General features: G+C 44.5%; 1 protein-coding gene and 1 long non-coding RNA gene across 7 annotated transcripts; one reads left to right on the plus strand and one right to left on the minus strand.

Annotated features, from left to right (window-relative positions):
• Positions 1-10,415: 10,415 nt before the first annotated feature.
• Positions 10,416-14,542, minus strand: LOC120399243. Its single transcript, XR_005595045.1, has 3 exons — positions 14,171-14,542; positions 11,145-11,310; positions 10,416-10,626 (listed from the first exon to the last, which is right to left on the minus strand). It is a non-coding gene; the product is annotated as an uncharacterized LOC120399243 (long non-coding RNA).
• A 348-nt stretch (positions 14,543-14,890) lies between these two features.
• Positions 14,891-42,990, plus strand: MED30 (mediator complex subunit 30). 6 transcript variants are annotated; one of them, XM_039527320.1, is made up of 6 exons: positions 14,891-15,036; positions 17,235-17,440; positions 23,316-23,474; positions 28,833-28,943; positions 34,658-34,773; positions 36,453-37,752. In XM_039527320.1, exons 2-6 carry the CDS (start codon positions 17,267-17,269, stop codon positions 36,481-36,483), a joined length of 591 nt encoding a protein of 196 aa, XP_039383254.1. In that variant the 5' UTR covers positions 14,891-15,036; positions 17,235-17,266; the 3' UTR covers positions 36,484-37,752. The 6 variants fall into 6 exon arrangements, with proteins under 6 accessions (XP_039383254.1, XP_039383256.1, XP_039383257.1 ...); XM_039527322.1 differs by lacking the exons at positions 14,891-15,036; positions 36,453-37,752 and adding exons at positions 15,300-15,457; positions 42,508-42,990; XM_039527323.1 differs by lacking the exons at positions 14,891-15,036; positions 36,453-37,752 and adding exons at positions 15,300-15,457; positions 42,508-42,990 and having other exon boundaries at positions 34,661-34,773.
• The last annotated feature ends 28,929 nt before the right edge of the window (positions 42,991-71,919 follow it).

The raw sequence follows: 71,919 nt of genomic DNA on the forward strand, positions 1-71,919 counted from the left end.
AAAGAGCTGTAAGGGAACCAGATCTTTCATTTCAGGGGCAGAGGAAGTTTCACAATTTTGAAATTTCTTCCATTCTGGAATGGACTGAAAACAATAAATTTCTAAATTTCCTGCCAACTGAAATTTAAAAAAAAAAAGTTGCTTTGATAAAATTAAGTATCAGAGGGGTAGCCGTGTTAGTCTGGATCTGTAAAAAGCGACAAAGAGTCCTGTGGCACTTTATAGACTAACAGACGTATTGGAGCATGAGCTTTCGTGGGTGAATACCCACTTTGTCAGACGCACTTTTATAAAATTAAATGTTTTGTTCTGATTTCAACTTTTTATTTTATAATATAATAGTTCAAAAATGGAAGTCACTTTGCAATGGAAAATCGAAATGTTCTTGTAAGCAGGGCTGGGGAAACTTTTTAGGGTTGGGGTGCAGGAGGAAGTGAGGGCTCTTGTTGGGGAAGCGGGCTCCGGGGTGGGGCCAGAAATGAGGAGTTCAGGGTGTGGGATGGGGCTCTGGACTGGAGTGAGGGAGTGGGGTGCGGGAAGGGGTGCAGGCTGCGGCTGGGGGTGTGGGCTCTGGGGTGGGGCTGGGATGAGGGGTTTGGGGTGCAGGAAGGTTCTCTGGCCTGGGATCAAGGGGTTCGGAGGGCAGGAGGGGGATCAGGGCTGGGGCAGAGGGTTGCAGTGTGGGGAGAGGCTCAGGGGTGCGGCACTTACCTCAAGCGGCTCCCGGAAGCAGCGTCATGTCCCTTCTCCGGCTCCTACGCAGAGGCACGGCCAGGCAGCTCTGCACGCTGCCCCATCTGCAGGCATCACCCCTGCAACTCCCATTGGAGTGCTGGAGGGGAGCCATGCCACTGCTTCCAGGAGCTGCATGGAGCGGCCCCTGACCCTGCTCCCCGGCTGGCGCGCCAGAGCAGGGCAAGCCACAGACCCCACTCCCCAGTCAGACATTGATGGATGGCTTAAAACTGGCCCGCAGGAAGTAGTTTGCCCACTCCTGCTGTAAGCAGTTGCTCTTACTCTCATAGCACCCACCCCTGCTGGCAGAAAGTGATGTTGCAGTGGTCTCCACTTCTAGTGCCCCCTAGTGACCACTTCCTTGGCCCCATGATGGCCTGTAAGTCCAAACAAATATCTAAAGTGCTAAACTAATAATTTGTCTGCCCCTTTTGGTTACACTGATGTTATCTACCTTTTTTGCCCTGCAGAGTTTCTCCTATGCTGCTTCTTCCCAGCAGGTTTCTGCCACCAGGGTCTCCAGCAGCTTAGCTCAGGGATCTCCATGCTCCTTACAGGTCCTATCTCAGGGCCATCCCACAGGATCCTGTCCTGCTCCCCATATCACCTCCAACCTGACTCCACCAGGCCTGTTCCCAGAGAGGAAGAAACCCCTGGCTCCTCTCTCCTAGGTCTCCTCTCTGGACTGAGTTCACAGCTCTGTTTAAATAGTGCTCTCTGATACCCCACCGCTGGGGTCAGCCATTATAATTAAGTCTCCATTATACTCAGCTGGGAGGATAGCTGGCTGGTCACAAGCAAGGCTGAGCCCAGCTTGCCTTAAAGGGGTAGCCACCCTGTGCCAGTTCCATTCCTTTTTCAATTTTTCTTTTGAAAGGAATTTTCATTGAAGGTGACACATTTGTGAGAAATGTTTTGCTTTCAACAAATCAGCATTTTTTGACAGGAAAATGTTCTGTTGGGAAAATTTCGGAACCGCTCTAATCCTAATGCAATGGATTTTGTGGCATCTGTACAAGTTCATGATCAAGGAATTCAGAATGGGTCTGGTTAACACACAGGAACACAGCAATTGCAGTAGCAGGTCAGATCGGTGGCCCAATTACTCCAAAATCCTATCTCCAGTGGACTTCAGTAACAAAAACTTTAGAGAAAGACCCCATAATTGCAAATAATAGTCTTTTAAATCACTACATTCAGATCAGTGATTTTGGTTTGAGCCTGTCTCTATGCTTCATTCCCCAATGAGAATGTGTACGAACCCAGAAGCAGTGATTATCACTACAGTGAAATTTAAGCCATTGGGAACAACATAACGAGCAGAGTTTGCTGAAGCAATTCTCTCACTTTATGCCAGGAATCCAATCTGTTCTTGGCTCTTACCCATTTATGAAGGCTGTGTTCAAATTTAGGTCTTACCATATATGGTCAAATATGGATCATATCTGTGCCTAAGGAACATTTTGTCTGACGTTATTTTCTACAGTTTCTTTCTCCTCCAGCTAAGTAACACTTCAGTTATTCTGAGAATACTCTCCCCATTATAAAAACATCAGTATATATTGGCATGTTTTCTTCATATATGTCAATACGGAGAATGTTATCAGCAGCAATAGAATTCCCATAGACCAATTATCTCCTGACATTTACTAAATAACTAACAGCCAGGACGAGATACGAATTGCTATAGTTTTCCTATAACCCTGTTGCCCTGTTAGGACAGATAGGCAAACATTTTTGCTCAGCTGTTTCTCAGGATTTGACACACAAACTAATGGAGTGGTCAGACAGACAGTTACTTTTCCTCATCTAACTTTTGGATACCATGATTTAGTTTTTAAAGGTGACCAGTAAGTATAAAAAAAATTACCCCAAATCCTAAATATAGGTTTAATTGCTGGATTCTTTGTATATGAGTTGCATTTAGCCACACATAGGTGATTTTAAATTCATGCAAGTTTAAAAATCACTTATGTGCTAAATGATTTTCTAACCCTTTCTGTTTGAAAGGGTCAATATTAATCTGATATTAATCTGATTTTTCTGTCAACTTTGTAGTGCAAAGCACAAAAATTTCAATAATAATATTACTTATTTAAAGTGAGATATTTGCCTGTATTTTGAATCTCAATTGCTCAAAATTAAGCACATGCTAGAGTACTTTCCTGGATCAGGACCAAAGAGACCACCTGAGAGGAGGGATTCATTGAAGGGACCAGGAGTGGCAAGGTAGGCTTGTGAGCTGTCAGCAGACAGATGGTAACTGAAGCTGTGTGAACAGATGAGATTATGCACAGAGACTGTATAGAGAAAGAGACGATGCAGGGCACTAAGACCAAACCTTATGGGATCATCACAGAAAGCAGAATTAAGGAGGACCTGCCAAAAGAGACATTGAAAGGGCCTTTCTCTCCATCCTCTTGCATCTTGTGTACAGATCAGCACAGCAATATTTTATACCCCTTTTGCACTCTCTTGGTGTAGCTATAAATGACTACAAATTCATAGATTCATAGATTCTAGGGCTGGAAGGGACCTCGAGAGGTCATGGAGTCCAGTCCCCTGCCCTTATGGCAGGACCAAATACTGTTTAGACCATCCCTGATAGACATTTATCTAACCTACTCTTAAATATCTCCAGAGATGGAGATTCCACAACCTCCCTAGGTAATTTATTCCAGTGTTTAACCACCCTGACAGTTAGGAACTTTTTCCTAATGTCCAACCTAAACCTCCCTTGCTTCTTGTTCTATCCTTAGAGGCTAAAATGAACAAGTTTTCTCCCTCCTCCTGATGACACCCTTTTAGATACCTGAAAACTGCTATCATGTCCCCTCTCAGTCTTCTCTTTTCCAAACTAAACAAACCCAATTCTTTCAGCCTTCCTTCATAGGTCATGTTCTCTAGACCTTTAATCATTCTTGTTGCTCTTCTCTGGACCCTCTCCAATTTCTCCACATCTTTCTTGAAATGTGGTGCCCAGAAGTGGACACAATACTCCAGTTGAGGCCTAACCAGTGCAGAGTAGAGCGGAAGAATGACTTCTCATGTCTTGCTCACCACACACCTGTTAATGCATCCCAGAATCATGTTTGCTTTTTTTGCAACAGCATCACACTGTTGACTCATATTTAGCTTGTGGTCCACTATAACCCCGAGATCCCTTTCTGCCATACTCCTTCCTAGACAGTCTCTTCCCATTCTGTATGTGTGAAACTGATTGTTCCTTCCTAAATGGAGCACTTTGCATTTGTCTTTATTAAATTTCATCCTGTTTACCTCAGACCATTTCTCCAAATGGTGCAAATCAGTGGAGAATCAGGCCCACAGAATAGCCAGAGTATATAATACTTGACATTTGTAAAATAAAATTCCATTCATTATCTAAATGTGGATCCAGATTTTGGAAGTGGCCCTGTATTTACTGTATTTGACTGAACCAAATCCCTGGATCCAAAATTTCCCAAGCTTTGGAATGTTCCAAATCTCAATTTTAAATTTTGCAGATCACATTGCAGCCCAAGTGAAACCTAGATGAGGTTTATCCATGATTATCCTTCTCTCAGAGCTTGTCTACACTAGCCCACTGAATCGGTGCTGCTGCATCAATTTAGCGGGTCTGGTGAAGATGTGATAAGTCAATGGGAGAGTGCTCTCCTGTTGACTTCAGTACTCCACCTCCCCAAGAGGCAGAAGCTAAGTTGGCAGGAGACCATCTCTCACCGACGTAACATGGTGTAGACACCACATTAGGTCAATGTAAGCTATGTCGCTCGGGGTGTATGTGATTTTTTTCACACCCCTGAGCAACGTAACTTACATCGATTTAAGCGGCAGTGTAGACCAGGCCTCAGTCTCAGAAACATTTTAGCGTAATACAAAATGGGGCAAATGTTCAACTGGTGTAGATTGTAAACGCTTAGTTGACTTCAGTAAATAACTCTATTTGAAGTCAATAGAGCTATGACAATTTACTCCAGTGAAAGATCTGCCCAAAGGTATTCATCCTTCTTTCGGTTTACACTGAATGTAATGCAGTATCTGTTAGTCAGTCCTATAGCCAGATTCCTAAACAACTGAATCACTGAATATTGCCAAACAGAGATGAGAAAAATCACTTACAAAACTTTTCATTTCATATAGTTGGTGGAGGAAATGGTTTTATCTTGTTCAACTTAACCAACAAATGATGAAACATTGACCTGACCTTTGCACTGTAGTTTTCTTTTCTTGCTTTAGGATAAGCATTTCATTCTTCCCCATATATGCCGCTATTGCTTAGTAGATACCACCTGCTGAAAAGTCTCTTCCCACACCCGTATAATACTGTATGTTTGCTCTGTCCCTTCTGACACTAATGGAAACAGCATTCTAAATACATTTTTACCTTTGAATATTAAGATTTTCTAGAAGAGAAAAACAGATGAGTAGTGGTTTGCATCTCTGCTTTTGTTCTGACAGCCAGTGTGTGTGTGTGTGTGTGTGTGTGTGTATATCAATATATATATATATATATATCAATGTTTGAAGGATATGAACATACAGTTCCAAACACAGGGTCTTCTTACAGCATGTGAAACACATATCAGACAGGTGAATTTTAATCTTTCCAGATAAAATTAAAATTCTTTTAATCTCAACTTCAGAAGCAGCAGCAGGACACTGACTTGTACCTGCATGTACTCTTTCTAGACCAAGACTTTGATTCTGTAAAGGTTGTGAAAAGGATTTCACAGATTGTCTGATTAAAGAAAATAGCTCTTTTATGTGTTCTTTATATATGCCTTTTTATGTATGGTAATTTGGCATTTGTACCTGAGAAGCAGAGAGGTGGAGATTTAGGGTTGATCCTGCCTGGTTCTGAGCATCCTCAGCTCACCCAATACGTTAAATATGCCGAGTAGCTCACAGAAATCATTCAGTGCTTTATGATAAAGCCCTTAGAAACGTATTTTATCTGTTCCTTCTTGCAGTGATGCATGGACTATTATTGTTGTTGCTGCCAGTATTGTGGGAAAGGACTAGGATTTCTTCTTTTTTTCATATCTGATGCCCCTTTTGTTGATATCCACAGGGATAGTATTTATTGAAGTTTTTGAAAATGTATTCTCTTAAAGGACCAGTGTTTGGTTAAAATGAAGTTAAACAAAACAAACAAAAAAAATCCCACTTGCCCAAAGTCACAATTCCCGTCACATCTTCCAAATGATCCCTTAGAGTATTAAAACAGAAGATTTCAAACATATAGATAAACCCTCACTATTTAGGCTGTTTATTTTTTGACTTCCTTTTTGCTTGAACCTTGATTACACAATTAGTCAATTTCATCTTCCTTTGTCACTTTTTAGTAAGTTTCACTTTAAGATGCTGTAATGTTTGTGTTGCAAATAGTGCTAATCAAAAACTTTCCATTAAAACATTTTTGATGGGAAATGGCTTTTCAATTAAATGAAAATTTGTTTAGAAAAAAGTTTGTTTTTTTTTTAATTAGTTTTGACCAAAACCCCTCCCCCCTCAACATTTGGGGAAAAACACTTTTCAGTGGCAACAAACAAACATTCATTGTCACCAAAATCTTTTCAGGGCCGGGGGGCTGGGAGAATATCATTTCCTGACCAGTTCTAGTTGCAAACACTGCAAGAGAGTTTCTAATGGAATGTTGAAAACAAAAAATGGCAACATCTCTATGGGGCTTATGTTTGGTAAAACCTAATTTTTACAAAGCCTAAGTTTAGGGCCAAATTTGTTTTAACAGTGTTCTTCTAAATTCCAATAGTACTCTCCTGGTTTAAAAAATGATAGCATATGAGGGATCCCTGTGACAGCTGTTCTAATCCCTAGCATGACAGGGAATTGCATGTATGTGCACTATGGTAGCTCCCTGCCCCCATGTGCATCCACATCCCTATCCATGATAGCAGCCTTCAACAATATGGCCTTGAAGCAGCCCCCGCCCCCAAGAAAGGCAACAGCGCTGCGGAACTTAAGAATGACCATACTGGGTCAGACCAATAGTCCATCTAGCCCAATAGCCTACCTTCTGACAGCAGGCAGTCAAATACAATCTGACTTGCAACAGAGATCTGCTTCAGAGAAATTGTTTGTGCTGGGAGCTTTAACAAAGGTTTTTTTAAGATAAATTGTGGTATTTAAACTGGTTGGGCTTCCTTGGAATCCCCACCTCGCTATATCACTGGTGGAATAATTTGAAGGTCTGCTGCCCTTCCATTTCCTCTCTTGTGTGGTCTCTACTCCTATTCCTTGTGTGTCCTAAATAGACTTTCCCATCTCATCTGTCTGCATCCCAGCTCGGCTCACCTCTGTAATTGCAGATGTGCTGCTTTTCACTGAGCAGTGATCCCGATACACCTGCCATGGGAGAACATGAGCCCCTGGAGAATAGATTCAATCATTTGCAATTATCTCTAGTGGCCATATACAAAACAAAATGATGTTGACTTTTAATGTTTATATGAAAAGCATTCTATACCTCTCTGTTGTTGTTTTCAATTAATAGATTCAAGTGACAAGTTTTATTATTAAATGACTGTGACCAAGTGTCCTAAACACATCTCTTCATCCTGATCTCTTGACTTAGCACCATGGTTGGGTTTTGCATCCAGCTCTCAACACTCTGCATGGCTAGATGAGAAGAAACGAAATTCAGAAGCTGTCTGACAAATGCTTAATAGTAGCAGAGTTTACCAGAGTTACTTGTTTGGTCAAGCGAAGGTGAGTCTCAGTGTGGTCACTAGCCTGGAGAATTCAGCCGATGCTGGCCTGCATCCAGGACATTATGGAGGACCTGTTACACATTTAATCTTCTGGTCTTTCCCTCAGTTCATTAAGAGTACACTTGGCAGCAATCTCAGCATTTCATCTGCGAATCCAACAGAAGTCAGTATTTTGAACTCCATGGTAGTGAGATTTCTGAGAGGAGTTACTCGTCTCCACCTTCTAGTTAAAGAGACAGTTCCTTTGTGGGCCCTTAATACTGTCCTAGTGCCTCTTGTGGGACCTCCGTTTGAGCCTCTGGCAACTTGTTCTGTCTCTTCTGGGTCTGAAAACAGCCCTCCTTGTTGCAATAACATCTGTGAGGACAGTGTGTGAGTTGTAGTTTTTTATCTCAGAGCCTCCATACATAGAGTTTTCCAAGGACAAAGTGGCCCTGCAGCCATATCCTAAAAGTTTTGTCTAAGATGATTTTTCAGTTCATTTGAACCAAGTCATATATTTACTGTATTCTTCCCTAAACCACATGCAAATTTGAATGAGAAGCAACTTCATTTGCTGGATGTCAGTCAATATGTGGAGTTTTATATGGATAGGACCAGACCTTTCTGTTCTTCACCTCACCTTTTGGTCTCCTGTGAGGGTCAAATGAAAGGTCAAGCAAACTTTGTGCAGACAGTCTCCAAGTGGATAACTTCCTGCATCATGACAGCATATGAAGTAGCTCAGACTACATCTCCACAGAGATTACAAGATCATTCCACAAGAGTCCAAGAAATGTTAATAGCGCTCCTAAGTGATGTTTCAATAATGGACATTTGCAGGGCAGCGACTTGGTTCTCTCAACATGCTTTTACCAAGCACTATGTCATTACTATTGTGTCTAGATCAGATGTAAACTTTGCGAAGGCTGTCCTGCAGTCATTTAAACAGACCCCAAGACCCATCTCCTATGAGTACTGCTTGTGAGTGACCTAAGTGGAATATATATTTGCATCCACCTGAAGAAAAATCGTTATTTACCTGTACTGTAACAGTTGTTCTTTGAGATGTGGGTGAAGATGTGTCGTGGAATACCCTGCACCCTCAGTCCCCTTCACACTGCAGTCTCTACCGTGGATGTTTGGTGCAAAGGAATTTAGCAACATCAGGGCGATACTGCCCTACTAAAGCCACGGGAGGGGTGAATGGCACAAGGTCTGAGTGCTGCCCCATGAGTACTGCTAGGCAAAGTTGTCCAACTTCAGTGCACTGGACACACGCACAATAAGTAGGATATACATCTGCGCCCACAGCTTGAAGAACAACAGTCACAGTATAGGTAAATAACCATCTTTGATAGTGGATCACAAGCTGCATTCGCATCAGCAATGTGATTCAGTAGCAAAAAGGCTAATATTCTGGGAGGCATTAATAGGAGTGTCAGATGTAAAGCACGGAAGGTATTTGTCCCACTCAGCACAAATGAAGCGTCAGCTGAGGTCCAATTCTGGGCCCCACACCTTAGGAAAGATGTGAACAAATTGGAGAGAGTCCAGAAGAGCAATGAAAATGATAGAAGGTTTAGAAAATTTGACATATGAGAAAAGGTTAAAAAAAAACAGGGCATGTTTAGTCTTGAGAAAATAAGACTATGGGGAAACCTGATAATTGTTTCAAATACATTAAGAGCTGTTATAAAGAGGATGATGATCAATTATTTTCCAGGTCCACCAAAGGTAGGACAAGAAGTAATGGGCTTAATCTGCAGCAACGGAGAGCTAGGTTAGAAATTAGGAAAAACTTTCTGACTATAAGGGTAGTTAATCCCTGGAATAGATTTCCAAGGGACGTTGTGGAATCTGCATCATTGGAGGTTTTAAAGAACAGGTTAGACAAACACCTGCAGGGATATTTGATCCTGCCTCAGCCTAATGGGCTGGACTAGATGACCTCTCAAGGTCTCTTACTGCCCTACATTTATACGATTCTTATATTGGCAGCTCTCTCCTGCTCCCTATCACGGGAAAATTCTGCATTTGGAAAAGGTTGGACTTGCAAATCTTGAGAGCACAGTACAAGGGTAAATGCACATTACTAGGAGGAAGGTGCACATGGGCAGGGCACTTGAGGCCTCCAACACAGTACAGCAGGGTAACTTCAGGCATCTTGAGACACCCATAGTACCCACATTGGAATGCATCTAACCCTGTTCTGAATTGGGTTAAAGGACATGATAATAACACAACTGACTAGCTGCATCTGAGCCTATTTGCCTACTTAGGCTTAACACCTTTAAAAAGGGTGGGTTACTTTCAGAAGAGGAGGGTTGTGTTGTCTGAAAATAGGGTAGAAAATTCTGAAGACATATAGAAAGTACTGAGTTTGGAGTCTGTTTATTATTTGTGATGCAGCTAGAGGCTTTTGCATAGATAGTGTCAATGTGGGTCAATCCAGAATCCCTGAAGTGACACCCAACTAGCAGTGGGATGATTTGTGGTCAAACCTGCACCTTCAGTTATTTTTTTTTCTATCATTCTACTCCCTAGTTTTACTGCATGTAGCCTTAGCGCATTGGAAGGCTACCAGCAGCTTTTACTTCTTCATTGGCGAGATGATAGCTTCTTGGATGTGAGCTATTAAATTGTCTGTATTCTTATTAATTATGCTGCATTACTTTCTATAATTCTCACATCTTTTGTTCTAAATTAGGCCACTCCATCATCCTTATCCAACTATCCCTAGGCCCTCCTTAGCCTATTCTCCTTTGTGCTTTGAAATACACGATCTCTGGATTGTACACTACTCGAGGAGGGATTGTCTTTGCTGTGTTTGCACAGTGTCCCGCACAATTGGGTGATGCCATAATATAAATATTTACTACTACTAATATAAGCCCTCCTTTTTAACAAGTTGTAAAGCTACCACTAAGGGGGAAAAAACAAAGAGACAAGTGCCCCTTGGGATGAATGAATTATATGGTTGAAGGCACAAATAAGAGTGTAAGCCAGAGAAGGGTTGCATATATGGGCAAGCAACTGAACAGAATGCAGAAAACTCACAGGACCAGATTTGTAGCATTGGCAGAGGCTAGTTTTACATGCTCATTATTAACTGTTTTACATGCTAATCAGGCTTTGCACACAAAATCTGATTCACTTGCAGCAAGGGTTGTGGAACCTGAAAATAAAACAGAGACCATAAAATCCAAATTGATCGACAGTGAATAAATGGCAAATAATGTTGTTTATGAGAATGGGGCTATAGGTGAAAAGGCATTTCATGCCACTCTTACTGTGTGCGCCCTGGAGCAATGATGAGTCTAACTAGGCAGTGAGAATGTGAACTACCCATGCAATCGACTCGTGGATACCAACTCCTCAAAAGACAAGGCACTAGGGAACTGGACTGGGATATACTGACCCTTTAAGGCCAGAATGGGAAGTCTCAGGGGTCAGTCTACCTGTTTCTGGATTATAAGACAGATAAAGACCAAGAGAATGACAGACACAGAGAGGGAGGAAATGGTCCCCAGGTAACAACTGGTGCCTGGAAAAACTCCAGGCTACTGTTCCTTTCAGGGCCTAGGACTTATAGTGTAGAGCAGGGCTGGCCTCCCCTCTCAGCCAACCAAGACAAGCTCACTCTTGCTTTCACTAACATTTTGCAGAATACCACAGGATGATAGTGATACTCACATTGCTGACTGCATCATCATTGCATGTCAGCAAGATCCTCCACTTTGCTTTAGGCCACCAAAATGCACATTGAATCACCACTTTGCACCTGCTGAGTTTGTAGTAGAACCACCAGCTGTCAGGGTTTGCTTCATAAACCAGTGGGTATGCACGGTCTCTGAGAGTTCTGGTGGAAAGAGATACCATTATTAGTTATGATGTAGGGTAGGAAAGAGTGCCACTCCTGAAAACCCCCCAGTTCCTACAAATTCTTTGCTTGGCCATACTGCAAACATCCAGAAACTGGCTAAAATGCTCCACTGAGGCCTGTATCTCATACAAACATAGAAATTGCCAATTTGCCATGTGGATCAGACCTAAGTTCCAGCTAGTCCAGTATCCTGCCTCTGACAGCAGTGAGTTAGTGCCAAATGCTTCAAAGGTAAAAGACCCCTATAGTGAGCAGTTATGAAAAATGCCTGCTCACAGATGTTTCTTCCTAACGTCAAGTATTTAGTAGTTGCCTTATGTCCTGTAGCATGAGGTCTTATATCCCTTCTACAATTTATCCTATGTAGCCCAACTGTGGATGTGCTCGGCCCCTATAAATGATTGTCTTTGTGATTGTACAGGGGAGACAAGACTGTGGCAGTAAGCTCTTCAACATGATTCCTTTGGCCTACCAGCATAATCTGTTTGCATAGTGTTTGACTTTAGCCGTCTTTTCCTCATCTGTTGTTGGCCAGACACTAAGATAACTGGGTGACATGGCCTTATCATAGTTTAACAGACTTGTATGCTCTCTACGTATTATTGGCAGCTGAATCAGTGAAGTCTCACTATTCTTCCTAGTAGCTGCATGTAAACATTGAACTAGACGGGGGAGACTAGAACCCTGTGGTTCTGTTTAAAACATTTCCCTGTACGCAGCATTCAGTGATCAACAGTAAAGAATCCTGTGGAGGGATCTTAGAGTATGAATATGGAGGTTTCCTCTTTATTCATGGAAAAGAAGAGATTGTCCACCAACACCTTAAACCTGATTGGGAAGGATATAGGGGCAGATGTGTTTGGAGACAGCTTTTTGCTAGATTTTCAGTGCAGCTCCTTAGGTAGAGAAATAAGAGAGATTTGATGCTGTGTGTGGTAGTTGGCAAAGACCATTGTATCCAGAGACACTGGTTGAACTAATGCCATGAATCAGTATGGATGTGAAGGAGGGACTGTCTGAGCTGGACACATTTGGCCAAAACAGACAGAGTATTGTGTGTGTTTTCTGATTTAAGCAGGGCTGGAGGGGGGTGTTCTGGTTCAAGTAGGGAAAGGTATGAGGTGGCTCCTGCTGCCTTGCATTGGCACAAAAGATCAGAAGGTGTAATCCTGAAAAGATTCGGAGAATTCCAGATCCCGCACTCATCCCTATGTGCACAACCTAAAGTCTCCCAGCAAAGAGGGACTGAATTAAGTCCCTTGCAGAGAGAGAATGGTGTTTCTTTAGGCGTTGGAGCTACATCTGCCAAGTGTTGAGCACCAAGGCATGGTGGGCATTTTTCATTTATTGTTAGTAACAGTGGGAGCCTGCTGGCCTGGAAATATATTCCTCTTATTTTTACACAGAGCCTCCACACAATCAATTTACGAAAGCAGCTTTTTATTTAGAAGTTGTTTTTATCTATATCTATATATAAACACACATTGTGGGTAGTTTACATATTTAAGCCATTAATATAAGAGGGCACTCAGTAAACTTTTTTACACAACTACTGACTTGACTATAGGAATCAAGTTTGATAGTTTAATCCTTAAATAGTTGTATAATCACTCTATACATCGTAGAAAACATTATATTGCACATCTTGGTTAATGCTAATATCTTTGTTAGGATCATTTGTGCTGTGCTTTGGCTAGGGGAATGTTTTTGAAAGAAAATTACTATTTATTTAGCCAGCCAGGTCAAAGCTCAATTAATCTGTTTCAAGGGGATGAGCAGCTTAGTTCTGGTGGCAAGTCTGTCCCAAGTAATCTTTACTGCTTTCTTTCCTCCTGTTAAAAACTGATCATGGTATACAGCTCTACTCTGATTTGTTACCAGAATGACAAACATTATAAATATCATACAGAAGACTGTACATGCCATCAGTATTAATATAGCACAAACACTTTAGCCCTGTACTTTGATCCAAACACACTGAATTAGTAAAAAGCCACTGGTGTATAAATGCACCCTTCTGGGTTTTCATGCAGTCATTGTCAGAATCATTAGCACAACTGCCCTAACTATGATGATAATTGTGGAAACAGGAACTTTGATTTTTATCAAGCTAACACATGCAGAAACTTGACTGCCTTTACAAAGGAAGCAAACCCTGGCATTGGTTCATTTTTCCACCATATGGAGACAAGCATATTTATTAGTACTCAAAGCCATTTTAATCAGTACTTGGGGCACTCTGAATTTTAGTTTTCTAATGTGGTTGCATTTTTTATACTAAATGTTTGTCTACCTAGCCCTGTTCTTCAAAGAAGGTGATCAAGCAAGAAATTTGGGAATAGGAAGGGGGGGGGGGTTCTTGACATTACATATTTATTATATAATTTTTCTGAAAAGGAACACAATTTTTGAAGTAACAGCAAAGAGGATTCATACCCCACCCTGCTTCTTCCAGGTAGCGTATTTTGATTTTCAACATACTAGCACTATCTCAGGTCTTGTCTGCTTTCAATTATATCAATGTAAAGGTATTTGAGGGCTTGTCTACATTTGAAAGTTAACACTGATTAAGGTAGGCTATGAATTAAAAGTGCAATAGCTGTTCTTAGGGGGTACACTAAGCAGGAACACAACACTCAACCCCAAAAAGGAGTGTTCACACACACACAGTTAATGAGGAAAAACTCCATGTGTAATCAAGTCTTTAAGCTTATACCCATGCAGGAAAGCGAAAACCCTGTACTTGTATAAAGCACTTTTATACTGGTATAAATGTGTCCACCACAGGTATTGTACCAGTATAATTACATTTTAAAAAAAAAAAATCACTCCTCACCTATTTATACTGGTTCAAAATCTGTATGTAGACCAGGCCTCAGAATGAGTTGCCAAAAACAGATAGTCTGTTATAGTAATATAATCTTGCAGGAAAATGGGCAAGTTTAAAGGCTAAATCTTCTTTGCCTTATTCACAAGAATAATGCTATTTAGCTGTCAGGTGAGAAGAATTTGACCCTAAATTTTCAACCTAAAGAGATGAAAAATGACATCCTTGGTTGCAACCTCTTGCATTAATTGGGATCTTTCTTAAAGCTCCAGCTCTTAGAGTCATGGAAGTACATAGAATATCAGAGTTGGAAGGGACCTTGGGAGATCTAGTCTAATCCCCCTGCTCAAAGCATGACCAACCCCAGATTTTTACCCCAGTTCCCTAAGTGGCCTCCTCAAGGATTGAACTCACAACCCTGGGTTTAGCAGGCCAATGCTCAAACCACTGAGCTATCCCTCCACCCCCAATTGTGACAAATTCAGCTTTCATTTAAATAAGTGCATTTCTAGCTCTCAGATGCAGAGAAAGGCATGAAACTGTGAAACAAGTGCACAAAAACCAGACGGCCCCAAAACCAGAAGGCCAATAAAAATAACTGCCTTTTTTTAAAAAAATCTCACAACTTTTAAGCCAATCATGATATCGGGGGAGGCTGCTATCTTTAAAAAATATATATGTGGATTTGGCAACACCCCAGCGCCGGGCACGAGGTGACGTTGCTCCCGGATCCCCAGCCCTAGGTCCAGCCCACCAAGCGACACGTTTCAGTTCTTCTCGGCGGTGGCTCTGGGGAGAACAAAATCGAAGCAGCCTTCGAAGCTCCCATTCACACCAGGCGTCCTGCCCGCTCCGGCGCCCCAGGGCGCTCCTGGGTAGGTCACTGCCCACGAAGCCGAGCCAACGGGGTCCGGCCCGAGTCCGCCTTTCTCGGCCAACAAACACGTGAAGCCCCCAAAACCCGCACCTACCCCCCGCCGGGACGCGGCCCTGGGGCACCACAGGGGCCGCTCGGACCGCGCGCAACGCAACACGCCTCGCGCCAGCGCCACCGCCCGCAGCGCTTCCCCCTCCCCGCCTGTCCCACCCGCGCGCTCCACTCCGCTCCGCGCTCGCCTTCCCAGCCGCGCCCCGCCCCTTCCTCTGGCGTCACTTCCCGCGCGGCCTCGCTTCCGTTTCTCTCCCCAGTCCTGTCGTCTCCTTCCGCCTGGCCGTTTCCAGGGTAACTAGCCGCGCCGGTCGGAGACTCCTGTCGCCCGCCTCCCAGTGGGGGAGTCAGACCGGCCCCCGCCCGGCGTAAGTAGCTCAGCACCCCGCTGTCAGCGACCTCCTCGGCGGAGAGGAGCCCCGCCCTTCTGCCTCCCCCCGGGCGTAGAGCACTGCCCCTCCCCCACTGGGGTCAGGAATCCCCCTCCCCGAAGTAGAGGGCTGCCCTTCACCCCCAGAGGTGTGGGACTGCCCCTCCCCCCAGGTCAGGAATCCCCCCACCCCCAGAGGCTGCTCCTCTTCCCCTCCACCCGTCCCTACCCAGGTGTGGGGACCCACAAGAGATCAGGATCAACACTCCCCCCCCCCAGGACTGCATTCCCCACAGGTGAGAAATTCTCCCCTCCCTATGAAGTGGAAGACTATCCCAACCCTCCCCTCCCCTCGAGCAGTGGCTCTCAACCTTTCCAGACTAATGTACCCCTTTAAGGAGTCTGGTTTGTCGTGTCACCTCACTTAAAAACTACTTGCTTACAAAATCGGACATAAAAATACAAAAGTGTCACAGTACATGATTACTGAACAATTGATTATGTTCTCATTTTTGCCATATTATTATAAATCAATTGGAATATAAATATTGGATGTCCATTTCAGTGTATAGTATATACAGCAGTATAAACAACTCATTGTCTGTGTGAAATGTTAGTTTGTAGTGACTTTGCTAGTGCTTTTTATGTAGCCAGTTGTAAAACTAGGCAAATCTCTAGATGGCTTGATGTACCTCCGTTCCCGGCCAATGGGATCTGTGGGAAGGGGCGTGGGCCTGCAGACGGTTGATGTAAACAAATTGTTTTGCGGCCCACCCGCGGATTACCCAGATGGGCCGCAGGTTGCCCATCACTGACTCAGGAGTAAAGGACTGTGCCTCCTGCCTCCCCTGGAACTGACCCCTCCCACCCAGAAGCAGAAGCATAGGAGATTGGTCCCCTCCCGAGCCCAGCAGAATAGGAGACTGAGTCCCCACTTCAGTGCGAAGGACTTCCCGCCATGTTCCACATTTCAGAGTCCGGTGACCTCAAAGTATGTTGCAGCCGGGAGGAAAGGATGGGGATTGATAACCCCCACACACTGAGTAGTTGAGCCCGTGTGTTCTCTCATCCTTTCCCACTAAGCTTCTGGTGGGCAACCCCTACTGCTTTGACATGTTGCCCAGGCATCAAAACCATCTTCCTTGGGGTAGAAAGTTTTGGGCCTGCTTGCCTTTTTCTAGATGTTTGTACAGTGTGTAAAGCATCTAGAGTTCTAGAGAGGAACTTGATAAACCAAATGAAACAATACCTAGATATGGAATTTATTTTAAACTTTTATTACACCTTTCATCGCAAAGCTGCTCATGGACTACATATACTGCCTGAAAAACCTTTCTGAGGTGGAGAGGACAGCAATTGGGCTGACATCAGTCATACAAGACAACAGTGGAAGGAAAGGAATTTTGGCCAAGGGTACTAGGACAAACTCCTACTTCTAGGAAAAGTGCCCTAGGATCTTTCATGTCCACAAAGAGTAGACAGGAGAAAGGACTCATCCAAATAATTCCTTTATAGCGTGAACTGCTTGGATATAAGTTGCTAGAACTGAGTTCATCCTACTGAGTTACAAACCTGTGGTTCAAGGAGGCTGAAGATATTTCAAACCTGATGTTTGAAACACCAACCTGTCTTCTGCCTGTTTAGTAATGTAGTTTGTTTTTCATGTTTGGGATAGGGGTGTCATGAGGAAAGGAAGAGTATAGTAACCGTACAGAGTTTTGACTGAGAATTCATGAACTATACTTCAGCATCTCTTTCTCCCTGTCTGTGTGCAGCCTAATTTTGTGGGATTGATTGGAGTCAGACAATGTCCACTCCTCCTCTCGCTGGGGCAGGGATGCCTCCTGGTGCTTTCTCAGGACCACAGGCTCAAGCAGCCCGGGAAGTGAACACAGCTTCTCTCTGTCGCATTGGCCAAGAAACTGTGCAGGATATTGTATTTCGGACAATGGAAATCTTTCAGCTACTGCGGAATATGCAGGTGAGAAGCAGAAAGACCTTCCCTTTTCATTCTCTTCTGTTCCCTTCCCATCTCCTACCAAATAGCTGTTTAAAAAAAAAAAGTAATACACTTGGAGGTGATCAGGGACATCATAGCATGTGTAGAACGTGTTTTCAGTATTTGAAGGAGGTAGTTTAGCTTAGAGCAAGTTCTTGACCAAACTGCTTTCAGGGGGTGAGGATATGTTGTCTGTATATTGCTGTTGGATTATTTCTGTAAATCTGTTCTTCCATCCTGGTTGCCTGAGCGTTGTGAATTAGAGAAAATCCTCATTTAGTGTAGCGTGAGTACACTTTAAATGTAAGACTTTTGTCTTCATGTTTCTATTTTCTTTTAAGAAATAACAAAAATTGTTTGTATGTGAACTGCATTTCTGTATTCTTGCTGGCCTTTGGGGATTATTTTGCCAGAGATCTTTTGATCATCTTATTACAGAATAACATTTTCCATCCAAAACTGGGTGAAATTCTCAACGTTCTTTTTATACTCAGAAAGTGGTACAAGTAATCTTCAGTGTGAGCCTGGTTACTGAGTAAATTTACAAATAAACCCCAAGATGTAATTGTATTTGAATACTAGAATCTGAGAAGATGAATTGGAATATAATCCTTGTATTTGTTCCTGTGACTATGATTTTTTTTATTTAGTTGGAAGTTATATTATATTGTAATTTTTTATCTATATGTAGGTATTTAAGTCAAAGATTATTGCTAAAGCATTTTGATACTGAGCTTGATAACATCTCATAAAATTTTAAGATGGCATCCAATATCACATCTTCTACATCTTGCATAAACCAGTTTAGGGTTGAAGTTAGGGTTAGGGTTGTCATAGCACTTGTTTTGGGAGGTGATAGAAATAATAGCGGCCATATACTTGTATCTGTGGGAAGAATCAAACAATCATTGAAGTAACTGGGAGCTGAGCAGAAGCATTTTTGAGTACAAGACAGAATTTGGCCAACAAAATGGAATAGACTTTGTAAATTGATATATAACAGATTAAAAAGTTATAGCTTGAGAATTATTGCATTTCTAAGAGGTTTTCCGGAACTGTGCATCGTACTAGAGTTGCAAATTTTTTATTGAACAAGTTATTTTTTTAAAATCCAAATTTAACTATGAAGATGCCTCATTTGAGCTATTTCACTATATTTGAATAAAAGTAAAGTGAGAAATATTGTAAAATAACTGCAAGAAAAATATGTATTCTTAAGGCAATGGTTCCCAAACTAGGGCTCGCAAAATGTTATCGGGAGTTCTTGGGGGAAAAAATTCCCTAATGGCTGACAGAGCCGTCCCTAGGGATCTTGGGCAGCACAGGGTCAGCAGCCCGGAGACCCTGGATTTCCAAGAGCTAAGCAGATCTAAGCAAGCCTATCTATCACACTGAGGAGATTTAAACTTCAATACTCCTTATAAGAAATGGAAAGGGAGGTGGATTTTTTTTCTTTCTGTTTTTAAAATGAAATAGGCAGCTAATATGGTTTTTAAAATTATTATGAAGAACAAGTTTAAGCTTTGTTGTAATGTGTGTTGTTTTCCTGGACTGCTCAAGACTTCAGTGCTTGTGTAGGAGGAACTCTTTGAGTTGGCTTCTTAAATACCTTCATGCTGTTTCACATCTGATACTCCTTGATGAAACATAGGAGCCTTGTCTTATAACAGGCTTATTCAAACTGATACAAGCTATGAAAGTGAGATCTTGGAAGAGTGTTGCTGTTTTCGTAATGTAATAAAAATACTGTAATGTTAAATAAGAATTAATAATAAATAGTGTGGAATAAGCATGTCATAAAAACAAATTTTATATTTCCAAGATCACTGCTTTTATAATTTATATTCAGATAAAGGAGAAAATCCCTGGAAATATTCATTTTTAGGAGGGGGTTCACAAGACTTGACATTTTAGTGAAAGGGGTTCACAGGTTGTTAAAGTCTGGGAACCACTGCCTTAAGGGGTATTGCTTTGAGCAGTGACCAATACAGTTTGATTAGGTATAGCAAATCCTCTATTATTGTAATGATATTTATATGATAAAATAAATTAATGGAGATAGGTATATCTCCTAGAACTGGAAGGGACCCTGAAGGGTCATTGAGTCCAGCCCCCTGCCTTCACTAGTAGGACCAAGTACTGATTTTGCCCTAGATTCCTAAGTGGGCTTGCTCAAGGATTGACCTCACAACTCTAGGTTTAGCAGGCCAATGCTCAAACCACTGAGCTATTCCTCCCCCTGCTAAAAGTAAAGGTGAAAAAAGTAATTTATTTGTGGACTAAATAAAAAAGTAGTACCAGGTTGTACACTATTATTAACAGGACATAATCTAGTTGCTTGAAAATGTTCCTTAGATCAGAAAGGGAGGATACAAAAAATTGTCTGTGTAAATTATTTTTACAACATTTAAACAGAATGAAAGAAACCATGGCTTCTATGAAATTCAATACAGTTAACATAGCCTTGATCTATAAAAACCCTTTAAGCTATAACTAGCAAATATATAGTCTATCTTAGTTCTCTTTTCAACTCTTAAAGAAATGCTCGTGCATTTGGTACAGCTTAATGAAGTAATTAACTTAGATATAGAGGAAATAATGTTATTGTTTAAACATAAATATTTTCTGTGTTATGTAACAGTACTAAAGCCACTTCTCGGGATTTCATAGTGGAGTCTTTTTGTAGAAATTTATGACTGTATTTCCTTTCAATATTTGGTTTTATGAAAGTCCACCTTAGCCTCTTATTTTCTCTTATTAACCACAGAAATGTGACACTGAGCCCTAGTCTACACGACAAACTGATGTCAGTAGAACTACATTGCTCAGGGGTGTGGAAAATTCGCACCCCTGAGTGTCGCAATTATGCCAACCTAACTCCTGGTATAGACAACGCTATGTCGATGGGAGGGCTTTTCCCATTCACATAGCTACCTCCTCTTAGGGAGGTGGAGTACCAATGCTGAGTGGAAAAGGTGTCCTGTTGGCAGGTAGCGTTTTCATTAAGTGCTACAGCGCTGCAAGTGTAGACAAGCCCTTAGTTCATCACTTTGATTCATGACTGAGATGGCCACCTAGATGCATTGGTAGTAGAGATCTCTGACTATTCATGATTTAACTGCAGTTACAGAATTCATATTTATAGTTGTGAGTATACCTCCTGAATGAAAATAATAAAACAAATTCTTTCTCTCATTTCCATCAGTGGGGAAAACTTGAAAAGTAGAAGACATTTTGTTTTGTGATGAATGTGTATATGAGTCTGTGTAGAGAGCTTATTGTGGGAAAGCTGAGTTGATGAGGTGTGTTTTGTATTAAGTTCTAATTTTGGAAGTCCTGTAAGAGTGAGTTCCATAGTCTAGATTCAGACTCCCGTTCTCTTGTCTGTGTCATAATCCTCCTCTCTTGGTAAACAGTTTCATGGTTCCAGTAGAATTTAGCTGTCAGTGGAGAGAGAAGTGATCTTAGGTAACAAATGTTAACCCCACAGAGAGCTGTGAATTTTAAAATTAAAGCTGGTCAAAATCTCACAAAATTATTTCATCAAAATGCTGAATTTTCAAAAAGTTTCAACCCTTTGTAAATTGGTCATAAACAGAAACAATAATTGAAAAAATTAGAAATATTTTTCCTAGAAATGTTGTTGAAACTTTTTTTTTTTAATAACTAACTAAAATGAATTGAATACAGAATCCAATGCCTTTGCTAAGTGAGCAGACTGCTGCACTCTGCATTATGGAGCCTCTTTTCCTGACACAGTGAATATGTCTGGAGCATAAGTGTGTGTATCACTCTGGTCAGATCTAACCAGGAGTTAGATTGTTAGTTAGTTAGTTGTTTTTGCTGATACAGACCAACATGGCTACCACTCTGAAACTGGTCAGATCTGTGTTTGATACCAGAGAGTATCAATAGGAAAGATGCTAGCATTTGCAAAATGCTTTGAAGATATTAAATAATGAGTTATTGACCATATAAAGGTTCTGTTGATTACATAGGACTTGAGTTTGTTGGTGATTTTATATCAGTGATTTGGCATATAAAATCAGCAGATAAGGTGCAAATTTTTAATGTAAAGAAAGTGGCTGGAACATCTATGACTGTTAGTCGGAGAGAAGAGGTAAAAAATAGGGCTGTCAAGTGATTAAAAAAATTAATTGTGATTAATCACACGATTAAAAAAATTAATCGTGATTAGTTGTGCTGTTAATAATAGAATGCCATTTATTTAAATATTTGTGGGTGTTTTCTACATTGTCAAATATATTAATTTAAATTACAACCGAATACAAAGTGTACAGGGCTCACTTTATATTTATTTTTATTACTGTAAAAAACAAAAGAAATAATATATTTCAATTCACCTAAAACAAGTACTGTAGTGCAATCTCTTTATCATGAAAATAGAACTTACAAATGTAGAATTATGTACAAAAAATAACTGCATTCAAAAACAAAAAATGTTAAATTTTAGAGCCTAAAAGACCACTCAGTCCTACTTCAACCAATCGTGCAGACAAACAAGTTTAGTTACAATTTGCAGGAGGTAATGCTGGCCACTTCTTGTTTACAATGTCACCTGAAAGTGAGAACAGGCATTCGTATGACACTGTTATAGCTGGCGTCACAAGATATTTACGTGCCAAATGCGCTAAAGATTCATATGTCCCTTCATGCTTCAGCCACCATTCCAGAGGACATGTGTCCATGCTGATGATGGGTTCTGCTCGATAACGATCCAAAGCAGAGTGGACCGACGCATGTTCATTTTCATCATCCAAGTGAGATGCCACCAGCAGAAGATTGGATTTTCTTTTTTGGTGGTTTGGGTTCTGTAGTTTCCGCATCGGAGTGTTGCTTTTTTAAGACTTCTGAAAGCATGCTCCACACCTTATCCCTCTCAGATTTTGGATGGCACTTCAGATTCTTAAACCTTGCATCGAATGCTATAGCTATCTTTAGAAATCTCACATTGGTACCTTCCTTGCGTTCTGTCAAATCTGCTGTGAAAGTGTTCTTAAAACGAACACGTGCTCGGTCATCAGCCAAGACTGCTATAACATGTAATATATGGCAGAATGCAGGTAAAACAGAGCAGGAGACATACAATTCTCCCCCAAGGAGTTCAGTCACAAATTTAATTAATGCATTATTTTTTTTTAACAAGCATCATCAGAATGGAAGCATGTCCTGAGGGCTGGTGGCCAAAGCATGAAGGGGCATACAAATGTCTAGGTGACATTGTAAATAAGAATCAGGCAGCAGTATGTCCCGTAAATGTAAACAAACTTGTTTGTCCTAGCGATTGGCTGAACAAGAAGTAGGACTCAGTGGACTTACAGGCTCTAAAGTTTTACATTGTTTTGTTTTTGAGAGCAGTTATGTAACAAAAAAATCAACATTTGTAAGTTACACTTTCACAATAAAGAGATTGCACTGCAGTACTTGTATGAGGTGAATTGAAATACTATGTTTTCTATCATTTTTACAGTGCAAATATTTGTAAAATATTAATAATAAAAAATAATAAGATAAAGTGAGCACTGTACACTTTGTAATAGAAATCAATATATTTGAAAATGCAGAAAAACATCCAAAAATATTTAACAAATTTCAGTTGTCATTTCTAGTCTATTGTTTAACAGTGCGATTAATCACTACTAACTTTTTTAATTGCAGTTAATTTTTTTCAGTTAATTGCATGAGTTAACTGATTAATTGATAGCCCTAGTGAAAAAGAACTTTTCATAAACACTTAATTTTAGTTGATGGGCTAGAAAGTTTGTTTTAGTAACTTGTTTGGTGTTTTTTTTGTTTTGTTAACCATTTTCCTTTTTAAATTGTTTGGCTTTTTAAGCTACCAAATGGTGTTACTTATCATACTGGGACGTACCAAGACAGATTAGCAAAGCTGCAAGAACATCTCCGTCAGCTATCAATACTCTTCAGGAAACTGAGATTAGTCTATGACAAATGCAATGAAAACTGTGCAGGGCTAGATCCTGTTCCCATAGAGGTAAGTATTTACTTTGATATGCATGATTCGTGGGTCTGATTTTTATTGTTTATTTATGTTACAGTAGCACCCATTCCTTCAGATTGCTTGTTATACTCTGCTGTTGTCTCTGATTTTAAACGAGACTGTAAACCACTGATCCCTAAACTTTTTATTTTGTGGCCTTTCTTACCCATAATAGAACCTGTCCACCCCCTCTCCCCAGAACCATGGTTGGGAGCAGGACCGGAGGCACAGTCAGGAGCTAGGACCAGGAGCAGAGCTGCAGTTGGGGGCCAAGAGCAGGGCAGGTGGCCAGGGCTGGGAGCCAAGGCCAGAACTGCAGATGGGGCCGCAGCTGGCACTGAGGCCATGGCTAGGGCCCAAACTGAGGCTGGGGGTAGAGTGGGGCTGAGTGGCACTCCCTCCCCACCCCCTGGGTACTGTCCTGGACCCCACCACACCCGATGTTCCTCTGCTTCTCCCCAGGGGGTGCGCCCACTAGTTTGGGGACCACTGCTGTAAACTCTTCAGGGGACAGATTGTCATTTTGTGGAGCTGGTTGAAATTTTGGGGTTTTTTTAATAAAAAAATTTTTTTTTAAAGAACTACATTTTTTTCATTTAGATTGAATGAGGTTTTTTTACTTTTGGGAGGATGAAAAATTTGAAACATTTTTTTAAATGAAATTACATTTCATTTCAGATTTTGGATTAGTCTTTGTCCAGTAGAAAAAAAAGGAGAAAGGGTTTTTGTGGGAGAGAGACAAATTGGAAAAAAGCTTACTTTCTTGTGTCTTTTTTTACACTTTTCCAGGGGAAAGAACTACATTGGGTGGGGGGAGGAGTTAGAGTGGAGATTTTTAGCCACTACTTTCTCTCTCATTTTTTCTTTTTCCAATTATTTTCCAGTGGGGGAAAAAAAGAGAGGAAGAACACTGGATGGAAAATCCTTTTTCCATTCAGCCAAAAGTAAACAGAAAACCTGAGGAGAAACTCATTTTCTCTTGATTTTTTTAATCTTCGTCAAAACTACCTTTTTCTCTTTGAAATTTTAGACATGCCCTACTTAATCTGAGTTTACTGTATAGCACAATGGGGCACCTATCCTCATTGGGCCTCTGGATACTATTGCTCCTGCTATTACTACTACTACTACTACTAGATTTTTGGATTTTCTACAGTTTAATTTAAACATGGTGTTATATGTTTTAAAATGTTCACTAAACAGGGACAAAGGCATATAGGAAATTTAGGATCAGACCTGTGGTCCATCTAGACCAGTCTCTGACAAGATTACCACCTGCTTTAGAGAAAAGTACATGAAACCCTGCAGCAGGTTGTTATGGGATAATCTGCTCCATGGAAAGTTTCCTCCCAACCCCCGATAGATGGACTTGACTTATGCCCCGTAGCATGTAGATTTATATCCTTCTTAGAGTTTGTTTATGGGATTTGGGGATTTTTTAAGCATTTCCTATAATATATCTGGATATTTTGTTATCCATATTAACGTCCAGTCCCTTTCTGACTCCTTCTGATCTCATGGCCTCAGTGATATCTTGTGCAATGAGTTTCATTGTGCTTTTTGTGAAAGAAGTTTATTTTTATTGGTTTTGAGTTTGCTACCTTTGAGTTTCATTTTGTTCCTCTTCTTGTGTATTATGAGACAGGATGAATAGAAGCTGAATCTATTAGACCAGTGGTTTTCAAACTTTTTTTCTGGCAACCCAGTTGAAGAAAACGTTGATGCCTGTGACCCAATGGAGCTGGGGATGAGGGGTTTGTGGTGTGGGAGGAGGCTCTGGGCTGGGGCAGAGGGTTGGGCTATGGGAGGGGGGTCAGTGCTCTGGGCTGGGGGTTCAGGCTCTGGGGTGGGGCTGGGGATGAGGGTTTTGGGGTGCAGAGGGGGATCTGGGTTTGGGGGGGGCTCAGGGCGAGGGCAGGGGATTGGGGCATGGGTTGGGGTGCGAGGTTATCTCGGGCAGCTTCCAGTCAGCAGCTCCACAGGGGTGCTAAGGTAGACTTCCTGCCTGTCCTGGCACCACAGACTGTGCTGCACCCCGGAAGAAGCCAGCATCAGGTCTGGCTCCTAGCCAGAGTCACTCAAGCGGCTCCACGCGGCTCTCACCTGCAGGCACTGCCCTCCCGCCCCGCAGCTCCCATTGGCCGGGAACGCCGGTGCGCAGGGCAGGGGCAGTGCCTGGAGCCCTGTGGCCCCCCCGCCTAGGAGCAGGACCTGCTGATGTCCACCACCGGGACACAGCGTGATGTCAGAACAGGTAGGAACTAGCCTGTCTTATCCGGGCAACACCGCCAACGGGACTTTTAACGGCCTGATCAGCGGTGCTGACCAGGACCGCTGTGGCCCAATGCCTTACATTCACGACCCGCAGTTTGAAAACCACTGGACTAGACCATTCACTATTTTGGGTCCCTTTGTCATATTCCCTCTTAGGGCCTTTAATTACCTTCTATTATGAAAGTGAAAAAATACCGTTGGTAAACACAGTAACTTGAAGAGGTGGAATTTGGGCTGAATATAGCAAAATGGTATTGCGTTGGTGAATGCAGAGAAATTGTCCTCAGGTTCAAAAGGAAGTGTGTGTGTTAGGTCAAGCTCTCTTCCAGTTCCCAGATTCTGTAACTAACATTCCATCAATAAAACTAGATTAAGAAAAGGTTGCGTAACCTTGTGTCACTTTGTGCATTGCTTCTGATATAGTCTCTAATTACGTACTAAAACAATATTAAGTTCTACACTATTTTTTATATTAATTTAGCTCTCATCCTGCCACTGATTCCATCAGAACCAGTTGCAAGATTCTGGCTTTCGATTACGTGTGCTGCATCTTGGGAAAAAAAAAATCTTAATTTTTGCTATACTCTGTTTTCATTGGCAGTCTTTATTTACTTAAATGTTTTAAAATAAATCTCTCTTTAATTTATATACGTTAATATAGTTGGCTTCTTTGTACTGTGCAACTCCTTTTCAACCAACAGATCAGTATGTGAGGCAATTAACTATGAAGCTGGCCTAGCTGCAAACTTTCTTTGCCTGAATTTCCTGAATGTTGAGTGCTTAACTGTTAAATTTGAATGTTCTTAGTCACTTTTATAAAAAAAATTGCATTAGGTTTAGAGATAAAAGAAATGTCATAGTGTAGTATATTTGGTTGCAAGCTACCAGAATGTCTTCTCCTTGCCCTGCAGGGTAGTAAAGGAAGCCCTCCTCCAGAGAACCTTAGTAGCTAAGTAGCTTCTGCCTTATAAGATGCAAATATTATAAGTCATGCACTTTCATTACATTTTCACTGTACAGCTTAGATTGACACATGTAGTTTGGCATTCATTGGCTGTCCACTTTAAGAAGATTAATGAGAATTCCGTGCAAAATGTATTTCACATGCATGAAATTCAATTTTCAATGGGTTAAATCCGAACTATTTTTCACCAGCGTATTCAAAGGTGGTAATTCTAAAATGAGGACTCCTACATACCAACTTTAAACTTCCTACCCGCATCCATTTTACTCCTAGAGTTGCATTTGATTTTTTTTTTTTAATTGGGAATGTCTGAGGAAGATAGGAGGTTCCACTCTTGTACTTTAAAATACATTTAATGTCTTTGCTCAACTTAAAAAAATAAAAACCTCCCTTAAGCAGAGACCAATCCTGCAAAATTATGGTACAAAGGGTAAATGTTTCAGTAAGTTATGAATGTCTGAAAATGGGTTAGCATGGAAATTATCATGCTATCTGAGGTATAACAGATATATTTGGACTGCATAAATGATTTAGTATTCATGATTTCTCTTCCTTTCACATTCCCTCAGCATAAATGGTTCAGTTTCCAATGTAGCTGAATAACAGATGAATGTGAATTTGATTGAGAACCTATTCCCTAATCCTTAACCTTTGTCTTCTCCTTGCATGTTTCCAGTAATTACTAATCTTAGTTTTGTCTGTTCTCTGTTTACATTTAAGAGAATCTTATTCTACTAGCAGCTTCATCTTTTCTCAGTGCCTAATGTTTGAGGACTCAGACATTGTGTTGACATGTATAAGGGTTCCAAATTCTCAATTTTGTTCAGAAATGGAAGTTTAAAGAAGCCAACAATGGACTGTGTGCCTTCACATACAGGTTTCATTAACTCTAAGATCTAATTCTAAGCTGTTGTAGACTACTGCTTTTGAATCAGAGTAGTATTTTTTGCTACTGAGAAAAATACTTTTGTCTACATTTTTTATATGCAAATTGGTTGGATTTTCTTTTAAAGGAAGGATATGGGTGTTAAAGTTCATTTAGGACTGCTTCATCAGATTTGGGGTTCAGATTGTTTCTTTTTACAATGGCAGTTTGTAGGAAATGGTGAAACATGGGTTGTTTGATCTGATCACAATGGAAAATATTTAAGACAAAATTCATTTTTGACATATTTTCCTGTTAAGATCTTTCTATTTAAATCAACCTATAATGGTCAAAAATACAAAGACATCATGATATAGACTTCTTAAAATATTAAAGGCTAGATTTTGCCTGTTTGTAAACCACAGCCCATCTTGAGGCCTGCATAAAGTTTCAATGGTCCAAGCATAGGTCTGTGAGGCATTGTGCCTACTTGAAGTACAATACCCCTCCCTGGTGTACTGGGGGTGTGTGCTGGAGCCATTCTGTGGGCCTTTGTGTCAGGGGTGGGCAGGGGTGGTTGAGTAAGCCATGTCACCACTACCTCCCTTGAGGGCAATTTGCACTTCCAGAGAAAGCCATGATGTCTTTGCTCTCTTATGCACCTATCCAAAGGCTAAGGACAATCTGGCAGTAATATAGCACACCTGTAAAAAGAAACTTTCCTTCTTATCTTCTGTCTGCCTCTGTTCCTCTTTCCCTCTTCTCCTTTACTCCCCCCCCCACCAAAAACACACAAAAGAAAACAAAGGAGTGGTTCAGATTAAGAACTCTGTATTTGTATATAGTCCCATGCAGAGCTCCCATTGCCCACTGAAGGAGAGCTGAAGGGTTAGAATATTTTAAAATTTGCTTCTTATGTTCCTTGATTCTATAAAAAATACTGTTTACAAGCTTCACAGTATTGAAATAATAATACTAAATAGTCCTTTACAAACATATGCTTCAGATCAGGAAACTTATTAAGATTTCTGTTTAATATATTTAAACTATTGAGAGCAGAGGTTTATAATGGAAATGACATTGGCACTGAAATGCTTCATTTTGACTGTATTGCCATAAATGTAGGTGAGAAGTTTATTTTGTCTGATGAGCTCCATAACTCTAGAGCATACTATGGTCTCTTCAAATTTTTAGCATATAGCAAAAATAGTTTTTTACTTGAACTCTAACATTTGGTTCACCTTCATAGCAACTTATTCCATATGTTGAAGACGATGGATCCAAGCATGATGATCGTGGTGTTGCCAGCCAGCTTCGTTTTGCTAGTGAAGAAAGAAGGGAAATCATGGAAGTAAATAAGGTAACAAAGTTGAGATTGACTTGCATAACGCAGAAAATATGTCGCTTTGTCCATGTGAAGCTTGTATTACTAGATTGCTTCATAAAATGCAGTGTGTTTGCTCTTTGGCCCCAAGTGACAAATAGTTCAGTAGTAAACATTTCTTGTATATCAGAATTTCAGTGTTCTCTATCATTCAGCAATTTTTGATTTTGTTCTACTGGGTGATTGCAGAACTAAGGCACCCCAACAATGGAAACTAGGTTGCTCTCTGCAGTGTTCCCTAGCCAGTGCTGTGAGATTTTCATAAATGAGGTACATTTGGGTTTGTACCTAGTACTGGTTAGTGTTTGGAGAGTAGATTGGGATGAGATCATAGTTGGGTTCTCTGTGGCTGTGAGGCTTCTCCAGGAATAGTGGATAGCAGAATGTATATACAATGTAAGATGTGAAAATATTATCAGAACTACGTTGTGGATTAATAATGAACTTTAGAGCTGCCACTCCAACACCTTTCATGAGTAATAAATTCCTTGTTTGAAGGGGGGAAAAAAGGGGGTCTGCTTTTTGTATTTTGAGAAATTGAAGAAGAGCTTTTCTTTTGTCAAGTGTAGCATTTATGGAACAGTAACTGGTTCAAGCACAATGCATCAGATATGCTAAAGATGCTGTTAAATTTTCAGTCTGAATGGCAGGTATAGTTACTAATTAAAATTTTATTCAAATCTTAAAAAAAAAAAGACGAATTAGCATTTACTACAGTGTACAAAGGTTACTAAAATATACAGCATCACTAAAACACAAGTAGTTGGTCCTTCAAATTGTAAAACATAAAGATAGGATTAATTAAATATTTGAAGGGCTGGAATAGACGTATGTGTAAATACTAAGCAGAAAGCAGTACAGGTATATGTAAAATAGACAGAAAACAACTGAAGAAAAGAAGTATCTAGATTCCAAGTAATTAAAATAAGTGGTAGAGAGAAATACCAGAAAATCCACTGAAAATATTTCTTTGATGTTTCAACTTCTCAATTCCCAATTAGAGAGGGAAAGATATTACATAAAACCCTATATTTATTCACACACTCTATAGGCAAAAACATGGAGACAGCATGTGAATTGAGAGAAAAGCAACTGAAAGCTTTCCTGTTGTATTTTATCTTATATGTTTGATGTAGCGGGATTGTATATATTAAATCCTGTATAATGTTATACTGTGAATCTATGCACATTTATTTGCAATCTTTAACTGTTCATAAACATAACTGTCTGTATTTACTGTGTTTTTGATAGTTTTAGGACATATTTTTAACCTTGTTGTTTTACTTGTATGCAAATTTGTTTTTTAAACCTCCTTGGCATGATCTTGTGGAATTTCATAAATGTTTACGCTTTCTTTTAACAAAATAAGTTAATAATAATAGAAATGTAGGACTGGAAAGGATCTCAATAGGTCATCTAGTCCAGTCCCCTACACTGAGGCAGAACTAAGTACTATATCTAGATTTCCCTGACAGGTGTTTGTTTAACCTGTCCTTAAAAACCTCTAATCACAGCGATTCCACAACCTCCCTAGGTAATTTGTTCCAGTGCTTAACTACCATTATATTTAGGAAGTTTTTCCTAATGTCTAACCTAAATCTCCCTTGCTGCAATTTAACCCCATTACTTCTTGTCCTGTCCTCAATGGATAATGAGAGCAATTTATCACCCTCCTCTTTATGACAATCTTTTATGTGCTGGAAGACTGTTATCCTGTCCCCTCTCAGTCTTCTGTTCTCCAGACAAACAAACCCAGTTTTTTCAATCTTTCCTTGTAGGTCATACTTTCTAGACATTTAGTCCCCTTTGTTGCTCTCCTCAGGACTTTCTCCAGTTTATGTACATCGAAGTGTGGATACAGTACTTGGACACAGTACTTCAGTTTTGAGGCCATATCAGTGCTGAATGGAAAAATTACATCCATTGTCCTGCTTGCAACACCCCTGTTAATACATTCCAGAATGATGTCTGCTTTTTTGCAATGGAATTACGTTGTTTACTCATATTTAGTTTGTGCTCCACTATAACACCCAGATTCTTTTTTTCAGTACTCCTTCCTAAACAGTCATTACCCATTTTGTTTTTGTGCAGTTTATACTCTTAGGGCAGGGGTCGGCAACCTATGGCACGCGAGCCGATTTTTAATGGCATGCCGGAGCAGCGTGCCATTAAAAATCCTGCCAGGCCTGGCCCGGCCCGCTCTTCTCCGCCCTCCGCCCCGCCCCGCGGGGGCAGCGGGCAGAAGCATAGGTGTGCGCACCGGGTGTGCCCAGGCACACCCTAATGCAGGGGTGGGCAAATGGCACCACTCTCCCAGCACAGCAAGCAGCGGGGTCCGCGCTCCCAGGCTGGAGTGCCCGGCCGAGCGCAGCAAACCGTCAGTCCCTCCCCCGCCTTTTCCCCTCCCTTGGAGCCATGCCGCCGCGTGCGCAGCGCTCTGGGGGCCGGGGCTGCACGCTCCCGTGGGGCAGTATTTGGCTCCGTGGGGAGCCAGACATGCTCCCCCCTCCTCTGGAGCCATGTCACCGAGCACGCAGCGCTCTGAGGGGCGGGGCTGCCCACTCCTGTGGGGCAGGGTGTCTGGCTCTGCGCAGAGCAGAACATGCTGCTAGGAGCCTCATGGTAAGGGGTCCGGGGCCGGGAGGGTTGGATAAGGGGAGGGAAGTCAGGGGACAGGGAGCAGGGTGGGTTGGTTAGGGAGTGGGATCCTGAGCGGGGTGGTTAGGGGCGGGGGGTCTCTGGAGGGGTCAGTCAGGGTGCAGGGGGGGTTGGATGGGGCATGGGAATCCTGGGGTCTGCAGAGAAGAAGCAGGGGCAGAGCCTGGGGTGCGGGGGTGGAATAGGGGCATATCCCCTCCAGTCCCCTGCCCTGACCCCCCTCACACAGCCCCCAGCCCTGACCCCCACACACACACAGCCCTCTGCCCTGACCCTCCCTCACACACACCCATCCCTCTGCCCTGAGTCCTGTGCCCCGCAGACACCCCATGTCCCTGCACTGAGCCCTGTATCCCCCTCATACACACCCAGCCCTCTGCTTGACTCCTTCACATGACCCCAGCCCTGACTCTGGCACCCCCACACAAACCCAGTCCCCCCCGCCCTGACACCTGCACCCCTGACACCTGTGCCCCCCTCACATGCCCCCAGCCCTCTGCCCTGACTCTTGCACTCCCCACATCCCCAGCCCCCCTACACTCCATGTACCCCCCCACATCCTGACTCTTGTACCCCCCACATCCTCACCCCCACCCTGAGCATCAAACGGGAGCTCCTGCACACACACACACACACACACACACACATTCCCACCTGCACCCCTCACACCAAATCGGAGCTGCCCAGGTAAGAGCCCCACACCCAAACCTCCTGCCCCAGCCCTGAGCCCCCTCCCTCATTCTAGCTCCTGGGCAGACCCTTCACCCCCAGCCCTGTGCTCAGTGCACTCCCACCCTCAGCTCAGTGCAGAGAGAGGAAGAGAATGGGCCAGAACCAGGGAGAAGGTAGGTACCCACTGTATGTGGGCAGGGCTGGGACCCCAGACTAGCAGCGGGCTGAGCGGGTCCAGCAGCCGGGATCCCGGCAGGCAGGAACCGGCAAATGGAACCCACTGCCGGTCTGGGGTCCCGGCTGCCGGCCCCGCACAGCCCACTGCCAGTCTGGGGTTCTGGCTGCTGAACCCTTGCCAGCCAGGGTCCTGGCCGCAGGCCCCGCTCAGCCCGCTGCCAGCCTAGGTGAACAGAACCCCAGACCAGCAGCAGGCTGAGCGGGCCAGTGGCATAAGATCAACATTTTAATTTAATTTTAAATAAAGCTTCTTAAACATTTTGAAAACCTTGTTTATTTTACAATACCACACTAGTTTAGTTATATAATATATAGACTTATAGAGAGAGACCTTCTAAAAAACATTAAAATGTATTACCAGCATGCGAAACCTTAAATTAAAGTGAATAAATGAAGACTCGGCACACCACTTCTGAAAGGTTGCCGACCCCTGCTCCTAGGGGAATTCTGCACCAAAAAATTAGAAATTCTGCATACAATATTTTAAAATTCTGCAAAATGCTGCATATTTTATTTGTCAAAATTACACAATATAATCATGCCAGTTTCAATTATTTTGATAATTTATTTCAAAATATCTGCCAGCAAGTATGTCTGTAACAATACAGACCAAAAAAAACCCGATTCTGGTAGGGGTTTTTTTTTTGTTTGTTCGTTTGACACATACACTGATTCCTTACTAGGCATATTAATACAGAACTTTGAGTAATTAATTTAAATTACAATACAGAACTGTATTTCCTGCACCTATCAGAAGCAGCGCTTGGGGGAGTCAGGGGTAAGGAGGAGCTGAGGGAGAGGGAAGGAGCCTGGAGTGAACCTGGAGGGTTGTTGGGTGTGGGTGGGAGAAATATAGAACAGGTTTTTTTGGGTGGGGAGAGTTGGGATTGTTAGGGAATTGAGGATCCTCCCCCATGCAGACCCTAGCTGACCCCAAGCCTCTCTCATTCAGTCAGGCACATCTGCTTCTGTCCTCGTACTCTCCATCCCCATGGGTCTCTGCAGCTTCCTCCCCCATCTTTGTGCCTCAGTTTGTCCCCCACTAGCCATTGTGAACCCCAGTCTCTGACATCCCCCAGCAGCCCTGTGTGCCCCACTCTGTCCTAACCTGGCTCCTCAGGCAGGTTGCTGTGATGAACTTCTACTCCTGGAGGAATTTCCCCCACAGAAAATACATTCTGCCCTAGTAGTGCTTCAGTTCCACCTTTTGCCCACCAGAGGCTACTGTGGTGCCAGAACAGCCAGCTGCGTTCATGCCGCTAACTGTTCTGGTGCCACAGCAGCCTCTGGTGGGTGAAAAGCAGACCTGCAACACTTCTTGGGCAGAAATGTATTTTTTGCGGGAAAGAAAAAATTCTGCAAGACACGTGAATTATGCGTGTCCGCAGTGGTACAGAATTCCCCAAGGAGTAATACAAGGGGGTCAAATTAAGTTGGCACAGACTACCTTAATTGTGGCATTTCTTAATTTTTGAGTGTTTGACTTTGCAACTTTACCATTCTTTGAATAGTTGTTTATGTAATAGATTTATTACCCCGCTACTCCCTTCTACACATAATGGTGTAAATCTGGTGTCAAAAGCTAGACAAAGTAAAGGAGGAGGCCTGCCCTACTTCCCACATTTCCTCAAGGATTCCACTCTCAAGAACTTTTAAAAGAACAAACTAAAATTGCCTGAGCATCCTGAACTTGTTCTTACCTAAACAGAAATATTATTTTTTCTCTAACATCTGTTTTCCTAGTTTAAGGGGAAGAATAAAGGTCACTGTAACCTTAGCAGGAATTTGCAGTCACCGTTTCAAAACGTAATTATAGCATAATTTAGTGGTCAGAAATACCCCTAATGCTCATGAAGGGAAAGAGGAAGTAAGTTCTTTGCACAATAGACTGCTATATAGCAAGACAGACTTTGTTTCTTTAGTTCTGTTGAAAATGTTTGCAAGTAAAATGCTGATAATAATTAAATTTAACACCATTATCTGTACTTACTAAGCTCAGACGCAATCCTGGGTTGAACAGCTGCAGGGCCTGGTTATGGTTGTGGGAAAGTATCTTTGGGCACAGAGATAAAGAGAATGGAAACTTGTTATGCTTTTGGAAAGGAACTCAATTTTTTTTTCAGAAGAGGACACACTTAAAACAAAGATGCATCATCTGGATCTTATTTTACCATACTTCCTACGCTCTTACCCTTTGTTTCAAGAGTGACCAAACTTTGACAAGATGGACCACACCATGGTAATACATTAAGGCCCTGATAACAGCTAATAATGATTGATGTTAACTACATATTGTTTGGGAGTGAAGGAGGTTGAAGGTGATTAGGCTCTTGGATATGTGTAATTAAATTGTGCTGGTAGAAGACTAGGCAAACATAAGCATCACTGATTCAGTATGAAACAGAATTGGTGGGGGTGTAAAGAAAAAAACAACTTGCTAGAGGATTTGAACCATATTCCAGGTGTTAGTAATTTTAACTCCCATTGAAGTTGATCTGACTTTGACCCACGGAGTCCAGATCTGTCCAACCCATTCATCTCATCCACAGGATTCCATCTAGCACTATTAAAGGACAAAAAAAGAAAAGGGAAAAAAATTGGCCATGATATCTTCCCTCTACCCCCTTCGATCAATGTATCAGTATTCACTTATGATCTGGGAATTGCCCAGAATTGACACATTGGCAACACTGGCAGCTGTCAATTCTAAATCTCTGCAGTATGTGTCTTTGGAAACGCCACATTAATCTGCCTCGTTATCAGGAAGTAGTTACTCCCCTATCCCAGCAGTGAGTAAAATACAGCTTTTCTGAAACAACTAGTTTAAGGATTGCCTATCACCTATCCTCATTACCCAGCCCCTCCACAACCACAACCTCTCTCCCTGTCTCCTACCCCTCCCCTCACCCACACAGTCTTCTGCCTCTGACTTCTCTCCACCCAATATAACAAAAACTTTGGTTAGGCTGCTGCTGACTATTCTGCTGTTTTCACAGTAAAGCTCCCCATAAAATAAAAACATGTTATTTTATGACAGAGAAAACTTGTAGCAAGCAACATAAGTTATTAACCTTTTATTGCAAAGGTATAGAAAGGTTCAGACTAGAAATGTCAGTGGCTTGGAGTTCCCAGCAGTGGCATCAGAACATTCCCTGCAACTACCCAGACAAGCATACAGTGACTGTATAGACACAGCCTCATGTTTTTTTCTTTATTGGTGCATGCATACTAATCCTTCCAGATTGCACATCTATGCACGTGAGGAAGTGAACATGTTCTTAAATACCGTTCACAATTTGGATCCCCCAAAGAGTTAGTGGGTGCTATGCAGTGCCTTGGGTAAAAACTGACTGATAGAAACCTGTATCACAACAATAGTTTGATCTTTAGTTCTGCACAATAACAACTTTTTGAAAAACAGCTGTTTTTTCAGGGTTTACCTCTCTCTGGCTCAAATGAAGGTCACTAATCCTTCTTTGCATTCCTACAAATAATAGCAAATTTTAAGAAAATCTGTGCAAACATTCAGCGTTGAGGCCACATCTACACTATAAATTTTGGTCAATGCAAGTTACATCAACGTACAGCTGCCAAAGTTTGTATATCACTTATGCATATGCATGCTTGACTGATTGCATCGGCACTGTGCATGCTCAACAGGAGTGCTTGTGTCAATGTAAAGTGGGGTGCACTACAGGTTGGTATCTGTGTCACGCGCAAGTTCCCAGCATGCAATTTTTCTCCATCCCATAATTCCATCCATATCTCATAATTTCTGTGCCTTTTTTTTAATCCCACAAACCTATGCAGCACTTTTCAATGTCCTCCATCTTTGACAGACACATGGAACCCACAGAGCTCTAACACTATTCTCATAAGCATTGCAAATACAAGACCACAATTCTCCTGTATTTGCAGCCTGCAAGAAGTACTGCAAGGGGGGACCTAACAATTTCTTGGAGGACAGTTTGCTGAGGGACATAGCAAAAAAACCAGTTAAACGTGGTTGGTGGCATTCATGGAGCAGCTGCGATGGTGGTACACTGCTGACTGGTGGGATTACATCGTAATGCAGGTTTGGAATGATGAGCAGGGGCTGCACAGCTTTCGGATGCGAAAAGCCACATTCCTTGATCTGCCTGCCAAGCTCACTCCAGCCCTGCAGAATAGGGACACCACAACGAGACCCACACTGACTGTAGAGAAGTGAGTGGCGATCACACTCTGGAAGCTTGCAACACTCGATTGCTACCAGTCAGTGGAAAATAATTTTGGAATTGGAAAATTGACAGTGGAGGGTCTTGTCATGCAGATGTGTAAGACCATTAATCATCACTTGCTAAGCAGAACTGTGACTCTCTGCAATGGATGAATTTGCAGCAGTGGGATTCCCAAACTGCAGTGGGTGATATATGGCATGCACACAGCTATTTTGGCATCAGTACAACTTGTCACAGAGTACGTCAACAGAAAGGGCTGCTCTTCTAAGGATGTGCAAGCACTGATGGATCACCAGGGATACTTCACTGGTGTCAGTGTGGGCTGGTCAGGGAAGGTGCATGATTCTTGCATCTTTAAGAACACAGAACCGTTCAGAAAGTTGCAAGCAAGGACATTACTTGCCAGTTGACAGATTACCATTGGTGATATTGAAATCACAATAGTGATTCTGGAGTATCCAGCCTACCCTTTGCTCCTTTGACTCATGAAGCCATATTCAGGCCACCTTGACAGCACCAAGGAAAGAATCAATTACCAGCTCAGCAGGCGCAGAACGATTGTTAGTGGTTTTGGTAGATTGAAGGAGTGCTGGCAATGTTTACTTACTAGAATGGATCTCAGTGAGGAAAAATATCCATATAGTTATAGTTGTCTCTTGTTTCCTGCATAATATCTGTGAGGCAAAGGAGGAAAAGCTGTGGCTAGGGTGGAAGGCATAGGTGGAGCAGCTGTCTGTTGACTTTGAACAGCCAGACACAAGGTCTGTTATAAGAGCTCACCATTGAGCTATGTAGTTGAGGGAGGCTTTGAAAAGGCATTTGCATGGTCATCCACAGTAATGTTCATGCTGGGCTGTTCTCCGGACCTGGAGCACTGGGTGCTGCTAGGAGTTGTGTAATGATTGCTGTACATTTACATGTATTGTGTGCTCTGAGTAATGTTGTGTATTTTGCAATATGTGTTGTGAACTAATAAAGATAATTGTGTTCTCCAAAAATAGAAATTTATTAACTGGCAAAAACAGTGCAGAAAAACAATGTGTAAAAACCAACAGGCAGTGCAAAAACCATCAGCCAGAGCAATACAAACTATAAACATAGATTAACGGAATGGGACTTAGAAATTGGAAAGGCAGAAAACATTTCTGTCCATTTCAGTGCACAAATATAGTTTATTGTGGCCACACGTACACAAATTATAATTCTCGCAGGTCAGTGTATGTGAAGCTGTGGTTTTCCATGCTGTCCCCCAGCGTGGAGTGATGGGGTAATGATGTGGCCCGTGATGTCATGTGGTCAGTTGTAGGGCATAGGGAGCAGCAACTATGGAGTTCTCCAAGGACTGCAAAGGGTGGAAAGTCTGAGATATTTGAACCTGTAGGTCAACCTGGGTCTGGAGCGTTTGGGTTTGCTGCCTGAGAAGACCCATCATGCACTAGTGCATCCCACTGTCCTTTTCCTGCTGGGATCTCTGGGTCTCTCTCTTGTCCACTCTTTCCTTCTCTAGGCAGTTTGCCATTTGGGCCTTCTAAGCCCTTTGTTCATGGTCTGATGCAGCAAGCTTGCAGGACCTTGCAAAACATATCCTCCCTAATGCTCTTCTTTCTCCTCATTGGAATCAGGCATTGTGGGAGAGTAGAGGAGGTACTCCTCAAGGTTGCAATGGCAGAAACTGCTGATAAAAACAGACAGATGTATCATTGGATTTACAGTCACAACGGAAAGGAAAAGATAAGGGAAGGGAGTTTTGAAACTTATTCCCATAAAATCTTTTTAAAAGATACTTATTGACACTTCAGCTTTGGAGTGCCTCTGTACAGCACTGCTTTCCATCCCCAGCCATGGTAAGTATAGCCCTCCGGGAGGGTGGGGAACGGAAGGAATTTTGGTTACACAAAACAATAAAATTTCAGTCCTTGCTTCATGGATACAAGTATAGGGCAACAGCATTGAATATTGGCAGTATTTTCCATAGGCGGTGGTGGTTTTAGCAGATATCTCACTCCTGAGGTTAACAAAGGCACAAAGAACAAAGCTGCTACTGGCATTCTGAAGCCACATGGGTTTGTATGCCAGTAGCCTGTTTACTGCAATGGTGCCAGCCAAACACATCGTGGAATGGGTTGGGAAAGCGTCCTATCATGGAGGAAGAAATAAGATATCTATCCATAGATACCTTAAGGAGAGGATTGTGGAGGATCTCCATGAAAGTTTCATCAAGATCTCTCAGGAGGATACAAGGGATATCCTTATATATATATATATATAAACAAGTGCTCTGCATGCCTGCTCCCCCCAACCCAATAGAGGAATGAAAAGCAGATGCCAACTTTATCTCTGTTGTACTTCTGCCTCTTCTTGTATGAATAAAACAATGGAAAGTCTACACCTGAGTCTTGTTAACTTGGGGATGAACCAAGTGCCATCTTTAAACATTCTAAGGAAAAATGAATGCATGTGCCTTCTCCTGCACCATGCTTATCTGTTCTCAGCTGGTGGGATTAGCTAGACTGGGGTGGAATCTCAAACAGGTCCTGGTTGGAGCCCTCACTACCACCTCTCCCTCCTCTTCCTCCTTACTGTTCATGGCAGGGATCTGTCTCTTCTGAGGTATCCATGTTCTGTGGGATGCTGGTGCAGTCTCTGCCAAGAATGGCATGCTGCTTGTAGTAAAAGCAACAGGTCTGCAGCTTGGCACTTTTGCATGGTGCTGCTGTTGTACCCCTTTTGCCTGCATTCCCTCTACAATCTTTTTCTAGATGTCTATGTTTCTATGTCTTTGTTCCCCGTGCCATTTGGGGAGCTGGTTTTCCTGCATTGCTGTAATGAGGCATTTACACCAGCTGGAGACAAATTTGAGTGTAGACACATGCACAAATACATTGACACAAGGCAACTTATATCAACCTAACTTTGTAGTATAGACCAGGCCTTAGAGCCATCATCCTTTAAACAGGAAGGATAGAGGGACGATGGAGGGAAAGGGCTTCACTACATATCTGCCTGCAGAATAGGAAGCTCTGAAAGATGTGAAGTGGCCCATTCATCTCAGTATGGTGTTCTCAACCAAATGAGAACCCCCCATTGCAATGAATACAATGGGAAGCAATGGCTCTGAGACATGTGAACTGCCCCGTTCACCTCAGTAAGGGTTCTCATTCCCCTCCTGAGTGCTCTAGAATCTGTGATATGCGTGAAGTATATCCTTTCTCAGCTTCCCACCCAAAGAGTCAGGATTACCCCAGATCTTGACTTGGGGGGGGGAGGCAAGGAGGAGGCCTCAGACCCTCCCAAAATGGCAAGCCCCCCAGAGTGGCTCACGTAAGGGGGAGGGAAGCCAACGGCTGTAGATGGACATGGCCCATGAAGACCCTGACACTCATGGGGGGCAGTGGGAGGGCCTCAGACACCCTCAAAGGGTCTAGGCCCCCCAAATCCCAGTTCACAGAAGAAGGGTTGGGAGTGGGGGCTCAGACCCCCTTACAGGGGCAAGAGCCTCCCAGATCTGGGCATTAACACATGGGAAGAAAGAATGTCCCTGTCCCTAGTCTTCCCCAGTCTCCCTGCCATTCACCCAAACTTCCCTCAGCTGAGCCCCCAACCTCTCTCCCCTCCCCTATCACCCATCCCCATTTATCCCCCTCCTCATAAACCCTTTTCCCCTCACTGCAGCCCCATTACCACTTTAACGTGTTCCCCCACTGCTCCACCCCCTAATTACCTCTCCTCTCCCCCTTCCCCCCTCCCCCACTCTGCCAGTGCACAGGGCTTTGGGATGCACTGGCAGAGCTGGGGAGTGCAGAGTTTTCTCAGGTCAGCCTATGCCTGCTACTGTAATGAGAGTAGATGGTACTCTCTGCGGCTCATCAAACCCACTGCCTTGTGAGAACCCCAGGAGGGCATAAGGCCAAGAGAGCAACCCCTGACAGAAAAGCTCCACTGCCATGTGAGTAAATTCATGAGAATGTAAGGCTCTGAGAATAACCTGAGACAGGAAACCCATAGTGGAAGGCGGTCAGGTACTGACATTTTAGTATCTTTCTGGCAACTCCAGATTGGGTACCAGATGAATTGGTTCTTCCTCTCCTCTGGATTTTATTGGTGACGCCAAGGGCAGGTCCATACTCACCGCGCGGGTTGACGCGGTGAGTTCGACTTCTCCGAGTTCGAACTATCGCGTCTAATCAAGACGCGATAGTTCGAACTCCCCACGCGCTCCGGTCGACTCCGGAACTCCACCACCGCGAACGGCGGTGGCGGAGTCGACCTTGGAGCCGCGGAGTTCGACCCCGCCGCGTCTGGACGGGTAAGTAAGTCGAACTAGGGTACTTCGAGTTCAGCTACGCTATTCGCGTAGCTGAACTTGCGTACCCTAGTTCGACCCCCGCCCTTAGTGTAGACCAGGCCCAAGAGGAGTATCCTGATGCATGGACGGTCAATGTAAACAAACTGTCTCACGGCCCGCCAGGTCGCAGGTTGCCCACCACTGGTTTAGAGGCTTTTGTTACAGCCCCTAGGTATGAAGTCTTTTTTGTCTCAGACTGTTTTTTCCTAGTTGACCAGTCAAACGGTCTAAGGTGATACCCCTGTGATGGTGAAGTACCTACGCTGCTGGGAGAAGCTCTCCTGTTGGCATAGATAGCATTTTCACTATGCACTACAGCGGCACAACTGCAGCACTGTAATTATAGACAAGCCCTGATTTTGCTGGTCCCCTAATCCCTAGAGTATTTGTGCACCTCAGAATCTAGAATGAATAGGATGCCCTATTTGCTGGCCTGCACATCAGTTATAAATCAGGGTTGAGGTGCTTTGGGAGAGCTGTTGAAAAAACTTGAACAGCTCTCTTCATCAAACTATGCCTGGTTCAGACTACCTCAGAGATACAAACCCCTCGGGAATGCAGGTTGTTCGTAACTCTGAAATGTTCGTAACTCTGAACAAAACGTTATGGTTGTTCTTTTAAAAGTTTACAACTGAACATTGACTCAATTCAACTTTGAAACTTTACTATGCCAAAGAAAAATGCTGCTTTTAACCATCTTAATGTAAATGAAACAAGCATAGAAACAGTTTCCTTACCTTGTCAATGTTTTTTAAACTTTGCAAATTTTTTTTTTTTAGTTTATGTTTAACTCAGTAGTGTATTGTATTTTCTTTCTTTTTTGAGTGGGCGGGGAGGGGGGTGTTTCTGCTGCTGCCTGATTGCGTACTTCTGGTTCCAAATGAGGTGTATGGTTGTCCGGTCAGTTCATTAACTGGTGTTTGTAACTCTGAGGTTCTACTCTACTACTAATCCACCACTTTTCTAAGCACTCAGTTCATACAAAATATGCTCACATAAATTTACCTGTTCCCCCTAGACCTTTTAACTAGTTCAGACTGTGCAGTTTTTTCTTCCTACAGAAGCATGCTTTTGTTGCTTTAAGGGCTTTGCTAATATCTTCTGATGCCCTCAATCACTCAGTTTTTAAAGGAGCTTGTTTGCGGTGTGAGAGACAAGGGTTCTGACCAAAAGACTGTTGTGAAAAGAAACAGTATTCCTACAGCACTCCTTAATTCCTGGTTTTTCTAATCCTCGAAGAGTACATTTTAAAGAGAGCATGGCATTCAGTTGATGATGATGGGAGCATTGGTGTGTGAGAATAAACCCCTGTGCTACATTATGTAGTATGATTTTTTTTTTATTGAAATTCCAATTACATAGTCTGGGCTTGATCAAACACCACTTGATAAATTCTTTCTTTTCACAGAAACTGAAACAGAAGAATCAGCAGCTGAAGCAAATTATGGATCAATTACGGAATCTCATTTGGGACATAAATGCCATGTTGGCAATGAGGAACTGAACTATGATACAATTTAAGTATTTTTTGTAATTATGAAAATAGACTTTCTTTATTTGTTTGAAAATACATAATTTCTTTTTTCTAAAAAGCCATTCATTTTACCCTCTCCTAATCCCACTGGTAGACAAAACTCCTTTAATGTTAATATGTGGTTTCTTTTGCGATATTTAAATGTGTTGGTTCTGTTTGTGTAAACAATTCATCATGTAATTTGTACACACAATAGAGACTCATTTGTGTTTACTACAATAAGCTTTGTAACCTGTAGTCATATTTTGGTTAGCATTCCAATTCCGCTGATATTTTTTTTTTAAGCTGACTACAAAACTTGGGTTTTGAAATAAATTTCTCAATGTTTAAACAAATAAAGATTTTGTTTAAAATATAGTCAGCATTCAAATATATTCAATGTATTTTCAATGCTCTGTAGTGAAAAGCACTCAGGTGGAAAGAAGGGGATGTAAGTGATACTAAGGAAATTTAAGATAAAGGATTATGGTTCTGATGTAAGTAATAATTGGATCCTAGGATGATGCATAATGGGAACACAGGAATTGCCATGCCAAATCAGATGATTAGTTCATTTGTCCAGTGTTGTGTGTCTGACAGAGGACAGAACTAGATGTTTCAGAGCAAAGTGCAAGAAGCCACATACGAAACAGTTCTGGAATAACCTGCCTTTAGGGGATGCAATACTTTCCACCTAACCGTTGTCCTTGACTAAAGAGTAACACATCCTGAAACAAACATTTGTGTCTCTGATTTTTACCTTGTCTACTGTATCGGTAGATGTTCTTATTATCCTTTATATAGGTCTAATTTTCTTGAATCCTTCTAAGCTCTTGAATTCACTGTGTCTGTGGCATTGAGTTTTTTAGCTTAATTATGTAGTTTGGTTTAAAGATAGTATTTCTTTTTATCAGTTTTAAATATATTGGCTTTTAGTTCATTGGATAGCACTCTTGTTCATATGTTATGAGAAGGGGTAACCATGAGTGCCTGATTTCTTTTCCTGTATATCATTCATTTGTTATATCTTTTATGCTGTCTCTAAACTGAACACTTACTCTTCTCAATCGCTCTCTGTGGAGGACTCACCATTCCTCATTTTTTGTCCTCTTCTCCGAATCCCCACCCCCATTTTTTAGATGAGGTGACCAACCAGAAATTGAATGCAGTATTCCAGGTGAGCCATGTATTGTATAATGGAATTAGTATACTTCTACCTGAGTATTTTGGTTGCTGCTATTGCCTGTTGTGCATTGAGCAAATTTTTCATTAAACTGTCCAGCATGACCTCCACTTTTTTTCCTTAAGTGATTACCATTCATTTAGAAACCAGCAATGTATGTGAGTAGTCCATTATCTTGCATTAGTCATCACATTTCATTGGTATTTGTGCTGCCCATTTGCGTAAATTAGTTAGGTCACTCTGGCATTCCTCACAGCTCTTCTCTAGTCATAAAACTATCAGATTCTTAAATAATTTTTCATCATCTACAGATTTTGCCACTTAACTGTTTACCCCTTTTTCCAGACCAATGACTATGTTAAACAATATTATTCCCACTGCAGATCGTTAGGGCACCCTACTGTTAATATTTCGCCAGGTTGAAAACTGGCCATTTATTCCTGCTCTGTCTCATGGACAGGTTATACTATTACTTTACTTTTCATCCCATGTCTAATTATTTTCCTGAATAGGCTCTTGTGAAAGACTTAGTCAAAAGCTTTTTGAAGTCCACATATATCTACCAGCTGTCCTTTACTCATACTTCACTGATACACTCAAAGAATTCCAGTGGATTAGAAATTTCTTTACAGAAGCTGTACTGCTTTGTTCTTACATCATGTGCAAGGTGTCTGTTTGCATCTGACTATCTCAGCAGCGGGTTCATTATTGTGTCCTTTTCTCTCAGCAGAAGATGCCCTCCATTAAAGCTCTTTATTTCCTGTTTCAACCAATTTACCTCATACTGGAGGTAAGACCATTGGTGTGTAATTCCCAGGATCATCACTAGCATCTTTTTTTTTTTAATTCATTCAATTTTTTCAATAGCTCAGTCACTTCATTTTAAAATTCCTTCAGAACTTTTGGAAATATGCAATTCAATCTTGGTGGCTTGCTATCCATTTGTTTCAGTCTCCTCTTTCATTACCTAAAAAGAGGAGGTCTAAGGTAGGCATCTTCCCACCCTCAGGGCTTGGCTACACTTACGGTTTGCAGGGCTGGTAGTTTGCAGCGCTGGTCATCCAGCTGTGTAGGAGCAGCGCTGGTGTGTGGCCACACTCACAACTACCAGCGCTGGTGTGTGGCCACATTTGCAACATTTGCAGCGCTGTTGGGAGTGCTGCATTATGGACAGCTATCCCAGCATTCAAGTGGCAACAACGTGCTTTTCAAAAGAGGGGGGTGGAGGGTGGCGTACTGTGACAGGGAGTGGGGAAGAGAGAGAGAGTGGATTTTTGGAGCCAACACTGTGTGTTAGTTTCCTGGATTGAAAAATCACAAAATGTTCGTGAGCCCTTAGTCTTAACTCTTAATTGCAAACAGCCTGCCTCCAACACGGACTCCCCGCTGTTTCACTCACTCCCTGTGGTGTACTGTGACAGGGAGCGGGGAAGAGAGAGAGAGTGGATTTTTGGAGCCAACAGTTTAGCTTCCTGGATTGAAAAATCACAAAATGTTCACGAACCCTTGGTCTTAATTGCAAACAGCCTGCCTCCAATGCTGTTTCTCTGTCAAGCAAACATTCACTCCCTGCCTCTCATTTGATCGTTCACAGCCAGGTACAGATAGCTCCTGTTTGCTGTGATCAGTGTTTGTTTTTTAGATAAGCAGTTCAACGGAGCTTCGATTGGAGTTCACAACAAAACAAAGAGAGGCTGCATAACAAAACAAAGAGAGTAATTTAGTTAAAAGCTTTCTGGGATATCTCCTTATTCCCTGGAGGCCAATAAAAGCGCTGGTGTGTGTCCACACTTGATGAGCAGCGCTGGATCACCAGCGCTGCAATCGCTACACCCCAACCTGGCCAGGTGTACAGCCAGCGCTGCAGCCAGGGAGTTGCAGCGCTGGATGTGCCTTGCAGGTGTGGACGGTTACTAATTGCAGCGCTGGAAAGCCTCTACCAGCGCTGCAACTTGCAAGTGTAGCCAAGCCCTCAGTGTTGAAGGCTGTTATAGAGATATCATTTAGGTCCTTTGCAGTGTCCTTTGCTACCTTAAGCATGTCTTGACTAGGGAACAAAGCTGAGTTTAGTTCAGGTTTAGCTAATGGAAGTTATAATCTAATTTGACCTGCAGTAGTAAAGCTAGTGGTTTTGCCCTATATCTACATTAGGAAAAGTGGTCAAATTTAAATCAGCTGAGCTAGCTCATGTTAACTAAACACACACAAATACATGCAAGTTTCCTAATCTAAACAAGTCATTAGTTGCTCCCTTTACTCCTCCTTTGGTGTCTGTAAATTTATAGATAGCAGGTGCCCAAATTATCTTGTGTCTGGACTCACAGATTTAGGGGACACACTGATTGGATTTTGGTTCAGATTAATTTATTTTTGATTAGAGGCCTAATTGGAAGGAATGGTGATCTAATAATATGCCAGATACCTCAACAGACCAGTACTGCTGCTCATCTCAGCTGAGCAAGGGTGAGCTCTTGGTGATGATCTGGAGTCATACCAAATATAATTGCAAGATTGTCTGCCTCTGGACACTCTGCTGTTGCTGTCTGTGAAAAAAGGGCAAAGCTGGTGAAGATCCTCTGCAGAGCAATAGAAAGAGAGTTACAAATGGGTGATACTGTTTGGCCCTCTCTAAAAAGTGCACGCTCTGATCTACACCTTGCTTCTAATTTTCTGGTGCAGTAGCGCTTTTTTTCCAGTTGCTTGGGTGAGTTTGTGGGCATGACTATATATCCATGAAGTGCACAGCAGGGTGGTGCACTGTAGATTTGCACCCTGGCTCACTGCACTCTAAATCACTATTTAGAAAACCCTCCTGTGTGTTTGTGGGTCCATGTAATGGAGTAGGAAGGGAGAGTGTGACAGGGACTGGCCCACTCACTGCTCGGCAGCACCACCTTGTGGCTCATCTGGGGAATTAGCTCTGGCACCTGGTCTGACGCCCCTTCCCACTGTTAATCAATCTTTCACCTCACTCATTCTGTAGCCTCTCATGCAGCGCTTTCCTCTTCAGAGCTTAGCCCTCCAGCCAAATCACATTAAAGTCCTCCCCCCTTCCAAAGTAATGCAAGTTCTTTGAGTCAAACTGTCCCAGGCAGTTCACTCCCCGCTGCCTGGTCTGGGCAACTGATCTAGTGGCTGGTAGGGGAACCCAGGCCCACCCCCCACTCCAGATTCCAGTCCAGGGACATTCAACCCAGCAGCTCTGGGCTTTTACTCTCCAAGCCCTTACTGCTCCTTTCCTGGACTGCTTCCTACTCTGTCCTTACAGCTTCCTGCTCCTTCCTCTTCTACCGGGGAGTGCGACTGCGGGTTTCCTCCTACCAGCCTGCCAACTTCCTCCCTTTATAGATCCTGCCCAGCCCCTCCCCCCAGCTAGACTTAATCTGCCATTAGGCCCTAGTACTCCCTAGGTTTTCTCCAGGGGCAGACTAAGGTTAATTGGCCTAATTTACTCCCTTTAGGCCTTGTGGATGGACACTCCATCACAGAGACCTTTTCTTTGTGGTGTTGCGGCTAGAAGGAGAGGAATTCGCAATGGGTGTAAAATGATGCCACCAGTGTAAGTGAGAGGGGAACTCTCATTTGGTGGTATTTTATACTCACTTTGTTATTATCGGGGTATGGAAATTGTCTGGCAGGCCATGAATGCTCATGAAATTGGGGGTAGGAGTGCAGGAAGCGGTGAGGGCTCCGACTGGGGGTGTGGGCTCTGGGGTAGGGCCAGAAATGAGTTCAGGGTGCAGGAGCGGCTCTGGGTTGGGGTGGGGGGGGGATGAGAGGTTTGGGGTGCAGGAGGGTGCTCCAGGCTGGGATTGAGGGCTTTGGAGGGCGGGAGGGGGATCAGGGCTGGGGCAGGTGGTTGGGGCATGGGGAGAGGCTCAGGGGTGCAAACTCCAGGCGGCGCTTACCTCAAGCGGCTCCCAGAAGTAGCGGCATGTCCCTTCTCTGTTTCCTACATGGAGGCGCAGCCAGGTGGCTCTGCACACTGCCCCGTCTGCAGGCATCACCCCTGCAACTCCCATTAGAGCGCCAGAGGGGGGCCGTGCCGCTGCTTCCGGGAGCCGCGTGGAGTGGCCCCAGGGCCGGCTCCAGGCACCAGCCGACCAAGCACGTGCTTGGGGTGGGGCGGCACTCAGGTTTGGGTTTTTTGGGGTTTTTTTTGGTTCGGCCGGGCGGCGCAGGAGGGTTTTTTTTGTTTGTTTTTGTTTTGGCGGCACTCGGAGGGGGTGGGGGCTTGTCCCCCTCCTCCTTTCAGCACTAAACAAACCGGTTTTGCAACTGTGTCTTGCAAATTGCTAAGTACCCTCTCAGTAGGTGTCCCTTCTAACAAAAGCCTTGTTAGAAAACCTAATTCCCTCCAGCCAACCTTGCTGAAGATTTCTTCTAACCCTGAAAAACTGCTTTAAAACTTTTCCTCAAGCTGCCTGTCCAAGCAACCAGAAAGAAAAACTGCTTCCAACAAGGCCTGCTGGAAAACTTAATTCCCTCCAGCCAACCTTGCTGAAGATTCCTTCTAACAATACCAGTTAGAAACTGAATACTTGTAAAAACCCCCACTTCTCTCAGGTTGCTTTCCTGCTCTAGAAGAAGAGAATAGCTCTCTTCAGCTTAGCCCAGCTGAAAAAAAACTCCCTCTAACAATACCAGTTAGAAAAACCTTGTCTAATTGCCTTCGGGGTATCTCTCCCTCCTAACCTGCAGTCCTGCTTTAGGAGAAGAGAATAGCAATGGCTCTCTGGTTCAGAAAAATCCCTCACCGCTGCCCACCATGTCATAGGTCTCACCCCCACTTAGAGCTGTTGGGTTCCAAAATGGGGACCTGCACTGGTTTCCCTCTAAACTAAAAATCCTAGTTTAGATCTGGTAAAAGCTGCCACCACCCAATCAGGTACGTGGATTGGGACACAGTCCTTCCCCAAAATCCTTGGGGATCCCAAGAGCCCCAAATCTATGGAGTTCTTACACCCAGGAGAAATAAACCATTCCCCCCTGCTTCCTGCCCCCTCCCTTTTCCTAGGAGAGATACCGGGATCTAACTACAGAGGGATGCCTCCCCCTCCCCTTTCCCTGAGAATCCACCCAAAGAAAGATCAACCAAGTCCTTTACAGAAAAGTTTTATTAAGAAATAAAAGAAAGTCACTGTCTCTGTAACCAAGATGGAACAATATACAGGGTCTAAACTTATCAATCTCTGGAGAGAATCCCCCCTCCTTTCTTTCTCAGTAAAAGCAAAGTAACAGCAAACAGGAATAAAGAATTTCCTTCAGCAAACACACAATTGCAAATGTAGAAATCAAATTATAAGACTAATCCGCCTTTCTAATTAATACTCACTATTGAATAGTAGGAACTACTCCAGGAGAACTTGGAGACATGACTGGCCTCTCTTAGATCCAAAAAGAGAACGAACACTTACACAAAGAACACAGACAAAGGTTTCCCTCCACAGAGATTTGAAATTATCTTGTCCCTGATTGGTCCTCTGGTCAGGTGGTCATCAGGTACTGCATGTTAACCCTTTACAGGTAAAAGAGACCTTAACCCTTAACTATCTGTTTATGACAGTAACAAATTTATTTGAGCATAAGCTTTCGTGGGCTACAGCCCACTTCATCGGATGCATAGAATGGAACATATAGTGAGGAGATATATATGCACATACCGAGAACATGTAGAGGTGGGAGTTGTCCTACCAACTCTAAGAGGCTAATTAATCAAGAGAAAAAACTTTTGTAGTGATAATCAAGATAGCCCATTACAGTCAGTTTGACAAGAGGTGTGAGAATACGTAACATGGGGAAATAGATTCAATGTGTGCAATGACTCAGCCATTCCCAGTCTCTATTCAAGCCTAAATTGATAGTGTCTAATTTGCATATTAATTCAAGTTCAGCAGTTTCTCGTTTGAGTCTGTTTTTGAAGCTTTTCTGTTACAAAATTGCCACCTTTAGGTCTGTTACTGAGTGGCCAGAGAGGTTGAAGTGTTCTCCTACTGGTTTTTGAATGTTATGATTCCTGATGTCAGATTTGTGTCCATTTATTCTTTTGTGTAGAGACTGTCTGGTTTGGCCAATGTACATGGCAGAGGGGCACTTCTGGCACATGATGGCATATATCACATTGGTAGATGTGCAGATGAACAAGCCCCTGATTGTGTGTCTGTGATTAGGTCCTATGATGATGTCACGTGAATAGATATGTGGACAGAGTTGGCATCGGGCTTTGTTGCAAGGCTAGGTTCCTGGGTTAGTGTTTTTGTTCAGTGGTGTGTGGTTGCTGGTGAGTATTTGCTTCAGGTTGGGGGGCTGTCTGTAAGCGAGGACAGGTCTGTCTCCCAAGATCTGTGAGAGTGAGGGATAATCTTTCAGGATAGGTTGTAGATCTTTGATGATGCGCTGGAGAGGTATTAGTTGGGGGCTGAAGGTGATGGCTAGTGGCGTTCTGTTATTTTCTTTGTTGGGCCTGTCTTGTAGTAAGTGACTTCTGGATACTCTTCTGGCTCTGTCAATCTGTTTTTCACTTCAGCAGGTGGGTATTGTAGTTTTAAGAATGCTTGATAGAGATCTTGTAGGTGCTTGTCTCTGTCTGAGGGATTGGAGCAAATGTGGTTGTATTTTAGAGCTTGGCTGTAGACAATGGATCATGTGGTGTGTCCTGGATGGAAACTGGAGGCATGTAGGTAAGTATAGCGGTCAGTAGGTTTCCAGTATAGGGTGGTGTTTATGTGGCCATTGCTTATTAGCACAGTAGTGTCCAGGAAATGGACCACTTGTGTGGATTGGTCTAGGCTGAGGTTGATGGTGAGATGGAAATTGTTGAAAACATAGTGGAATTCCTCAAGGGTTTCTTTTCCATGGGTCCAGATGATGAAGATGTCATCAATGTAGCACAAATAGAGTAGGGGCGTTAGAGGACCCTAAGAGAGCTAAGGAAGCATTGTTCCAAATCAGCCATAAAAATGTTGGCATACTATGGGGCCATGCAGGTACCCATAGCAGTGCTGCTGACTTGAAGGTATATATTGTCCCCAAATGTGAAATAGTTGTGGGTGAGGACAAAGTCACAAAGTTCTGCCACCAGGTTAGCTGTGACATTATCGGGGATACTGTTCCTGATAGCTTGTAGTCCATCTTTGTGTGGAATGTTGGTGTAGAGGGCTTCTACATCCATAGTGGCCAGGATGGTGTTTTCTGGAAGATCACTATATTTTCCATTCTATGCATCTGATGAAGTGGACTGTAGCCCACGAAAGCTTATGCTCAAATAAATTTGTTAGTCTCTAAGGTGCCACAAGTACTTCTGTTCTTTTTGCTGATACAGACTAACACGGCTGCTACTCTGAAACCTTCTACCTTAGAAAGTCATAGTATCTAATTTCATGTCAGCGGTCACCTGGAAACTGGATACGATAAGCACTGGGCAGTCAAAACTATATGTAGTGCCAGGTGCCTTCCACAGCTGGGAAAAATGATCAGCACCTGGTACTTGAAGAAAGATAGAAGAGACTGAATTGAAGTTCATGTCTGGACAAGTGTTGTGCGGGAGAGGAGTAGTGAAATGGTTCCATAGCTGCAAAGGAGTAAGATCTGATCTAGACACTTGTTTAGATCAGAAGATGGTACATAGTAACAGAAGGGGGAGTGAGAGATACTTTGTGTGGAGGATTGAGAAACTGGACGGGATGGTTTGGGTCTCTGGTAGGTAGTGTGGGGACAGTTTGGATAGTCTTTGAGGAATGCTAAGGAATTGGCAGTGCATTTGTGTGGGAGCCCTGCACAGGCAAGCACACTCCTTTGTACATTTTCATTCTCTCTGTTCTAAAGGTGAGTACATTCACTCAGAATGTTGTGTTGTTGATCCAGTGCTGCCAGAGACAGTACTATGTGCCTGAATTCAACTCAAGGTGGCAACAGAATAAAGTTAGAAAGATGTCTATTGGGTAACAAACAGTCAAATGTGTATCTGCAGAGGTTCCAAGTTACATACAAGACAAAGTACAAACCTACGCCACTTTCAAGAAGGCTACAGAAAGCCTACTTCTGCTCTGCCATAGAGGCAGCAAAGCCACACCCTACTGAACTTTCCTAGACCATAAATTTCTCCGTTAAACACAGATTGCCTTCACTCAGCTACAGGAGCCTAGCTAGCCTTGTACTTCTTCCAGTTGAGAGTTAAAAGGGAAGTTGGAACCCGTGCCCAAGTGCTACTTGAAGTCACTATGGTAAAATAGTGGGGTCACACAGTACAGCAATACAATGGTGTTGGACTTCAGGATTGCAAGAATCCAACAATGTGTAAAATGACTGAGCAAGCCTAAGCCCATAATAGTTAGGGTACCACTGACAATTGCTCTGAAAAAAATGCTAATATTGCTTCCTGAGTAGTAGCTGTTCCAAGATCTGAAGTTAAGAAAACCTGTCCTGGCAATGGAGAAAGGAGAGAGGCAAGCTCAAACATGAATACTATGAGTCAGTTAAACTTTACAGGGAATAGATTCAAAACTAATTATATAATGCTAACCAAAGGAGTCATGGGTAAGAAGGGAATTCACAAATACAGCAGGCTAGAAAGAAGTACTTGGGGAAAAGTAAGTACTGTATTAGTACATGATAGGGATAAAATTAATGAGGACGGAAATGGCAGAGCGGGTGAATTTAAAAAAAAAATTATCTTCAACAAGAAAAATGTCTGTATAAACATAGGTATGATAGGGTATTGAGGGAATTAGCAAACAAACCTATTGTACCACTGACAATTATTTTTGAAAAATCATGGAAACCAGGATGTACTGAAAGTGTGGACAAAAGTAAAGAAAGTACCTTGAAAATTACCACCCAGTAAGTGTAACTTTTATTCCTAGTAAAATAATGGACTGTGAAGAGAATAAATCCCTAAGGGACTAATTCTGGGCTCTGTTGTGACAGTAAGTCATGAGTAACTACACTAAAGTCAGCGCAGTTATTCTGGACTTACGCCAGGGTAATTAGAAGCAGAATTTGACCTTGTGTTTCTAAGATCAGATATTACCAAAGTAGATTATATATATGATATAGAATTACAGTACATATGAACTTATTTTGATTTTATTGTAAAGTAATGGATACTATCATGTGAAACGTTACTTGAAAAATTAATTTAAATTGGCTTGGACAGGAAGACGTGTGGCTTGAAAATTGCCTGAAGGACTGTAAACAAAGAATAATGACAAATGTCAAAAAATTAAAATGGGGAAGCTATGTAACTGTGTCATGCAGAGATCGGTATTGGATGTGGTTTTATTTAGCATAATAATCGGGATGGGTGGGTTTAAAACCAGCCCATTAATGAACTTGTTGATAAAGTGGGTGGAGCTTGCAAACAGTCATGAGGATAGAGAAATAATACAAAGAAACAGTTGAGAAATAAACTGACTAACAGACAGTTAAAAAGGATCTTGGGGAACAGCAATGCCAAGAGAGACATAGGAGTGGTAATAAACAACAGATTAGACATGAGATTGGAGTGATATGGGTGCAAAAAAGGCGGCTGCAATTTTGGGGTACACATCCAGAGATGACGTGTTAGAATACTGAGCAATAGGCCCACTCTGCAAGGCCCGGATGTAATTCCACCTGGAATACTGCATTAATCTGGGGGCACCCAGTGGCAGCAAGTTAGGTGGAGGTCAAAGGAGAACTACAAAAATTCTTAGTGGAATTAATGTCTGAGGAAGAATTAGAAGAGCTAACTAATATCGTTTGGAGAAGAGAGGCCATGACACAAATATTGATAGTGTACACAAAGGATGGAGAATTATTATTTGGAGTGGTTCCTGGGGGTTATAACCGAGTAATGGAAAGAAAGTAAGAGGTGAAATTTAGGCTGAATACCAAGAAAGTCCTTTCTGTCAGTGAAATATACAATAATCATCTCCTAAGGTGTGTGGTAGAAGCCCTACAAGGTGCTTGGGACATGTAAAACTCAATGGCACAAAAGGCTACCTAAATAGTTGTCTACAACCTATCTTGCATTAGCAGAAAGATTATGTGGATTGAGCTAGCGTGTCTTTCCCCTCTTTAATTTCTCCGACTATAACAACATTTGTGTGTCAAATGAATATTTGTCAGACTATTAGCTCTTCAGAACATCTGAACCAGGCAACACCTGCTCATGTTAAACAAGCTTCCACGGCTTCTTTTGTGTAAAAATTTGTTGCAGAATTCTTCCTTGGCTTAAAGTGCTTTCCTGGAGTTTGGATTTAAAGTGAAGTGAAGAAGAAGCGGAAATACAGAATGTAGCAGCACCATGTCTTTATTCTTCATTCCCTAGTGATGAAGAATCATCTTGTGATCTTTCTACAAAGTCACAGTAGCAGCTGGTGTCAGTTGACTAACTGGAGGATCCTATGAAGCTATTTACTCATTTGAAACTTGCGAAGCGAATGCTTTTTTTTCCCCCCCCATAAAAAGGAAGCTGTAACACTCACGTGCCTTGCAATGTAAGATTGTCACACAGCCCAGGTAGTAAGGATATGTTTGTTCCTTTACATAGTTGGGATTTTTTTTTTAATGGATGGTGTTGTCACAGAGTCCCTGGGCGATGCTCTGGAACTGCTCCCCACAAAGCCAGTCAGGACTTTGGGGAGCCTCCTCTCCCTTGGAGCAGACTTTTTCAGGGCAAGAAGCTCACACATCTTCACCTCCTGGGTCTCTCCTTGGAGCATTCAGCATCCTCTGCCCCTCAGTGCACTTCCCATAGCGAGCCTGCCCCAGAGGGGTCCTGGGGAAGCCACAGGGTCCTGCACCCCCACTTTGCAGTCAGACATGACTCTCTGCCAGCCAGTAAAACAGAGGTTTATTCGATGACAGGAACACGGTCTAAAACAGAGCTTGTAGGTACAGCGAACGGGACCCCTTGGCCGGGTCCATTCTGGGGGGCAGTGAGCCAGACTCCCACGTCTGCACTTCACTCCTCGTCCCCAGCCAGCTCCAGACTGAAACCCCCTCCAGCCCCTCCTTCTCTGCTCAGTTCCTTTCCCGGGCCGGAGGTCCCCTGACCTCTTTGTCTTCAACACCTTCAGTTGGCACCTTTGTAGAGAAGGGGCCCAGGCCATCAGTTGCTAGGAGACAGTGTCAGGCATTTATGTACACTGGCCTTTTGCTCTGCAGCAATCACACACCCTTATTCCACCACCTATATACTTAAGAACTGCATAGGGGACACTGAGGCACCAACACAGTATTCAGAGAAAACATTAAGAACATTCCCAGTTCGTCACAGGTATGTATCTGTATGTACTGTAACATGAAACAGGCTGCTTTTATATTTGTTAAAATACAATCACGTAAAACATATGCTACTTGCATAGCATTCATATGTTACATATATTTTTGTTCAACGTGGGAGGTTTTAATTACTTTCTAGGAAATGGGAACTTCATTTAAAAGGTTTTGAATAGCTTCAAAAACTAGTTTCAGCAACCACATATGAAATGCCCTCTTGCAGTCACAGAAACCAGAAGTAAGGATGGAAGTAGACCATAGTAGACCAATGCACTTTCACCAAAGAGAAGATGTTTTTTACATGTGTTTACATAAGATTGCATCAATCCTAGGTTCTCAGATCATTTGTTTGCTTAGGGTTTATAAAAATGAAGAGCCCCATACCATTTGGAAAATGATAATGAGACTCAAGCCAATTAAGGCAAAGACAGTTAATATCTTTATTTTACAGCCAATTGAAGCCATGGAGGCTTACAACAGCTTAAGTAAGGTTAAGCAGATCTGAGCACAGAGCTAGTGCAGAAGTGGGGCTTTAGCAAATTAACTCAGAGTATGATCTTTACATTCAAGCTTTGAACTCGGACAGCTTTCCTAACCCACAACAAGGGAAGGGATAGCTCAGTGGTTTGAGTATTGGCCTACTGAGCCCAGGGTTATGAGTTCAATCCTTGAGGGGGCCACTTAGGGATCTGGGGTAAAAATCAGTACTTGGTCTTGCTAGTGAAGGCTGGGGGGCCTTTCAAGCTCCCTTCCAGTTCTAGGAGATAAGTATATCTCCAATTATTATTAAATACAGAGACAATAAATTCTTCAATGGTATAAAGTAACACCATAAACAGAAGTTTATCCAAAATAGGTCATAAGGGGACAAATAATCAAACCGGTGACTTTCTGGATTTCTGTGGTGTTTCAAATTATGCAGTAAGACACTGCTCAGATTATTTGTTGTGTTTGGACAGTAGCTCACACAATGTTCCCTGATTGGGCCTCCTTAATGCTACCACATCACAAATAACACTCAACAGGAGTAGAGGTGGCAGAATCTAGCCCTGAATTGATTTAGCTATTTAACTTCCTGATTTAATGCACAAACATTTGTTCCCGAAATTGATTGTGCCGAAAGCTGTAAAAGTACAGATTCCTTTTAAAATTAGTCTCTGGTTAAAAAAATAAGCGGTAGTTTACAAACACATTGACAGAGGAAAGGATGTTTATTAATTAATCAATCCCTCATTCCCCTTACCGTTATTCAGTAAATATATTTTCATTTATGTATATGGGGCTGCACAACACAGATAATGAGGGATTTCTCTGTGCCAAGGAGTTTTACAACATAAGAGAGTGAACAAGAGGAGATGGTAACATGGGAGTGGAGAAGAAACAGTACAGCTGGAGGGCCACTATACTTGTACCCTGACGCAAGGACCTAAAGCAGGCATCTGGAACAAAGGTTTTGTTGTTTCCTTTTGTTTTAAATATTTATATTTGTCAGTTTTTATTTGAATATGTAAGAGTCTGTCAGTTTCTTCTTCGAGTGCTTGCTCATATCGATTCCAATTAGGTGTGTGCACGCAACGTGCACGTTCGTTGGAAGATTTTTACCCTAGCAACACTCGGTGGGTCAGCTGGGCGCCCCCGGAGTGGCTCCACTATGGCACCAGATATATACCCCTGCCGACCCATCCGCCCCTCAGTTCCTTCTTACAACCCGTGTCGGTCGTTGGAACAGTGGAGCGCGACTTAGCTGACCTCCACGTCCCTAGCTACTCGTTAATTCTTGTGTATATAGTTCAGATTTATATAGTTGTAGTTAACGCTATTCGTTTGTAGTATAGTTAGTGTATATAGTTCAGAGGGGTTCGGGGATTATCCCCTTCCCCGCACCCGGTGCCGGGGCCTATGCCCGGTTCACCGGGTTTCAAACCGTGCTCGGCCTGCCACAAGCCGATGCCAACAAGAGATCCCCATGACTCCTGTCTTAAGTGCCTCGGGGAATCTCACCTAACAGATAAGTGCTGCATTTGTAAGGCCTTTAAGCCGAGAACAAAAAAGGAGCAGGACTTTCGTCTCAAGCAGCTCCTAAGGGAGGCAGCTCTTACTCCTCCACCCTCGGCACCGAGCGCTGGTCAGTCTTCAAGAAGCGCTCCCTCAGCACTAGATCGCGCCGGTACCGCCAAGGCCTCTCGGCACCGGCCGTCGCCGGCACCAATGTCCGCTCGGCCCCGATCCCTCCCCCCGAGGGTGAAGAGGCACAAGACTCCTGCTGCGTCTGAGCTGCCTGCTCCGCAGCCCGAGCACTATACTAAGTCGGACAGCCCGGCACCGATACCTGCCGTGGCACCGACAATATCGGCACCATCGATTCCGGCCACGCAAGAGCCATCGAGTCCGGTGCCTGAAAGCTCCCTGGTGTGAGCCATGGTTGAGCTCACTATTCCCTCCACGCCGGAGACATTTTCCACGGTGAGGGAGTTGATTGCAATGACAGCGTCTGCGCTGCCTCTACTCCCAGCACCGCCGGTGCGGGTTATATAGTCGATTGGCAAGCCTGCCTTGATCAGACCACCCTCCATCGGCACCACAGAGCAGCACCCTTCACGATTGCGGTCCCACAGACGTTCTCGGTCCTGTCGCCAATCCAGGTCCCGACGCCGCTCGCAGTCCCGGCACCGTTCTCCATTTCGGTACCGGTCGTACTCGCGGCACCGGTCAGCGTCCCATTCGCCGGCCCGGTACACTCAGCACTGATCCAGCTCCCAGCACTGCTCCAGGCACCGTGACTCCCGTAGCCACTCCCAACGTCGAGCCTCAAGATCTCGGTCGACCTCCCAGCACCGCTCCGGTCGCAGGTCCCGTTCTCACTCCCGGTACCGGTATGCCTCCCGGTACCGATCCCCGGTGCCGCGTCGAGCAACGTCAGCTAGAGAGGGAGACTCTGCCCAGGGCTTTTCAGCTCCTCCATGGCCATCCAGACATGCATCAGTGTCATCCCGCATGGACAGTTCATACGCGCAGGACTGTGATTCGGATGCCCACCAGAGTCTTCCAGGAGCCCCAGGCCCAGGACCCTGGCCCCCCATCAGTGGTCATTCTGGACACCTTGGGCGTACCACCAGGCCAAAGGCGTACCTGTGATCCCATCTCGCTCTGTTCCGTCAGAGCACTGGGTGCCACAGGCAACAGTTAGCCGTCCCCCTCCAACGGGTACGGAGGAAGCCCCGGTTCAACCACCGGACTCCCAGATCCCACCAGAACAGGAGGTTGTCCAGGAGCATGAGCCCACACAGGACCCGCTTGTCCCCGGCCTTTCTTCTTCCTCCTCCCCAGATGAGGCGGTGGCAGGAAGGTCCTCCTCGGGCCCTCCTCCAATCGACTTGAGGGCCCATCAGGACCTCCTGAGACGGGTGGCAGTCAATATGAACCTCCAAGTGGAGGAAGTCTCGGAGATAGAGGATCCAGTCGTAGACATTCTGTCAGCTGATGCCCCCACTAGAGTGGCCCTACCGTTCATTTGGACGATCCAGGCCAATGCGGATACCATCTGGCAGTCTCCAGCCACTATCCCGCCTGTGGGCAAGGGAGTCGAATGCAAGTACATGGTATCCTCCGGGGACACGAGTACTTATATGTACATCCTCCCCCCTGCTCCCTAGTCGTCCAATCCGTCAATGAGAGGGAACGCCATGGCCAGCAGGCACCAGCCCCTAAATCAAAGGAGGCTAGGCGAATGGACTCACTGGGCCGTAAGGTGTACTCGGCAGGGGCCCTGCAACTCTGCGTAGCAAACCAGCAAGCCCTGCTTAGCCGCTACAATTACAACACCTGGGCGGCGGTGGGCAAATTTACGGAGTCGGTTCCTCACGACTCCCGTCAAGAGTTTGCTGCCCTCCTGAAAGAAGGGAAGAAAGTGGCGAGAACTTCCCTCCAGGCCTCGTTGGATGCAGCTGACTCCACTGCCAGGACTCTGGCCTCGGGTGTTGCCATGAGGCGCATTTCATGGCTCCAGGTGTCGAGCCTTCCCCCGGAGCTGCAGCATACTATACAGGACTTGCCCTTCGATGGCAAAGGCCTGTTCTCCAAAAAAACTGACCCTAGGCTGCAAAGCCTAAAGGACAGCAGGGTCACTATGCGCTCTCTCAGCATGCACACGCCGGTGACTCAGCGCTGACCTTTCTGTCCCCAGCCTCACCACCCGTCCCCTGCGCCTGGACAAAGACAGGACTTTGCCAGCGGGCATGGCCGAAGCGGTCGTAAGCATCAGTCAGGACCCCAGGGGGCCAAAATCAGGGTCCCTCTAAACCACCAATGGGGCCAAAGCCTAACTTTTGAAGGCACGCCCAAGGACGGCGTACCAGTTATTACCCAGGATCCATTCCCTCCCTTTTACAACCACCTCTCCTTTTTCCTCCCTGCATGGTCCCATCTAACCTCAGATCGTTGGGTCCTACGCACGGTGGAACTTGGGTACCGCCTCCAGTTTATTTTGTCCCCCACCTCCCACCCTCCATCCTCGTCCCTCTTTAGGGACCCCTCTCACGAGCAATTCCTCTTGCAAGAGGTGCGGACGCTCCTCACCATCGGAGCTATAGAGGAGGTACCAAAGGACGAAAGGGGCAAGGGGTTCTACTCCCACTATTTCCTAATCCCCAAGGCGAAGGGAGGTCTCAGACCTATCCTAGACCTGCGGGAACTCAACAAGTTCATGATAAAGCTGAAGTTCCGCATGGTATCCATGGGGACCGTCATCCCATCCTTGGATCCCGGAGACTGGTATGCCACCCTCGATATGAAGGGCGCGTATTTTCACGTCGCCATTTATCCTCCACACAGAGGGTACCTCCGATTTGTGGCCAACCGTCATCATTTCCAGTTTACGGTCCTTCCGTTTGGCCTCTCTACAGCCCCAAGAGTATTCAAAGTGCATGGCTGTAGTCGCCGCCTCCCTCCGCCGCCGTCGAATACACGTTTTTCGTATCTAGACGATTGGCTCATTCGAGGGACCTCCGAGGCCCAAGTTACCAGTCATGTGGGCATCGTCAAGGACCTATTCCTGCATCTAGGCCTGATGATCAATATAGAGAAATCCACTCTGATTCCCACACAGAGAATAGAATTAATTGGGGCCATCCTGGACTCCAATCTCGCCAGAGCCTGCTTACCTCAGCCTCGGTTTCAGGCGATGGTAACAATTATACAAGGTCTACGGAACTTCCCGACAACTTCGGCTCGCACTTGCCTAGGTCTCCTGGGTCACATGGCTGCCTGCACGTTCGTAACCAAACATGCCAGGCTTCACCTCCGTCCACTCCAATTGTGGCTCACCTCGGTGTACCACCCGGGCAGAGACAGCATAGACATGATCGTCTCGATCCCTCCGAGCATCCTAGGCTCCCTCGACTGGTGGTCAACACCCTCTCTGGTGCGTGCAGGGATGCTGTTCCATCCACCTCACCCCTCGGTGTACCTCACGACGGATGCCTCATCTCTCGGCTGGGGTGCTCACCTTGGTCAGTTTCACACTCAGGGCCTTTGGTCAACTCAAGAGCTGGCCTTGCACATCAATGTCCGAGAGCAGTCCGCCTTGCGTGCCAGGTGTTTCAGCAGCACCTACAAGGCCGTGGTGTCTCAGTGTTCACAGACAACATAACGGCCATGTATTACCATGCTCCTCCCTGCATGTATAAACAAGCAGGGAGGAGCATGGTCCTCCCCTCTTTGCAGGAAGCTATCCAGCTCTGGGACTTCTGCATAGCCCAATCGATAGACCTGGTAGCGTCCTTTCTCCCAGGGGTCTGGAACACTCTGGCGGATCGCCTCAGCAGATCCTTCCTGTCTCACGAGTGGTCGATTTGTCCGGACGTTATCCATTCCGTTTTCCGGAAGTGGGGCTTTCCCCGCATAGATCTCTTCGCTTCTTGCGAGAACAGGAAGTGCCAGACGTTCTGCTCATTCCAAGGCCTCTCCCTGGGCTCGATCTTGGATGCTTTTCTGATGCCGTGGACGAGCCATCTGCTGTACGCTTTTCCACCATTCCCACTGGTTCACAGGGTCCTGCTAAAACTCCGCAAGGACAGAGCGCACCTAATCATGATCGCTCCAGCGTGGCCCAGGCAGCACTGGTACACCATGTTGCTAGACCTGTCGATAGCCAACCCGATTCCCCTGCCTCTTTGCCCAGACCTCATAACGCAGGATCACGGCAGACTTCACCACCCAGGCCTGCAATCCCTGCACCTCACAGCATGGCTGCTGCGTGGCTAAACCGATCCGAGTTACGTTGCTCTGCCTCGGTACAACAGGTTCTCCTGGGTGGTAGGAACCCTTCCACTCGGTTAACATATCTGGCCAAGTGGAAGCGCTTCTCCTGCTGGTGCGAAAAGCACGTTACTCCCACCGAGGTCCCGATCCATTCCATCTTGGACTACCTCTGGTCTCTCAAACAGCAGGGCCTGGCGGTGTCATCATTGAGGGTACACTTGGCAGCCATCTCTACCTTCCACCCAGGGGAGAGTGGCCGCTCCGTATTCTCGCACCCTATGGTTTCTAGGTTCCTCAAGGGCATGGAGCGCTTATACCCCCAAGTTCGTCGCCCCGCCCAAACCTGGTTCTAACTGGACTTATGACTGCCCCATTCGAGCCACTGGCAACCTGCTCGCTGTTATACCTGTCCTGGAAGACAGTTTTCCTTGTAGCCATTGCATCGGCCAGACGAGTCTCCGAGCTTCAGGCTCTCATGGTGAACCCACCATATACTGTGTTTCACAAGGACAAGGTGCAGTTGTGACCACATCCGGCCTTCCTCCCTAAGGTGGTGTCGGCCTTTCATATCAACCAGGATATCTTCCTTCCGGTCTTCTTTCCGAAGCCACACTCATCGCGAAGGGAGCAACAATTGCACTCCCTAGACGTCCGTAGGGTGCTCGCATTTTATATCGAGCGGACAAAGCCCTTTTGTAATGCCCCAACTCTTCGTCGTACTGGCAGACCGAACGAAGGGCCTGCCTGTCTCCTCCCAGAGGATTTCATCTTGGGTGACATCGTGCATCCGCACCTGCTGTGACTTGGCCCATGTTCCATCGAGCCACCTCACTGCACATTCCACCAGGGCTCAGGCTTCTTCAGCTGCCTTCCTGGCTCACGTACCCTTCCAGGAGATATGTCGCGCAGCTACCTGGTCCTCGGTCCACACCTTTGCCTCACATTATGCACTGGTCCAACAGTCCAGAGATGATGCAGCCTTTGGCTCAGCAGTTTTGCATTCTGCAACATCTCACTCCGACCCCACGGCCTAGGTAAGGCTTGGGAATCACCTAACTGGAATGCATATGAGCAATCACTCGAAGAAGAAAAGACGGTTACTCACCTTTGTAACTGTTGTTCTTTGAGATGTGTTGCTCATATCCATTCCAAACCCACCCTCCTTCCCCACTGTCGGAGTAGCCGGCAAGAAGGAACTGAGGAGCGGATGGGTCGGCAGGGGTATATATCCGGTGTCATAGCGGCGCCACTCCAGGGGGCGCCCAGCCAACCCACCGAGTGTTGCTAGGGTAAAAATCTTCCGACGAACGTGCACGCGGCGCGCATGCACCTAATTGGAATGGATATGAGCAACACATCTCGAAGAACAACAGTTACAAAGGTGAGTAACCGTCTTTTATGCAGAGATGCATGGAACTGTTCAGATCCTGACTGAACCATTTCCAAGGTTCAGAGGAGTTTGGATCTTTGGATTCAGCCTGTTATGAAGTCAGGACTCAGGAGCTGGCTGCAATGTTCAGATCTGACCTTGGAGTGCAACTACCCCAGAGTGCAGAAATTCATCAGCTCCAGGGTTTTGGGCGAGGCCCATGTTCACTTTCTATTCTTTGTACATCTTATACAACTTCTGTATCTGAAGCAGAAAGAAAATACAGAGGCAATACACAGATCTGTGCTCTCAGTGGAGTGGCTAACCTTTACCCTTCATGGATGTTCAAGGACAGCCACCCCTACTAATAATTAAACTGTTGTTTTTAGAACATGGAAAAAATGTACGTACAAAGCAGTTAAGTACATTTCCCAAGCATTCTGCAACATAGTCTTTGTCTATTCAGATTCCCATAGTCATTACCAGATAGAAATTAGCTGCAGCAATGGTCACTGTGATGCTATCAGCAATACAGTTTACTTTTAAATTTAAAATGGAGTCTGTCATGTGCCTCATACCAGCTATTAACTTTACTGTCATCCTCACAAAGCCATCAGTCTCAGTATGTCCCAAATCCATTTTCTATGTAGAGCCAGTCCTTCGCACTTAGTGCCTACACATATAGATTTTAAATCACCTTCTCTTCTACTGCATAAGACAAATGTTTAAGACTGTAAGTCTTGGAAGTTTGTGATTTTATATACATTCAGCATCTCTTACCAAATGACAGATTGCAGCTACGCTCTGGCTTTTATCATGCAGGTCAAAAGAGAATAGCTTATATGAAATGGGTGAAATCCTGGCCCCATTGAAATCAATTGCAAAACTCCCTTGAACTTCAGTGGTGCCGTGATTTCAATCTGTAAGTTTTAATATTTATTTACAGATATTTGCCATAAAGAGAAAACACTAACGGAAAAATGTCCTTTATGGGCTGGATCATGTGTAGCTTAGAGGCTGACTCTGCTTGCACGATACCACAGCATCTGAGAACAACAGAGATGCTCCGGCTAGTTGGAAACCTAGGATTCAGGCCCTGTGCCAATGAACAGTTAAGTATTTCATGCAAAAGGGAAAAACTTCTACAGGAGAGACTCAACGAGACCCACTCCCGAGTACCCTGGAGCCAAGCAATTAGGGCACTCAGTTGGGAGATGAGTGAGTTGGGCTCAGGTCCCTACTTTACATCAGGTAGAGTGGAGATAGAGTGGTCTCCCTCATGCTGGGTGAGTGCCCTACCTAGTGGATAAAAGGGGGCTCCAGCTATGTTTTGTGCAAGGCCGGACCCAGCAGACCTTCTCTAAAGTGGCCTCTACTCTATTAGGCCCCACAGGAGAGACCCTACTTTGTGAATCCTGCTGGGGCTTAGGCATAAGTTAGACTCCAAGCTGCTCAGAAGTGTCAGGGTGGAGGGTGCTGTGCATGTCCCCAGTAGCAGAAATTTAGGCAGTACTTTACCAGTGAAAACTTAGGCCCCTAGGAAATGTCATTGCCTACAGGGTTAGGTGGCAGCTGAGTTAGGGTTTTGTGAATGCCAGTGATGCCTAAATGTTGGACTTGGGCAACTGAAGTGGTGGTTAGTGAACTAAGTCCCGCTCGTGAATCTGGCCCCTAAAAGCAAGCTTCACCAATTTAGACGAGACCCTCATTCAGTAGCTAGACTAGCCGGAGAGTATGCATTCACATTACCGAAGAGGCAAGGCTCAAACTTGGCGCTTGAAGCCAGCAATAGTATGAGGGGTACCTAAAAGGAGCCTGTTCCCAGGCCAGTAGGAGCGTTGATATGCTTGTCTCAGCTGGAAGTTTCTCTTTGCATAACTTACAAACCATGCCACAGTGAGCTAAACGCAAGCACGTATAACACTGTGAAAGTGCATAATCTGCAGCCTTAACGTGTGCACTGAACATTTGCACAGGGGGATTATAAGAGTAAAAAATTGTACTATTCAGTGAGCAACCAAGCAAGCACTTCCCGTAGCACAATGGCAAAGGGTAAAGCATGGACAGAGCACCTTTTATACAGAGGCATCTTGAAGCAATTTGGGACTGAATTTTTGTACTTTTGAATTATATACCCAAGTGCAATCAAGCTCTTCACGTGTAAAGGCCATATTGACATGGGTTGCCAGTAAATCTATACTGCAGTTAAAGGGACATCATATTAAATACCTGAAATACCTGTTTCCACATTTGCAAAACAATCTTCAGCATGTGCACAAACGTAGCACTTGATCATGCTAACATTGCTGGGTGTCGTGTTTACTCCCATGCATGATGTTGTGGTCATAAGTACTGTGCAAACGAATGTTAGCGGCACCAGGCCATAATTAGGAATTGAGGGCCAGATTGTCCACTGGGGAATTGGTACAGCTCTATGGAAATGAATGGAGTGGTGCTGATTTTCAACAGCTGCGGATTTGGCCTGGAAACATGATTGTGATATCTCATCACATCCCTGCAAAATTGCCAGAAAAAACCTCACTCCCACCCCACCCCCGTATACCCAGTCTGTCACTCATATATCAACAGCCCTCTGGAGCATCACGCACTCCCGCAGACACAAACCTGCCATTCTCTCCCTTAACACACACACACATACAGCACCTCTGGCCATACCCTCACTCTGCCCAACCCATGCACCTCTTACCAACCCATGCACCTCTGCACATCTACGCAGAACCCCACATCTAAACCATCACATTCTCGCACCCGCTTTCACACACAAACATATCCCCTCAGTCCCCACTTGTCCACCATTCATCCCCAACTCATCAATTCTCTGCTCTCCTATTTCATATTCATCAAAGCTCTTTTGTCTTCTTCCACCAGATTCATCAACTGTCTTTTCCATCTCCTTTCCTGCCTTTCTCCTAGATGCAATCAATTTCCTTTCCCCGCCCAATCTATTATCCTCAGCAGTTTCTTCCCAACTGCTGCAGCAATCTCAGCCCACTCCCCCAGGTGGGATGAAAGTCTTTCCTGGTGGCAGCAAGCACCTCACCTCTCTTGGCTGCTCCACTGGCAGTGCCATGACTCTAACTCCGATGGGATGCTGAGGGTCCTGCTCTATCACTTGCCCTGCTTAGCAAAAGGCCCGCAGAATTTCTCGGACCATCTTCTCTTTCTTGGAGGGGCTGCTGGAGCTTGGCAGGAGAAGCTGGGGCCAATTATGGGGAGAGGTTTTAAGGTCAGGAGAAAAGTTGGTGAATAAGGAGAGAAAAGAATTAGCTCAGGATAGTGGAGGATTCTGAGGAGCCACCAATCTTCATTCTCTCAATGTGTGGAATCGGATGCCTAGTGTGAGACATGAAATCTCATCTGTAAAAGGAGGATAATGATAATACTTAACTTTATTGCAGGCCTCTTACTTATATTATTTATTGATCATTGCAGATGTGCTCAGCGGCACAGAGCATGGAGAACACAAGGCCTCTCCCTCCAGGGGCTCAAAAACAATAAACAACAGATACAGACATGCAGCTCACCAATTGACCAGGATGTGAAATCATTACATAGCAGCAGTGCAGGCCATGTTTAGCTTTTGAGTGAACAGAAGTGTTGCATCAAGCGTGTTAAGACTGATGAGCTGCACTGAGGAAGTGTGGTTTGGGATTTGAAAAATCAGGGTGAGCAGCATGCTGCACTGCGATTGGGAAGGCATTCCAGGTGTTTGGGCAGCATGGAGAGAGGTGACAAAGGGAGTGCTTAAACTTGCTGGGCTGGCAGGCAAAATGGGAGCAGAAAACACTGCAGTCAGTGATGTAGGTCAGAACAGAGTTCAAATTAGCCTTGAAGGGAAAGACAAGTAGCTTGAACGTGATACAGAAGGCAAGAGGGAAACTGAGAGGGACTCCAAGGAGATGAGTGATGTGGGCAATGCAGCTGGTGAGGAAAATGATTTTCACAGACGCATTTGAAACAGAGTTAGGTGGAAATGAGGAGGAGGTTGCAGTAGTGTAGGTGAGAGATGACCGGAGCATGACCAAGGCACAGACCCCTGAAAGCATTTAGGTACCTAAATATCATTCATTTAAATGGAAGTTAGGTGACTAAATATCTTTGAGGCTCTGGGCCTTAGCCACATGAAGGAGAAAGGGTATGTTTTAGAGAGGTTTATACATGAAGAAGTAACAGAATTTGGCAACAGCCTGGATGTAGTCGCAGACTCAGGTTGCGAGGATGGGTCTTGTGAGATTTAATTAATCAATGCAGCACAACACTTAGGGATCTGTGGAAGAAAATACAAAAATGTTATTATTCCAGAGACTTTCTAAAGAAACAGAAGTCAAAGACTGTCTTGATCTCTTGATCTCAAAAAGATATTAATCTAGCAGGGCCGCTTGCACTTGACGTCCAAATGGCAAACATACCTATCTTCTCCATACAGAAACTGAGAGCAGTGTTTGTGCTCTGGAAAGGTCAACTCATCCCTCCTTGGGCCTCCAGAAGGTTATCTCTGAATTATGTCAGAAACATAGCTCAATAAATCTTTATGGAGAGAGTCTGTATAAACTGTATCTTTATTTCAAATTGACTTTTAATAGACGTTATATCCAGTAGCAAAGCTTCAGTTCTCAAAGCACTTGTACATATTATTGCATATCCCTATAGAAAATTCAATGTATCAGTTGATATGGGGGGGGGTGTGATTTGCATTTCGAAGAGAGAGAAAACAAAACCACAATGCCGTTTAGGGTGACAGTCTGTTTGGAATAGATGGATTCAGGCAAAGCAGAAGGGGTACCAACTTCCTGAGTTCAAAATTGGCAGAGTTTGTTAAAGGAACTTTAAATTCAATAGGAAGGAGAGAAGAGGACTTTTCACCTGATTCAAATAACCAGACATATACCTCATCTTATGAATAAGGCAGAAGCTGGAGTAGTTCCGAAACAGAAGATAAAATAATAGTAATGTACTGAAGTGTCTACACAGGAATGCAGGTAGCATGGAAAATAAGCAGCAGGCACTACGGCCTTGTCTACACTACAAGACTATTTCGAATCTACTTAAGTCGAATTTGTGGATTCGACCTTATGAAGTCGAATTTGTGTATCCACACTAAGGACACTAATTCGAATTTCTGAATCCACATTAACAGGGCCGGCATCGACTTTGGAAGCGGTGCACTGTGGGAAGCTATCCCACAGTTCCCGCAGTCCCCGCTGCCCATTGGAATGCTGGGTAGAGCTCCCAATGCCTGCTGGGGGAAAAAATGTGTCGAGGGTGGTTTTGGGTAACTGTCGTCATCGAACCGTCAATCATGCCCTCCCTCCCTGAAAGCGCCGGCGGGAAATCTGTTTGCGCACTTTTCTGGTCAGTGACAGCGCGGACGCCACAGCACTGCGATCATGGAGCCCGCTGCAATCATCACTGCACTTATGGCCATTGTCAACTCCTCGCACCTTATCGTCCACCTCTTCCACGGTCAGCTGCTGAGAAATCGGGCGAGGAGGCTCCGGCAGCGTGGTGAGGAGAGTGGCGCAGACGTCTCACAAAGCAGGGTACGCCGGGCAGTGGAGATCATGGTGGCAATGGGTCAAGTTCATGGTGTGGAACGGCGATTCTGGGCCCGGGAAACAAGCACGGACTGGTGGGACCGCATAGTGCTGCAGGTCTGGGATGAAACAGAGTGGCTGCGAAACTTCAGGATGCGTAAGGGCACTTTCCTTGAACTGTGTGACTTGCTGGCCCCTGCCCTGAAGCAGCAGGACACCCGGATGCGAGCAGCCCTGAGTGTGCAGAAGCGAGTGGCCATAGCCCTCTGGAAACTTGCCACGCCAGACAGCTACCGGTCAGTAGCGAACCACTTTGGCGTGGGCAAATCTACCGTGGGGGTTGCTGTGATTCAAGTAGCCCACGCAATCGTTGAGCAACTGCTCTCAAAGGTAGTGACTCTCGGAAATGTCCAGGTCGTCATAGATGGCTTCGCCGCGATGGGATTCCCAAACTGCGGTGGGGCTATAGATGGGACTCACATCCCTATCCTGGCACCAGCCCACCAGGCCAGCCAGTATATTAACCGAAAGGGCTACTTTTCAATGGTGCTGCAAGCACTGGTGGACCATAGGGGACGTTTTACCAACATCTTCGTCGGGTGGGCGGGCAAGGTTCATGACGCGCGTGTGTTCAGGAACTCTGGTCTGTTTAGACGCCTCCAGGCAGGAACTTTCTTCCCGGACCACAAAATAACGGTTGGGGATGTGCAGATGCCTACAGTGATCCTCGGGGACCCAGCCTACCCGCTAATGCCCTGGCTCATGAAGCCCTATACAGGCGCCTTGGACAGTGAGAAGGAGCTCTTCAACTACCGGCTGAGCAAGTGTAGAATGGTGGTGGAGTGTGCTTTTGGACGTCTCAAGGGGAGGTGGCGGAGCTTACTGACTCGCTCGGACATCAGCGAAAAGAATATCCCCGTAGTTATTGCTGCTTGCTGTGTGCTCCACAATGTCTGTGAGAGCAAGGGCAAGACCTTTTTGGCCGGATGGGAGGTTGAGGCAAATCGCCTGGCTGCTGTTTACGCTCAGCCAGACACCCGTGCCGAAAGAATATCCCAGCGGGAAGCGCTGTGTATCCGGGAGGCTTTGAAAGCAAGTTTCCTCGGAGAGCAGGCTAACCTATGACTCTCCACTTGATTTTAAGAGACGCTGATCCTGGGCCTGTGTCTCTATGTGTTGAGTGAGATCTGCAGTTACATACCCCATTCTCCAAGTTTCCCCCACTTCCCAAACACGTTTTAAAACAAATTAAACGGAACAATTATTGTTAATAAATCTTTCTTTTACTTTGCATTTCTGTTCTGGGTTTGAAACATGGACGCATACTGTGCTGGGTACGGTGTGCACTGATGTACAGACCGCTTGTACAATACAGGACGGACAGCCTCCTGCTCCTACATAGGTCTCTGGGGTGGGGGACGGTTTCAAGTGGTTGTGCATGTAGGGGTGGGTTTGCTGGAAGGGGCGAGTGGGGCCGTCTTTGGATAGGGATTTGGATGCAGGCTCTGGGCTGTGGGTTTGGGCGTAGGAAGGGGTGATGGGTGTGGGGGAAGGGTGAGTATCTGTCCGTGGATGAGGGCTCTTGTTGGGGCTCAGGGCAGCGGAGAGGATCGCGCCTACGGTGGAAGTGCATGGTAAGAGCAGCATGCCTTAGCATTAGGGGGTGGCAGGCACTAGGACCGTGGACAAGCGTACACATCACAGAATGACCCGGGGCAGCATACACCACACAGAGTGACCCTGGTGACTACTGACTGCAGTCTGTGTGTGCCCTGCAGTTGATCCTGCCCCCGATAGTCTGGACCCTGCTAAAGTAGGCGATCCCGTGCAATTATATATCCCCTGCCCCCCCCCCACATACACACAGTCTTCTGACACGAAAGACGTGACGGAAAGAGTGAACAACAGCAAACACCTTTTATTAATCTACTACATAGTGGGGTGATGAAACTTGGATTTGGGACTGGGTGATCCTGTAAGGGAAGCTCTTTGACACAGTTATAGCGTCACAGGTGTGTGGTACATTAGCGCTCAGCTGTGGTGCACTGACAGTTCTCACGGCCCCTACCGCCCCTCCGTCTTGTAATTTTCGGTGATGGGGGGACAGGACTTCTTGGCGTTGGAGGGTGGTTGCAGATACAGTGCAGGGGGGCTCTCTCCTCCTGCCTGCGTTCCTGCAGAACATCAGCAAGGCGCCGGAGCGTGTCCGTTTGCTCCCTCATTAGCCCAAGCAGCGTTTGAGTCGCCTGCTGGTCTTCCTGCCGCCACCTGTCCTCCCGTTTGCTGTGTGAGCGCTGCTGCTGAGAGAGGGTCTCCCTCCACTGGCTCTGCTGGGCCGCCTCGGCTCGGGAGCATGCCATCAGTTCAGCAAACATCTCGTCCCGAGTCTTTTTCTTTCGCCGCCTAATCTGAGCCAGCCTCTGCGAGGGGGATGCCGGGGCAGTCCGGGAAAGAGCAGAAGCTGTGTGATGGGAAACAGTAAGTGATTTCCTTGAACAGATACATGTTTGCGAACAGTCAACACAGTGTAGTCAGTTTCTCTGAACAAGACCATACAGGGCACCTAGTCTCACGAGATCTCAGGACAAGTTCGAGATTTCGGAATACGCTCTCATTGGCGGCGCCATTGCACAGGAGAGCGGACAAGCGGGGAGAGACAGCTGAATCCGTCTTGCAGACAGTCCTGGTAAGCCTTAAAGTACATAATGCTTATCAGTTACTGGATAGCTGTGCTCTCCTGCTAAAGGCAATCTGGAAAGCAGAAAGGCTGAGCCTTTTGCAGCCCCTCCCGCCAGTGCACGGGAAAGATCAATGTATGCTTGTTCTCTGTGGCCTCCAGCACGTGGCTGTTAAGCGAGGGTCATTGTTATGCAACCTAATTGCAAACCATTAACAGTAGTAACAATACACTAATTGCCCTACTTAGATGCAGCCTGTCCAGAACGACATCACCCTGAGGCGGGTCACTCGGAGTCAGAGAGAGCGGATGCTAAGGGAAGCCCTGCACAGACCAGGACCATATGCAGCAATGCTCGTGGAGGCGATGATTCCTCTGTACATTAGGATGTCCTGGCGCGGAAGAGTGTGCTTCCACGGAGCACCCAATAAGGCACCTCTCCCCACCTCTCCTGCGGAGGCTTTTCGAGCAGCTCTCTGAGAGCTTTGTTGAACTGTCCCAAGAGGATTATTGTTCTATCCCTATATGTGTGGACCTACTTTTTATATAGTTAGACATTTAAAATTTTTTATATACTATTTCTATTTTTTCTATACCTGTTTTTAAAAAAATAAATGTTTCCATGTTTATAGCACTTACCGCCTGATCCTTCCCCTGATTCTGAGTCCGGGTTAACGGCCGGGGAGGGTTGGTAGGGGACCTCTGTGAGGGTGATGAAGAGATCCTGGCTGTCAGGGCAAGCGGTATTGTGTTCGCTGTCGCCTGCGCCGTCCTCCACAAACCCTTCCTCATCTTCCCCATCGGCGAACATCGCCGAGGAACTGTCCAGGTACACTATGCCATCGTCAGAGTCCACAGTCACTGGTGGGGCAGTGGTGGCAGACCCACCGAGAATGGCATGCAGTGCCTCATAGAAGCGGCATGTCTGGGGCTGTGCTCCGGAGCGTCCGTTTGCCGCTCTGACTTTTTGGTAACCTTGTCTCAGGTCCTTGACTTTCACGCG

The sequence above is a fragment of the Mauremys reevesii genome, linkage group 2 (genome assembly GCF_016161935.1).
Source record: "Mauremys reevesii isolate NIE-2019 linkage group 2, ASM1616193v1, whole genome shotgun sequence".
Lineage (NCBI taxonomy): Eukaryota > Metazoa > Chordata > Testudines > Geoemydidae > Mauremys > Mauremys reevesii.

Excerpts from the sequence above, each read along its gene's own strand:
- MED30 (XM_039527320.1), top strand. The coding sequence starts at position 17,267 with ATGTCCACTCCTCCTCTCGCTGGGGCAGGGATGCCTCCTGGTGCTTTC. Across the intron at positions 17,441-23,315 it reads AGCTACTGCGGAATATGCAG|CTACCAAATGGTGTTACTTA; the intron begins GTGAGAAGCAGA and ends TGGCTTTTTAAG. Across the intron at positions 23,475-28,832 it reads TAGATCCTGTTCCCATAGAG|CAACTTATTCCATATGTTGA; the intron begins GTAAGTATTTAC and ends TCACCTTCATAG.